The sequence below is a fragment of the Nicotiana tomentosiformis genome, chromosome 9, assembly GCF_000390325.3.
Source record: "Nicotiana tomentosiformis chromosome 9, ASM39032v3, whole genome shotgun sequence".
NCBI lineage: Eukaryota > Viridiplantae > Streptophyta > Magnoliopsida > Solanales > Solanaceae > Nicotiana > Nicotiana tomentosiformis.
Window position 1 is genome coordinate 5,632,704 of NC_090820.1, and position 72,089 is coordinate 5,704,792.

General features: G+C 36.3%; 4 protein-coding genes across 5 annotated transcripts; 2 read left to right on the forward strand and 2 right to left on the reverse strand.

Moving 5' to 3' along the window:
• The first annotated feature begins 4,557 nt into the window (after window positions 1-4,557).
• Window positions 4,558-5,061, forward strand: LOC138898336 (uncharacterized). The gene has a single exon (XM_070184396.1). The coding sequence runs from the start codon at window positions 4,558-4,560 to the stop codon at window positions 5,059-5,061; it is 504 nt and encodes a 167-aa protein (XP_070040497.1).
• A 19,395-nt stretch (window positions 5,062-24,456) lies between these two features.
• LOC104118547 (uncharacterized) lies at window positions 24,457-29,389 on the forward strand. Of its 2 annotated transcripts, XM_009629816.4 has the most exons (8): window positions 24,457-24,991; window positions 25,691-25,793; window positions 25,911-26,407; window positions 26,496-26,598; window positions 26,707-26,882; window positions 26,994-27,959; window positions 28,807-28,911; window positions 29,029-29,389. In XM_009629816.4, exons 1-8 carry the CDS (start codon window positions 24,563-24,565, stop codon window positions 29,164-29,166), a joined length of 2,517 nt encoding a protein of 838 aa, XP_009628111.1. In that variant the 5' UTR covers window positions 24,457-24,562; the 3' UTR covers window positions 29,167-29,389. The 2 variants fall into 2 exon arrangements, with proteins under 2 accessions (XP_009628111.1, XP_009628110.1); XM_009629815.4 differs by having other exon boundaries at window positions 26,707-27,959.
• Window positions 29,390-31,802: 2,413 nt separating this feature from the next.
• LOC104118548 (xyloglucan endotransglucosylase protein 1) lies at window positions 31,803-34,325 on the reverse strand. Its single transcript, XM_009629818.4, has 3 exons — window positions 33,987-34,325; window positions 32,995-33,188; window positions 31,803-32,352 (listed from the first exon to the last, which is right to left on the reverse strand). The coding sequence occupies exons 1-3, from the start codon at window positions 34,248-34,250 to the stop codon at window positions 31,989-31,991; spliced, it is 822 nt and encodes a 273-aa protein (XP_009628113.1). The 5' UTR covers window positions 34,251-34,325; the 3' UTR covers window positions 31,803-31,988.
• Window positions 34,326-49,101: 14,776 nt separating this feature from the next.
• LOC104094560 (protein TIC 22-like, chloroplastic) lies at window positions 49,102-55,501 on the reverse strand. Its single transcript, XM_009600521.4, has 7 exons — window positions 54,988-55,501; window positions 53,213-53,287; window positions 51,339-51,395; window positions 50,040-50,099; window positions 49,879-49,956; window positions 49,765-49,800; window positions 49,102-49,377 (listed from the first exon to the last, which is right to left on the reverse strand). The coding sequence occupies exons 1-7, from the start codon at window positions 55,420-55,422 to the stop codon at window positions 49,297-49,299; spliced, it is 822 nt and encodes a 273-aa protein (XP_009598816.1). The 5' UTR covers window positions 55,423-55,501; the 3' UTR covers window positions 49,102-49,296.
• Window positions 55,502-72,089: the final 16,588 nt, after the last annotated feature.

Below are 72,089 nucleotides of genomic sequence, written 5' to 3' on the forward strand. Positions count from 1 at the left end.
TAAATCTGCATTTTTAGAAATCATGCCCATAGGGTTCTTAATTGATTGATATGCTATTGTCATACTTGCTCATTTAGTATATAAGAACTAAAACCAGTTTTAATCATCAAGGGTAGGAATCATGTCTATAGGGTAATCACTATCTGTGTTAAGCACTAAAATCAGGCTTTAAAGCACTGCCTCGTTGAACGCAGTAGAAAGCATGCCTATAGGAACAACTGAGTAATTCTGAATATCTCTCGTGTTTATTACTGCCAAATACTGAGTAAATCACCTAGATAGCATGTTTATAGGTTTCAACCGCTTATGCTTATAATCAGTAGACAATTATGCAGTCACTTAGAAATTACTTTGCATAACTTCTCGCATGATTAAAATCCAGAATCATATAGAAATCATGTCTATAGGGCCTAACGACTTCAATTGTTGAAACTGTCAAAATGCCTAATTTGTTTGCGTGCATTTGCTGCCTAAGTTAAGTCTAGAACCATCCAAAAAATAGAGGTCCAAACGCCTCCTAGGCCATAGGCAAGGGACGGGTAGTGCACGCATAGGGTACAATTTAGAATTGATTAGAGCGCTTTAGGTAAATAACTTAAAGATAGTAATCGGGTAGCAGGAGATGATAGTTTGTGCCCGCTGAATAATATGAGTAACACCCCCGTCTTGGGGGAGTTACGAAGTATTATTTATGTTGCACGGGGTGATCCTTTAGGCTAAAAAACTTAGGACCCCCCACTCCTATTAAAATAATTCTTTCTTTATATTTCTCTTCTCTCTTAGACTAATTCACATGATTTAAGTTCGGACGGGACCCACCGTTGTGGACCTCGAGGAGTGCCTAACACCTTCTCCTCAAAGTAATTTGAGCCCTTACCCGATCTTTGGTGACGCAAACTAGTAAACCCGAGTCATTTGCAATAGGTGCCCTAACGCACCTTAATTTGTTAGGTGGCGACTCTCTTTTAATAACCCTCCTTTCCTTTTAAAAGAGTTGTCAATGTCGAAACCCGATTTCGCGAGAAAGAGGGACGCGACAGTATGTCGACTCTCCCGGGGATATCCTTAGACTCTTACCATAATTAACTTGGTCTATGTGAATTAGTCTCCCTCGATAAGCGTGTCTTTATTATTTTATGCTCAAATTCACCGTTTATTTGCTACATGCACACCCCCTTCCCTATTTCCCCTTTTACATGAATTTACATACAACTTGTCATTTAACCTTGTTCGCTGGCTTCAATCTTTATGTCTTTCCCAATCCATATCCCTTTTACCGCTTTATTATAATTTTTCCATTATGCGAATTAAGTCATTTTTTGTTTTTCTTTATTTCGTGTCTTTACATTTATTAAATACCGCATTTATCGCTTTCATCATGCAAAATACTTGACAAGGTGTTGTTTTATATTTTGCATAATTACATGTTCTGCATCATATTCCACTCGTGCGCAATTAATACCATAGCGGCACTTGATGAGTGTCCACGCTCTTCCTACATTACCCTTTTTAAATTTGGAAAGGCTTATTTGCGGTAAAACTAGTCGATCAGTGGTACAGTCGGCGGTTCCGTGCCTTTCCCTCTCAAGTTGTCCGCTTGAGGGTACCGGTCTAGACTTCTATAGAAAACCCTACTCTGATGTTAACTGTGCATGCATCATGTCCAAACCTAGCATGAGTTAGAATGTTGTCCGCATAATAACTCTCTAAGGAAAGCTTTGTCCAAAGTCCATCGGAATTTCCATAATCCCAACGGGCACGATCATGATACGTGCATTATTTGGAGAAAACGTGTCGATATGCTATTCATTAATGTGTAAGTAGTCAAATCCAGAGGGGGGAAATGGCTAACTTTGTTTATTTTGTAGAAAATGAGGCACGAAGTCCCCAGGTTCGGCATGGTCCGAAGTATCTCACCTCTATTCGATCTGTTTCGAGATTTCCTCCATGATCTTCGACCGGTCACAGATATCTCGCATTCCCGTTATTACGCAATCTTCGGTATTACTTGATGTCTCTCTCATTCGGTCTCGATTGCTATCGGCCTCGATCTTGGCAGGTGCCTCGAATCCCGATCTCAGTACTTTATCTTCGTGCCTCGATCCAATCTACTTTGGAGTCGTCCCTTGATGCAAACTCTCGGTCTCGGTCAAACAGTAAAAATCAGGCGGGCCCGATTTTAACCGTATACAGATAGTCCCCTCGTTTTTTGGAGTGTAATGACAAGAAACGAATTGAGCCTTCGATTTTCTACCTCGACCTGTCATGACATCATCCTTGTGACGTAAGCGACAGAAGTGACTGAAACATCCCGTATGTACAGTTTCCTAGGCATTAAATGCGCGTCAGTCGATGGTAGGCCACCGCCAATATTGAACCGTCGTTGTGAAATTTATAAGTAGCCGCTCTCTCCATTATTTCTAACTTTTACTTTCAAATTCTTAATCTTCAAAACTTTTTATATCTACTAACCTCTTCATCTGCACATCTACGATTTTCACTGCTACCATCCCCTCAAAACACCAAATTATCATCTGTATCTATTTTTAACTTCAAATCCATACAAAAATGGCAAAAACATCAAAGACTGTTCCTCAAAAGGAAAATTCTTCTTCATCGCGGCCGGTTGGCGACAAAACATCGGTGGAGCCACGACCTGAAGAGTGTGTTCCCGGGGGATGTGTTATTACTTTTGACTTCAAAACCAATAAAGCCTCGTTGATTCTTGGTCGATGCGAGCCAATGTCAAGGTACATATGCTCTATAACCGAAGGGTACCTGAAGCAGGTAAGGAAAGACTACAACTGGAAAGGCAAAGAAGTGGTAAAACCGACCCCGGAAGAAGACATTACCACTCATGTGGAAGGGTTTGTAAGTGTTTATACCTACTCTTTCACACTGGGCCCCCTCGACCCCGTCGTCATCGATTTTTGTCATCAGTACCAGATAACCCTAGGCTAAATCCACCCTTCTTTTTGGCGAATTGTTATTCTACTCTGATTCTTCGTGATCATAGTCGAGGGGATGCCTTTCACCCTCGACCACCTCATCAGGTTATACAGCCCCCGCCTCTATCGAGGCGGGTTGATAAAACTCCAATGTCGGGCCACTAAAGTATTGTTCTCGGCATAGACGAGGACAAGGACCGAGGCTGGAAGGGCCGGTTCATTCGAATGAGGACTTTCAACCTAATCTCGACCGAGAAGATTCCACTTCTTAAGAAATGTAATATGAAGCGTAAGTATAGTTCCACTGTTAATTCTTATTTATTGTTTTGGCCCTTTGCTTCTTCTCATCGATATCCTTTTCCGTGATGTAGCGGTTGCTTGGATGTCCGGTGCAATTCCTAGCCTCAAGGGTTGGGTTAGGGACCTGGCCTCGACCTCTTCGTACGCTGAGCACTCATGGCGCGATTTATCAAAGGGCCGATGGGAGGCCAAAACTCATGGTAAGCCCCTTTCCTATGTCCTTGATGATTCGATCAAAACGTCTTTCTTATACTTAACCAATTTTCCTGCGTGTAGGCCTGGGCAAAGATGCGGTCATGAGGCCCCCGTCTGGAGAGGAAGAGACCTGGGGGCCGGTTCCGAAACTGGCAGAAGACAACAAGATAAAAAGGGCCTCGGCTTTCGAGGATCTAGAACTTAAGATAAGGACGACTCGTAAGCCAAGGAAGAACACCATCCCTCTGACCTACGAATCTGTTTGGCGTCTGAGGGATGAAGACGAAGAAGAAGAAGAAAATGACGACGGCTCCATACTGGTGGCCCGAGTAAAGAAAACCATCGATGCCCCAAAGAGAACTGGATCGATGGTGGTTGATGAGGCTCAGCCTCGAACTGAGGGGATATGAGAGACTCGGACAAAGTCCCCGAGTCATTGGAGGGACCGGCCCTGAAGCTCTTCGAACTGAGGAGAACGCCCCAAGTGTCTCCCTTGGGGCAATAGTAATCGGAGACTCGCCCACTCTCCCTGCTTTTTCTGAAGGGGCAATTTGGGAAGCCCGAGCTTTGGGGACCCTCGAGGTAGACGGAGCTCATGAGGGAGAGGACCCCTTCTGTGATTTGTTTACAAGTATCGAGGATACTGCCAACCCGAGTGACGTATCGGGTCTTTTCTTCTAGGCTCAACGAGCCCTGAATCGGGTAAGTTTTGATTCCCTTTGTTGATGTCATATTCTTCCATTTTATGCCTAACTTTTCTCTTTTCATATAGGCTTTAGCTCTACATCAGGAGGCATTTTCCAAGTCTCGGGCGGAGCTGAGCCGATGTGAGGCTGACTTCCGAGGGCTTTCGGAGGAGAGAAATTCCCTCAAACTTCTTAGTAGGCAGAAAGAGGAAGAGATCAGAGATATTCGAGCCGAGTTGGCCAAGGCTCACCAAGATTAGACAGATCTGATCGAGCAGGTAATGAAAATCTTAAAAGCTCATGGGCTCGATTCGGGAACGATGGCTAATATTTCAATCTCACAGCTGCAGTAGAAAATTAAGAGGGTCGAGCAGTTCAGTGAGGAGGTCGACACAATAAAGGCGGAGTCCTTAGGGTGGAAAGAAGGTATGGACTACTTTGATGCAGAAAAAGAGACTGCTCGAGCCCAATTATCATCGGTCGAAAGTCAACGTCAAGGCATGAAAGAGAGGAGCTTGACTCAAGCTAGGAAAATAGAGGAGCTTGAGGCTCGGTTGGCTTCTGAACTTGCCAAGGCCAAATATGAAGCCGAAAAAGCAAAGGCCGAGATGGATGTGATCGTGGCCGTCTATCGGGCCGATGCTGAAGCCGCTCAAGTCCAGGCGAGAGAGGCATATGAGTCTACTCACACTCGAGCATATTGGATTGCTGAACTCGCCAAATGCCAATCTCGGAGGGAAACCCTCGAGGAAATTCACGCTCGGGGTTTTGATCTTACCAATGGGATAGCAAAGGCTAGAAACCATGAAGCCGAATCCGGAGCGTTGGCCACTTCCGATGACGATGATGATGATGGCAGCAAGAGCGGGTCCGAGAATGGGGAGGACCTCGATGTAGAAGAAGCTGCCCCCGAAGGAGATCAAGAACCTTAGGATTTTTCACTTTTGATCTTTTTGTATAGGATCCCGATTGGACCTTGTAAATATTCATATATATAATGATCTATTTCCTTTCCGAATTGTCTTTATTTCTTTTATGCCTTGTGAAAGTTTGTTCATAAGTTCGAGGCTTAGGCATTTTGATCGAAACCGAACTAGTGTAGTTTTTATAATCGGGTGAGTACTTGATCGAACTCGGAATAGGGTGACCCTTAGGTTTTAATTGAGTGAGGATGATTTCTTCGAACTCAAAAATAAACTGGCCTTTTAGGCTCTTAAATTAGGCCGATACGGCCATAGTAAAAAGAATGGTTTTCTCCCCCTTTTCGGCTTGATAAATTTATCGTTTAATTATATAAATTTTATTGTGCCTTAACACAAAATAAAGGATTTGCTCGATAGTTCGATGGGTTCCGTACCCATTAGGATTTTCAAGGGTCGATATTATCGAGCCCTTTGTTTTGCAGTGCCTTAGCATAAAATAAAGAATTTATTCGAGAGCTCGAACGCCTTTATATATCCATTAGGATTTTCGAGGGTCGATATTATCGATACCCTTAGAAATTTGGCCGAGGGTAGCCTTTTTAACCGGTTTATGAAAATATTCGAAGGCCTATTTAATAACGGAAATCGGATGTCTTCGAACCATGTTGATTTGGCTGTAGCCTTTAACTTGGGATTCGCCTTTTGGGCTTGTTCCCTTGTTATACTTCGAACTTATTCGAAGTATCAGTCCCCGAGTGGGGTGGCCATGGCCTATAAAATGGAGGATTGCCTTTTTAAGGTCTTACGATATCGAGGTTTAGTAATTCGATCGTGTCGGTTTTTTGGACGGCAGTCCCCGAGTATGGATAAATTGTTTGAACTTCAATTGTGATCGGCCCTTAAGCCAGTTTCCACCATAGATCATAAGTATGTGATTGCAAAGTATAAATTTTAAAACATGGGGTATCTGGTAAGGAAAAATACTTCTTCCAATAAATTATACATGCGTACATGTTTTGCCATTAGGGCTCGAGTAATCTACACGGACACGGTTCATTTGACCGTTTGGTTCTCTACAAAATTTACGTATCGAGACCCTGTCGACATGAAGTATTTTCCTTGTAACTATCCAAGGGTGATGCCCCCCAGTATTCGAGGTTGATTGTAAAGGAGCCTCGGATAATGTTGAATTGCACTAAGTTAGCACAAACAATGGTTGCCTCGTTAAAAACCTCGTCGGAAAAACCCATTTGGGATAAAAACCGGTCTAAGGAAAAAAGAGTGCAACGCCTGCTTTCAGACCTAAGGACTGCGTTTGAAGGATCCTTTGATGTCTTCGATTAAACACCTGCAAACAGTTAGTATAAAATATAAATGAAAATATAAAAGGTTGTACCTTAGCAGTAATATCGTTTGAGGAGTGACACGTTCCAATTATTTGACAACGATTCATCGTTCATTGTGCCGAGTTTGTAAGATCCTTTTCCGACAATATCGAGGATCTGATATGGTCCCTCCCAATTTGGGCCGATTTTTTCTTCATTTGGGCTCGATTATTGAGGTTAGCTTTTCTCAATACTAAGTCCCCTGTTCTAAAATGTCGAAAATTGGCTCTTCGCTTGTAGTACCTTTCGATTCGTTGCTTCTGTGCGGCCATTGAAGGAGGGAGCTTTCTCGTTTTTCATCTAGCGAATCGAGACTTGTATTCATAGCCTCGTGATTCGACTCTTCCGTTGCATATCGAAACCTGACGCTAGGTTCCCCGACTTCGACCTGGGATTAGAGGTTCGGCGCCATATACTAAAGAGAATGGTGTTGACCCCGTACTGGATTTTGATGTTGTTCGATACGCCCAAATGACCTCGGGCAACATTTCTCTCTATTTTCCCTTTGCGTCGTTCAACCTTTTCTTTAGATTTTGAATGATGGTTTTGTTTGTTGACTCTGCCTGTCCGTTCCTACTGGGGTGATATGGCGTTGACAAGATCCTTTTGATTTTGTGGTCTTCAAGAAACTTTGTTACTTTGCTGCCGATGAATTGCTTTCTATTGTCGCATACGATCTCGGCAGGCATTCCGAATCGACATATGATGTGGTCCCAGATAAAGTCGATAACTTCTTTTTACCTTACATTTTCGAAGGCCTGTGCTTCAACCCATTTAGAGAAATAGTCAGTCATAAATAAAATGAATTTAGCTTTACCTCGGGCCGATGGTAGAGGGCCGGCGATATCCATTCCCCATTTCATGAACGGCCATTGGGATAGGACCGAGTGGAGTTGCTCCCCAGGTTGGTGGATCATCGGCGCATATCTTTGACACTTGTCGCACTTTCGAGCAAATTCCTTTGTATCTTTTGCCATATTGGCCCAGTAGTATCCTGCTCTGATGACTTTGTGAACCAATGATTCGGCACCGGAATGATTTTCACAAATTCCCTCGTGAATTTCCCGTAAGACGTAGTCGGTGTCTCCGGGACCCAATCATATCGCCAATGGTCCATCGAACATCCTTCTATATAGTGTTCCATCTTCGGTCAATGTGAATCGTGCGACTTTCGTACGTAGAGTCCTTGATTCCTTAGGATCCGACGGAAGCTTTCCGTTCTTTAGGTACTCGATATATTTATTCCTCCAACCCCAGGTAAGACTTGTGGAGTTTATTTCGGCGTGGCCTTATTCGATCACTGACCTCGAAAGTTGCACGATAGTCCCCGCGCTAATTTCGTCGTATTCAACCGATGAGCTCAAATTTGCATGGCCATTCGGGGTTGATACTCGATATCATACCCGCTAATTTCGACGGCCCATTTGGCCAATCGGCCCGAGAGTTCGGGCTTAGGCAAAATATTGCGAAGAGGATAAGTGGTCACTATACAAATTGGGTGACATTGAAAATATGGTTTTAATTTCCTAAATGCGCTTATTAAGGCAAGCGCCAACTTTTCTAAGTGTGGGTACCGGGTCTCGGCCTCGCCTAGAGTTCGACTAACATAGTAAACAGGAAATGTCTTACCTTGCTCTTCTCAAACTAGGACTCCACTTACCGTGATTTCCTAGACTGCTAAGTACAAGTAGAGTTTCTCGCCTGCTTTTGGAGTAAGAAGCAGTGGCGGGCTCGAGAGGTACCGCTTTAATTCTTCCAATGCTTGTTGGCATTCCGAGGTCCATGCAAAATTGTTCTTCTTTTTGAGCAGCGAGAAGAATTTGTGACTTCTATCTGAAGACTTTGAGATGAATCGACCTAGGGTGGCTATGCGCCCTGTTAATCTTTGTACGGCCTTAACATTATCCATGACTGTGATGTCTTCAATCGCCTTGATCTTATCGAGGTTGATTTTGATACCCCGATTTGATACCATAAAGCCGAGGAACTTGCCCGAGCCGACCCCGAATGCACACTTCTCCGGGTTGAGTTTCATGTTGTATTTCTTTAGTATATTGAAGGTCTCCTGCAAATGTGTCAAATGGTCCTCTGCTCGCAGAAACTTAACTAGCATATCGTCAATATAAACTTCCATTGACTTACCTATTTGTTCTTCGAACATTCGATTTACTAGGCGTTGATAAGTGGCACCAGCATATTTTAGTCCAAACGGCATTACATTATAACAATAAGTGTCGTACTTTGTGATGAACGAAGTCTTTTCCTGATCCTCCGGGTTCATTTATATTTGATTGTACCCGGAGTAGGCATCGAGAAAACTAAGGATCTCGTGTCCGGACGTGGCATCGATCATGCGATCGATATTCGGCAAAGGAAAAGAGTCTTTAGGACATACTTTGTTCAAATATTTATAATCTACACACATCCTAAGTTTATTTCCCTTTTTAGGGACTACGACTACGTTTGCTAACCATTCGGGATATTTTACCTCCCGAATAGATCATATCTTGAGAAGTTTGGTTACCTCGTCCTTCATGAATGGGTGTTTTACCTCGGACTGGGGTCTTCTCTTTTGTTTTACTGGGCGGAACCTCGGGTCCAAGCTCAGTCGATGTGTAGCGATTTCGGCGGGATCCATGTCATGTCTAAATGGGACCAAGCAAAACAATCCATATTATTGATAAGAAATTTAATGAGTTTTTCCTTGAGCTTGGGGGTTAACCCCGTTCCCAGGTATACCTTTCGATCGGGTAGATGCCCGATCAGTATGACCTGCTCTAGCTCCTCGACCGTCGATTTGGTTTCGTCAGAATCCTCGGGGATTACGAAGGATCGAGGGATCCAGTAGTCATTGTCCTCGTCCGTTCCCTGCTCCTCCGATTGAGTCGGGCTGGTAGTTGTGGTTGCTATTTAGCTTCATATTTTCCTTTGGATTCCGATCTTTTTGTTGATAAAAGTGTCGATGTCAGTATCACTTCGTCGACCGCGAACATCTCTTTGGCAGCGTGTTGTTCCCCGTATACCATTTTTACTCCATCCGGTGTTGGGAACTTCTGCATTTGGTGAAGTGTTGAAGGAACTTCCCTCATATTATGAATCCAGGGTCTTCCGAACAGGGCGTTGTATCTCATGTCGCCTTCGATCACGTGGAACTTGGCTTCTTGAATAGTCCCATCTATATTTACTGGTAAAATGATTTCTCCTTTAGTCGTTTCGCTTGCCATGTTGAAACATTCAGAACTCAAGCTGCGGGCACGATCTGGTATTGTAAGCCGAGCTGCTCCACAACCCTCGATCGAATAATATTGGTTGAGCTTCCTGGATCAATTAAAACACGTTTAACCTGAATTTTATTCACAAGGATAGAGATTACCAATGCATCATTGTGGGGTTGTGAGATTCCTTCTGCTTCCTCATCGTTGAATGATAAAGTGCCTTATGGTGTATAGTCTAGAGTTTGGTTTTCCCTGTACCTTAGTTCGTTTGAAAACAGGCCCTTGTAGAATATCGATCCCACCAACGATCATGTGAATCACGCGTTGTGGTTTTTCCTGCTCGTTTTTTCTGTCTGCATCCATGTCTCTAAAATGATTTTTAGCTCGGTCACTCAAGAACTCTCGAAGGTGACCCTCATTGAATAGACGGGCCACCTGCTCCCTTAGTTGTCTGCAGTCTTCGGTTCTGTGACCATGCATACTATGGTATTTACATATTTGATTGGGGTTCCTTTGGGATGGATCGGTCTGTAGGTGCCTGGACCATCTAGTATCTTTGATTCTCCCAATAGCTGACACAATACCTGACGCGTCGATGCTGAGGTTGTATTCTTATAATCGTGGTGCCTCTGTGGGATCGGTACATTTATCGAAATCGTTTTTGCTCATGAGCCCTCGAGAGCTCTGTCCTCGATCGTTCCTTCGATCATTTCGGATGGGATTGCGTCCCGGGCCGCTGTTTCTACGATCTGCATTGTATGGCTGATATCGGTCTCTGTTCGACCGAGGTTCTCTGTCGATATCTCTCTGAGTTCTTCCAACGGGCCTGATCGGATAAGCGGAACCGGAAGGAGTCCCTAATTGATCATCCTCGACCCTGATCTTCGACTGGTATCGATTATGTACATCGGCCCAGGTTACTTACGCATATTCAATTAAATTCTGCTTTAGCTGTCGCGAGGCCACCGAACTTCGATCGTTCAAACCTTGAGTAAAAGCTTGAATAGCCTAATCGTCTGTGACTGGTGGTAGTTCCATACGTTCCATCTGAAACCGAGATACGAACTCCCTTAACATTTTGTTATCTTTTTGTTTTACCTTGAAGAGGTCCAACTTCCTAGTCGCAACCTTTATCGCTCCGGCGTGTGCCTTTACGAAAGAGTCTGCAAGCATGGCGAAGGAATCGATGGAATTAGGTGGCAGATTGTGATACCATATCATTGCCTCCTTCGATAGAGTTTCTCCAAACTTCTTTAGTAGAACCGATTCAATCTCATCATCTTCTAAATCATTTCCTTTTATCGCACATGTATAGGAGGTGGCATGCTCATTTGGATCGGTGGTCCCATTGTACTTGGGGATTTCTGGCATGCGGAATATCTTCGGAATGGGATTTGGAGCCGCACTCGGGGGGAACGGCTTCTGCACGAACGTCTTCGAGTCCATACCTTTCAAAATTGGCGGTGCCCCAGTATTTGATCAACCCGGGAGTTATATGTCTCTACTTTCTTATCATTTACCTCAATTTTCTTTTCTCCCATTTCAATTCATTTAGTGAGCTCCTCGAACATTTTCATAGTGACGGGGTCAGTCCCCGATTCATTGGCATTTGACCTTTCCCGCACTGGCTCAGTCCTGTGAACGACTTCAGGTTTTACCCCACTCGGCGCTCGATGTTGATTTTGTAATTGTGCTATAGCGGCTTGTTGAGCCTGTAACATTTCAAATATCAATTGGAGGCTAACTCCACCATCTCCTCCGTCATGCATACTTCGACCACCAGATCAACCTTCCATGCGTACGCTACCTTCAGGATTAGCGCCCAAATTTGTATTTAGGGCGATATGTGAACTGACGTCGATGGGGTTTGAAATTGGTACTCCCTCGATATCAGCCTGAGGCACCTCGATTTCTGGGGCGACTATATTGTCATTTTCCCCGTGAAATCTGAAACCGTTATTACCGTGTGTGGGTATTGTTTGTGAGTTTGACATGGTTTTTTCTGAAAACAAAAACACTTACAAGAACAAGCATAAAGTAGTGTGTGTTATCGGAATTAGTGTTAAGCAATCACTATTATCCTTAGCCCCATAGTTGGCGCCAAACTGTTTACCCTCAAAATTAGATAACAATTAAACTTATAATGTGGATTTAAGGACACATGATTTCACTTAATACCGATTGATAAATATGAAGAATAAAGATAGAATTATACAATGAAGTAAATCAAACCAGTATTTGAGTAGCACTAAACCCTTGAGTTAAAGTATCCTCAATCTGATTGATGCAAGGACAATAAAAACACAATAAGCTGAAGAATAAGAGTGTGAGCGAGGAGGAAAATTATATTGCTTTGTTATCAGTCGTGACTACAAATGGTTAGAACTCTCCTTTATATAGTAGAGGAATTCTATATATGGTATAATTCTAATTACAGAAGGAAATCTCATGATTAACTAAACAACCATTCTTGATTCGATCCGTTCCGAGATTTCCGCTATGATTTTCGACCGGTCGCGGATATCTCGCTTTTTCATTATTACGCAATCTTCGGTATTGCTCGATACTTGTCTCGTTCGGTCTCGATTGCTATCGGCCTCGATCTTGGCAGGTGCCTCGAATCCCGATCTCGGTACCTTGTCTTCGTGCCTCGATCCGATCTACTTCGGAGTCGTCCTTTGATGTAAACTCCCGGTCTCAGTCAAACAGTAAAAATCGAGCAGGTCCGATTTTAACCATATACATTATGATATATCAATAATTTTTAAAATCAACAATTAAGTGAGCGCGTATCTAGTGGGTGTCGAACAAAATCTTACGTTAAAAGTGATAAAAGAAAGATAAATATATACGAGGTGCAAGGACACTTTTTAAAGGTGAGTAATTTTGAGAAAAATCGTACTGACTTTATATAAAACGGATATATATATATATATATATATATATATATATATATATATATATATATATAGTGTTAGGAGTGATGTTGAACGGATTTAGCCAACAATATAATGTAACATAAATTGTGAATAAAAGGTTACCCACATAAGAGAAAGAGATTCAGTATCAAACTAAGGGACACAAATGCCAAAAGTGTTAATTTATAGTACTATGATAACGGAATAGACATTAGAGGCCAATTGGTCTAAAAATTGTAAGATTAGGGGGTGAAGTGATTTGACATGTTGTTACACCCCATGTGTTCGTATATGAAAGTACGCCATAAGTAAATTGATGAAAGCTCGGAAATGAGATATTACATCCTGCATTTTCGTGTGTTAAAGTTTCGTCGTAAAGTTAATCGACGTAAGTTCGAAAATGGGATTATTTTGAGATTATAAGCATTATGCCATTTCAAACAAGTGATGAGTAAATTCGTGAAGGTGAGAGGGCAAGCAAATAGAAGAAAATAAATTTCGTCGAAGTTTGACAATTTGGGATAAAATACGGCCCGAGCTAAAATACTCGATATTTATGGACTAGTACCATACAAGGTACCACATGATCATGATAGTGAGGTGTATCAAGTGTATTAAAAGTGAGTAGTATTTTAAGTAAATTGAGATAATTCTTATCTATGTGAGTAATTGATTAATTATTGGATTTGTGGATAAATATTTACGTAAAACTTGTTGGATAATTATAAGGGGCAACTATACACGTGGGGGTATGTAAGTGTGGCAAAAAATTGCCAACAATCTTATGCCTAAGGAGGTGGTGGCACTACTACATCCATATCTCATTTTGGGTGTAAAGATATAATTAAAAAGGCCTTTCTTAGTTCACAAAGTAAAAAGGCATAATTCCAATCTTTGAAATTACAAAGATACGGATGAAAGCTTCAGCAAAAGTCACAACAAGATTATGATCAAATTCATTTTTTTGGCAAGGAATATACAGAAAGGAAAAACAAGAAATATAGGTAACGAAATTTTTGAAGTTAATATGAGACCTCATGCTACTATAGTGACGGCAGTCTTAGATTTGCAAAGAAATTCATACGAAATTGCACTGCGTAATAACAACGGGATTTTGCAACTCTAGGAGAGTACAGTGCAATCCTTCTCAAGAATACCATACGGAGTTTTTCCTACTCCAGGTATGTTAAGGCTATCCTTTCTTTCCTTTTGGCATGATCCAAATGATACAAATGAAACAAGTAAAATACGCAACTTTCATAAATGACTCTATTCATAGAAATACTAGGGGTGTCTACATTCTTGATTCCCCATGTGAATTATTATTATATCTTCTGTTCATGAGTCTCAGAAAAATATGTATTTGATAAAGCTTATCCAAAAGGCATATTGATTTTTATGACATTCCGAGAAATCTTATTAACGTATTTCTTATGCATTTCATGCATTTATACATGTACATTGACCCATGACCATATGGCATTATATACGCGTATATATGTATATTATATATATATATGGGATATGGGAAAAGGTTACGGCGTTATATATGCACCACTACCTGATCAGCTGGTATACGTTGATGATTGGCCCACAGTGGCTGAGATGATATGATGGGATGCCCTCAGAGGCTTGATGATGTTATGAATGCATATACACATACATGGTATGACATTTATACGCATATGCATAATATTATAATATTAAATTATTCATAGAGATATTCAGATATACATGTCGAGTCTTTTACTTCATGTCTATTGCCTATAATTTACTGATTTTCATTCCTTACATACTCGGTACATTATTTGTACCGACGTCCCTTTTGCCTGGGGATGCTGCGTTTCATACTTCCAGGTCCCGATAGACAGGTCGAGAGTCCTCCAAGTAGGCTATCAGCTCAGCGGAAGATGTTGGTGCGCTCCATTTGCTCCGGAGTTACTTGTTTGGTCAGTATGATATAGACGTGTATTGTTTGGTATGGCGGGGCCATGTCCTGACCTTTATGATAAGTATGTACTCTTAGAGGCTTGTAGACAGATGTCATGTATACGAATACTTGTATGGCCTTGTCAGCCTATATGTTAAGTATACAATGGATCATATTGGTCTTATAGGCTCGTATGTCACAAATATGAGTTTCTATATCAAGTTGGGTCATTCTATGTCGGATATTTCCTCATGTTTACTCTGATTATCTCATGACGCCCCTTGTGGCCCACTTACCTATGATGATGTAATAAGAAATATAAGTTACGTTGGTACTCGGTTGAGTAAGGTACCAGGTACCCGTCGCTGCCCATCGGTTTGAATCGCGACAAAAGTGATATCAGAGCAGTTCTGTCCTAGGGAGTCTACAAGTCGTGTCTAGTAGAGTCTTATTTATGGGTGTGTTGTACACCACACTTATAAGCAGGAGGCTACACGGCATTTAGGACCGTCATTATTTCTTCTTACTCTAGATCGTGTGGTAGAGCTAAGTTGTAAGAATTCGAACTCCTAAACTCTATCTTATTCATAATACGACGATGCATATACCTAGAAAGACGGTTGGTAAGGGATTGAATGCGGTTGTGGAAGAGTTGAGTCAGAGGAACTCGATTTTGCTTTATGCTTATGATGAGTAAATGTAAGGTCTCCAGTAGATCGTGTGTTTACTAAGACGTGTAAGCTTCTGGAAAAGGAGTCTTAAGGCATGAATATCTATCCACCCCTATGGTGAAAGGCAATGAGAGGTTCAGAAGGTAGATACAAGTTTCAATAAGTAACAGAAGCAAGATGAAGAATGGTACCAGGTACCCAATTAATGAAGATTAACAGTATTTGCAATTCAAGTAGAGAAATATAAACATTTTGAGTTACCTTCAATTATAATATAGGTATGTACAACTGGCCACACCCATCTCATTTATGCCCTATGGGGGCTAACAGAAGTAGTATAAAAGAAGGTAGGATATCAGGATCTAGCTGGGGTTAGGGTAACCCAAAATTGTGGATGGATTGTTAGCGTTAGCTGACATTTCCAAAGGATATTGCAAATATATTGATAAATCTCCTTGTGAGACACCCAGATGGTGCACTCCAAAATAGTACAGCTAGATATGAGTACTACAAAGATAGGCACTGGAAGCCTTGAAGGGATAAATATTACCTTAGTGTAGCTCCCGTCCCTAGTAGAACGGGAATGTTAGGCAACCCGAAGAGCCAGGGGATGGAACAAGGGGAGCTAAAAGCAAAAGAATGTCTCGTTGGAGTTTTCAGAATAAAGTGATAGACATAAATGTTAGTAGGAAAATAAGAAGAGAGTTAATGAAGCATTATGAGTAAAATATGATACATGGATGACAACGGTAGATCAAAAATATGACAGTATTACAGAGTCTTTAGTCAAGTAAAGGAAAAGACGAGATGTGACAGGCCTTGAGACAATAAAAAAGCCCCTTCTATGAAGTCAAGCAACCGAACCTCTCGGGTGACCTTCCCCTCCTTTCCGCCTTCGTACGACTAGTCTTATTTTCTTTATTCCTTCCTTGTCGTGAATCGTAGAGTATAGGCCATAAAGTCATATCCTCATTTCGAGAAATAAGTTCGTGACTCTAACGCGACTACCGGAAGGAAAAGTTAGACCCCAGAGTAACAGAAATCAGTATGAACTGGTGAGCAAGATAAACTAAACATGAATTAGGAACTGAGTGATTTGATAATAGTCTGCATCATGAGAATTTCAGAGATTGCGTTCCGACAATAATAGAATGGACGACAAAAGAATAATTTTCAAAGTCCATTCAGGAAGACGCTTCCCTAACGTAAGCAGTGTGAGCAAAGTCAAGCTTAAGGGACTGTGTGTGCCAGTTACACTAGGTGTCTCCCTCGCGAGTAAGAAATTTTATTATCCTTGGTACATAAGGATTACCGCAAGGCGATTAAAGGTCATCGATGATGTGAAAAGACGCCAAAGATGAAGAGATAAAACATCTATAGGTAGCTCATCGTAACACTAAATCTTAGCACTCCCCTAAAGGGGGGAATATGGAGTGATGTGGCATTAAGTCGGAATTAAGTGGTTCTAGTAACTATGAAATAGTAAAGGAAGAATGCGATAAAAAAGAGAAAGGGATGAGATTGCACTTATTCAAAGCCTACAAATATGCTACGATTCCAGAACATTATGCAAACACTATGTCAAAGAGAGAAAGTAAAGGTTCCTACCCGGGATGTTATGGATAAATAAGGAGCCAGTGCGAGAGATAAGTTAAGACAAAGGAAATAACCCAAGAAAGATTACGCAGAATATTTATATAGGAATAGGCTAACGAGTAGTTAATAATTGATTCAGGAAGAGCCTAGTTATGTCTAGACAAGAGGTTGCAGACAAATCAGCAGATCGTGCAAGATAAACATAGTAAAACCCAATATAGTAAATTCAACCTCACAGTTATGACATTGCAATACTTGAGATATATTCAGATAAGAGTTGAGAAAGTTAAAGGTACCATATGAGTGTTACAAAAATAAAAGAGAGTGCCACTAGGAAGACAGTCAAAATATCAGTTCAAAAGCAACCCTACAAGCACAAGGGCGTGGAGGTAAGTAACTACGGATAATTATAAGCGAGGAAGGACATCAAAAATTCCGTCGAGTATACGATGCAATAAGCTCGCAGCTTTACAAGAGGCAGAGGGTCTTACCTAAGTACTACAACGAAAGACTAGCTGAGAAAATAAGGAAAAATGCTTCAACCTAAGCACAGTGACCTAAAGAGGAAATGGCTGTGTAACAACAATCTCACAACAACATTGTAAGCACTCCAAAAGAAAGTGGAACCCACCGTGGCTAATGAACGGGAAGTAAAATCAAAAATAATATTCGAGATCATATGAGTTGCACGAAAACTCTGGCATGCGTGGGAACTAAGATAAGCTAAGAATGCACGCAACAAAGGGGCAGAAAGACCAGGAAAAGTAATAGCTTACGTTTAAAGAAAGCTGAGAATGAACGAAAAGAATTATTCGATCAATGATCCAGAGTTAGTTACGTTATGAACGCACTTAAGAGTTCGGAGTATTATCCATGCAGCATATATGTTGACAATCATACAGCCGTAGAAGACTCCGGTATATGTTAAAAGAAAGAATTGAGTCCAGGTTATAGACAAAGGATTGAATTGTTAGAAGATTGTATCCTGGATATTCCATAGCATCCATGAAAGGCTAAAGTAATAACTAACGCCTTGAGCCGCGGATCGGAAGATAACTTAAGCCTACATAAAGGTTGATCAGAAGGAAGAGGAAACTAAAGAGTTTAATCAACTAAGTAAATCAGGAGTCTGATTATTGGACCCAGAAAATTGTAGACCTCGTAATTGAGAATATTACAGAATCACCCTTAATATCAGAGGTACAAGAGAGATAGTACAACAGCCATATTCTATAATGGCTATACGATAAAGCCAATTAGAAGAGTACCAACCTCATAAGAAGTCAGTATGAAGCTCCCATCGGATTGTGTATGCAACATATGTGCAAGTATTATAGTAGAGCTTGAAGTTATGGATGTGAATTATACCTATGTGGAATGGAGGTCATGAAAGAGATAGAAGATGTGATGCGAGATTTTAAGGTAAATAAGGTAATTCAGTATCCAGGATTAGTAGCGGCGTCGTCGGTTGCATATCTTCCAGCCTAAGGTTTCTAGGTATTGAGAGGCCTAGTCAGGAGAGCAAAGAAGAGTTAGAGATGATGTGATATCTCGCTTGATGTTCCAGAATAACATAAGGAAATCTATGGGGCAAGCAAGTTGAAGGAAGGTTGCAAGTAGTATAAATAGATATGTGTAGGTCGCAAGCTAAAGTATGGTAGAGCGACAAGGTTGTAGGAACACAAGAGTGAGGATAAGAAAAGGCAAGTGAGAAGATGATGAAAATGGATAAGTCCTTGGGATTAATCCCGTGAAAATAAGAGAGCTAATGATTTCTCTAAGTTATAGAAAGCTCAGTATAGCCTGAATGAACTCCAAGAAGTCTAAGACTAGTAGCAGAGGTGGAATATTTCCCTTGTAGTAGAATAAAAGTGTAACTGTGATAGATAAAGGATGACGTTCGGGTCTTCGATTGAGTAATGATTTGAAGAGGATTTCACAATTGTACGAAATTAAAATACCTACGTAAGGTGAATCACATTGGGATGCTATAAAATATGATTATTGAAGTACAGTATCGCCCTCAAGTGGATCAGGAAAATTACTTCAAATAATCCTCGATGCAACATAAGCCCTAGTGGAAATGTATTACGTAAGAAGTTTCAAGTTATCTATGGAAGATTGTAGATCAACATTGAGGTGAATCGACAATGGATGGATAAAAGTTACAAAGTACGAGATGAGATTAGGCCACCAGTCTTAAGATGAACAATAATGAAGAAGCGTTAAACGACATGCTTTATGCATATAGGATAAGCAACGAGAGTAACCTAGAATTTGGTCGTAGACCTCAGTAACGATAAATCGAAGTAAGAGTCATGGTATAGTATGACCCAGCTAGATGCAGTAAAGTCATACGAATGGATAAACGAATCTATGAAATAAGGTATAGTAATATTCGTAGGTTCAACAAAGTACCGAGCGAAGAACTTCAGTATACCTATAGATACCCAGAGAGACATTTTATCAAGCTCTGTATATGTTTACAAAGTGAGGCCTAGAGATTGGCTAAAAGCTCGAGGAAAAAAGAGAGAGGTGTCGCATAGGTGCACTTACAAGGTCAGTATCGTACAGGCTGCATGATAGAAGGTAGCAACAGTTACGAGATTGGAAGGATTCCGATCACAAGCCATGGTGTGGGAAAGAGGCCTAAAGGGGGGAATGCCCTGGCCTTTGGATTTATTCACAAAACAGTTACCTAAATGACAAGGAGAGTATTAAAGTATTCGCAAAAGCTATGGGTTATGAGAATGATAAGTGCATCAGTCAATATTCGAGGATGAATGTTCCAAAGGGGGGAATAATGTTACACCACATGTGTTCGTACGTGAAAGTGCGCCATAAGTAAATTGATGGAAGCTCGAAAATGATATATTACATCCCGCATTTTCGTGTGTTAAAGTTTCATCGTAAAGTTAATCGACGTAAGTTCGGAAATGGGATTATTTTGAGATTATAAGTATTATGCTATTTCAAACAAGTGATGAGTAAATTCGTGAAGGTAAGAGTGCAAGCAAATCGAAAAAAATAAATTTCCTCGAAGTTTGACAATTTGGGATAAAATACGGTCCGAGCTAAAATACCCGGTATTTATGGACTAGTACCATACAAGGTACCACATGGTCATGATAGTAAGTGATATAAAGTGTATTAAAAGTGAGTAATATTTTAAGTAAATTGAGATAATTCTTAATTATGTGGGTAATTGGTTAATTATTAGATTTGTAGATAAATATTTAAGTAAAACTTGTTGGATAATTATAAGGGGGAAACTATACATGTGGGGGTATGTAAGTGTGGCAACAAGTTGCCAACAATCTTATGCCTAAGGAGGTGGTGGCACTACTACATCCATATCTCATTTTGGGTGTAAAGATCTAATTAAGAAGGCCTTTCTTAGTTCACAAAATAAAAAGGCATAATTCCAATCTTTGAAATTACAAAGATACGGATGAAAGCTTCAGCAAAAGTCACAACAAGATTATGATCAAATTCATTTTTTTGGCAAGGAATATACAGAAAGGAAAAACAAGGAATATAGGTAAAATTTTTGAAGTTCATATGATACCTCATGCTACTATAGTGACGGCAGTCTTAGATTTGCAAAGAAATTCATACGAAATTGCATTGCGTAATAACAACGGGATTTTGCAACTCTAGGGGAGTACGGTGCAATCCTTCTCAAGAATACCATATGGATTTTTCCCTACTCCAGGTATGTTAAGGCTATCTTTTCTTTCCTTTTGGCATGATCCAAATGATACAAATAAAACGAGCAAAATACGCAACTTTCATAAATGACTATATTCATAGAAATACTAGGGGTGTCTATATTCTTAATTCCCCATGTGAATTATTATTATATATTTTATTCATGGGTCTTAAAAAAATATGTATTTGATAAAGCTTATCCGAAAGGCATATTAATTTTTATGACATTCCGAGAAATCTTATTAACGTATTTCTTATGCATTTCATGCACTTATACATGTACATTGACCCATGACTATATGGCATTATATACGCGTATATATAAATATTATATGTATATGGGATATGAAAAAAGATTACGGCGTTATATACGCACCATCACCTGATCAGCTGGTAGACGTTGATGATTTGCCCATAATGGCCGAGATGATATGATGGGATGCCCTCAGAGGCTTGATGATGTTATGAACGCATATATCCATGCATGGTATGACATTTATACACATATGCATGACATTATAATTTTAAATGATTCAGAGAGATATTCAGATATACATGTATAGTCTTTTACTCCATGTCTCTCTCATGTCTATTGTCTATTATTTACTGATTTTCATTCCTTACATACTCGACACATTATTTGTACTGATGTCCATTTTGCCTGGGGACGTTGCGTTTCATGCCCGCAGGTCCCAATAGACAGGTCGAGAGTCCTCCAAGTAGGCTATCAGCTCAGCGGAAGATGTTGGTGTGCTCCATTTGCTCTGGAGTTGCTGGTTTGGTCAGTATAATATAGACGTGTATTGTTTGGTATGGCGGGGCCATGTCCCGACCTTTATGATAAGTATGTACTCTTAGAGGCTTGTAGACAGATGTCATATATACGGATATTTGTATGGCTTTGTCGGCCTATATGTTAAGTATATAATGGATCACATTGGCCTTATAGGCCCGTATGTCACAAATATGAGTTTTTATATCTGGTTGGGTCATTCTATGTCGGGTATTCCCTCATGTTTACTCTGATTATCTCATGACTCCCCTTGTGGTCCACTTACCTATGATGATGTAATAAGAAAGATAAGTTACATTGGTACTCGGTTGAGTAAGGTACCAGATGCCCGTCGCGGTCCATCGGTTTGGGTCGTGACACATGTAATTACATTTGGCGAATAATATAGGGAAACTATCAGCTATATCCATTTATAAGTAGCTCATTATGAAAATTGATCAATTAATAAAATATTACTAATATTAGCCAATTAGCTATTTGTAGCAAAAAAAAAATCAAATGTTTGCTTTCTTTTGAGTGGGTGTTATTAGAATAGATTGGTTACATCTTATTGAATCTCAGTTTTAGGATGAATTGGTGAAGTTTTGAGGTGGTATAAATTAAAAATTCGAAGAAAAAATTGAACATGAAAAAAAATGATGTGTATCACACTGTGTATCATTTGTGTATCACATATGTATCATATTTGTATCAATTGTGTATCACATGTATACCTGTGTGTGAGATACATGCGTGATACATGTGTCGCAGAAGAATTTTTTGAACTCGATTTAATTACGAATTTTGATACAAAACCAGTCCAAATCACTTCTAATCTTCCTCAAATTTTGTATATTGACTTATCTATATATTTTCAATGAATTTCAACTATATCCATTGAAAAAAGGTTTTTTTTTTGCTTAGATTTTTGGAATATTGTATTTTATTTTGTATTTCATTATCTTATTTGCTACCTCATCCATGAAATTTCCTTTCCGTCTTGCGTCTAATATTGCTAGTCACGCTTAAAATATGGAAGAAAATTTTTGCATGTGATTCTTTGAGAAAAATAACCTTATTTATTTTGTTTTTCAATTTTTATATGTGTGTTTGACTAGTTTTGATAAGTCTATGACTAATGGCTAGAGGTTGGTAAGTTGAGACTTATTGGGACATTTTCCAATAATATATCAAACTTACAATACTTACGAGAAAGTACAATGACATTTAACCATAGCTGGTGTTAACATCAATAAATTTGGGCATTGAATAAAAACCAAGCTCATAATGTATCAAACTTGCAAAATTCACTTAAAATACACCTCAAATCAATATTTCAATATTGCATCGGTATTTCAAATACAAAAGTTTAATATTTGCAAATTTTGATAAACAAACAAGTATTTATAAATATTTAATGTCCAAACGAATAAGACTCGCCCTTTCCCTTTTATGGAAACGCCTGAATGAAGTGTCCGAACTAGTGGCATATGGGTCACATTCTTTTTTAGGAAATATATATTCTTAATCGCTCCCAAAAATAATAGTCAATAAAATATATATACTTTTTATATATAATATATTTATATATAAAAATATATATATTTTATTGACTTTTTATACTTATATATAAAAAGTATATATATTTTATATACTGGCTAATAAGTACAAATAATTTCAGCTGACTCACCTATTTTGTATTGAGAAAATGACCCTCTATACCCTCCTGAAATTTTTAATAGCCCGTGTTTTTCTCCATTGACACAAAATGTCCCTCCGGCCCAAACACATTACATCTAATAACCCAAAATGTCTATTTTGTATATTTTTTGTAAAGTGACAGTCAATTTTGTATATTTTTTGTATTGTGACAGTCTATTTTGTATATTTTTTGTATAGTGACAGTGTATTTTGTATATATTTGTATAGTGACAGTCTATTTAGTATATTTTTTGCATAGTGACAGTTTATTGTGTATAAATTGTACAGTGACAGTCTATTTTGTATATTTTTTATAGAGTGACAGTTTATGTTGTATATATTTTATATAATGACAGTCTATTGTATATTTTTTGTATAATAACAGTCTATTTTGTATATATTTTGTATAGTGACAGTCTATTGTATATAAATTGTATAGTGACAGTCTATTTTAGTATATGTTTTGTATAGTGATAGTCTATTTAGTATATACGTTGCATAAATTTTGTATATAGAGTGTATCGTGCATCTTGTAATGTATCCATAACGTATCATTAATGTATCCCGAGCGCTATTATCCAAAAATAATATATAAAGTGTATCGTGCATTTTACAATATATCCTTAATGTATCATTAATGAATCCCGTACGCTATTATCCAAAAATAAAATTCATGACATATTTAAGACTACAAGTTTTGAATATACTTCTTTCTTTATTAAATTTCGTGTTAAAATAGCTAAATAAACCGCAGAGAGTATAAAGTATTTCCCCTTGTTATTATGGTCTGCAATACATGAGGCTTTGAGTCTTTAACCATCAACTCGAAAAAGACAGAAACTTCGTAGGTAGCATCAACGAAATCAATTAATTAATTACAAGTACTTTGTGTATATAAAGCCCTCATTCAAAGTGAATAACACATAATATTTCCAGCTCCTAAACTTGCTTCTTATTAGTTTTGGCGTGGCACAAAAGCAAAAATCAAACATGATGAGGTTATGACAAAAATTAATCATGGCCAAGTCACATATTTTCTATCGGTGGATGAATGATTTAGGCTTTACAATTGTTTAATGAGAACCAACAGGAGATTTTGTTCAAAAAGAAAAATAAGAAAATTAGATGGATGATGAAGTTAATCTGGATCAAACAAGCAGTAGCCTAAGGAACATGCGGCAACTTTAATGAGAACGTGGATGAACGATTTAGGCTTTACAATAATATTTGTCGGTATGTGGAGAAGACCAATTTAGGCTAGCCATTATAATTTGTTTGGGGCTATAAACTGTATGGCTTAATTCATGGCTAGCGAATGATAATTGTTTGCGCAGGCCGGCTACAAATGAAATTTGCTGTTTCGTCCAAATTCTTAATGGGCCTTTTGAAATGATCCAGCCCGTTTGACAAAAGAGGGTCCACAAACTCCCGCTAACTATTTCCCGCTAATTATTTCCCGCCAATAATAATAATAAAACTAAACGAAACTCCAGCTTCCCGCCATAACACTCCCTTTTTTCCTCTTTCATTTTCCTAAAACCCTAATTCCATAGCTTCATTTCACTAGAAGAAATTTTTCTGCCGATTTGCTCTCACAATCCAAAAAAGAAAATGAAAAGAAAGCAAGGCGGAAGGGGAAGAGGAAGAGGAAGTTCCATTATGGAAGGCCAATTCACACGGAGCAAATCTCAGATCTACTTGCACTGTAACAGATCGGGTCGAGCTCGGGTCGATTCGGCCAAATTCAAGCGTTCCGATCACCAGCTCCAGCAACTGGTTCCACCTGTGAAGAAACTCAAAATGCTAATCGTACAGAATCCAGAAGGTTCTTCGGATCTGTGTGAAATGTCGCGTACGCCTGTCAAGGATCTTCGTGCTCGAAGAGTGTTTTCTTCACCTTCAGTTGTTATAGAAAATGATGATGATTTGAAGAAAAGCGAATCGCCGTTATTCCAGGAGAAAAAAGAGAAAAAAGGAGGTGGTAAAATTGGTACTGAGAGTAATGGAAATAGGAATGGAGGTGTTCAGAAGAGTAATTCAGTAAGATATTTGATTCATTCTAGCGTACTGCATATTAATTTTAGTTAATTTTTTATATTATGTGTCTGAGTTAGCTAGCTTATATTTTATATAAATTGTATGATTCCTGTGAAATTTTAACCAGGAGTAGAGATAATTTGATTAACAATCTATTAGGAATTTATCTTAGGTAAAAACTTACTTGAACTTGGTATTTTACACCAAACCAGATAGTTTAATCTTGGCAATTTAAATTAAAGTGAAAATACATTTCACTTAATAATGGTTAAGTGATAAATGTGTTTATGAAAGAGACATTTCGTGTGCAATTAAGTTTTTACCTTTTTGGGAACTTAGCATGATTGTATTGGATAACTTTGATTCGTTAATCAATAAGATTGTAGAATTTTCTCTTTGATTGTTTTTTTCATTGTTAACCTAATCCATCTAGGTGTGAGTTCGAGATTGCTTTAGATAGTGCGCATATGTGTGTGTACTTGAGTTTCTAGCTTTCAAAAGTTTCTACAACTTGTATAATGTCAGATAGTGCATCTTTGTGTCTACTTTAACAAAGGTATCCATTGTAAACAATTTACTAGTTATTTACCATGCTATGAAAATATCGGGCATACATATTGATTGTGTAAGGACAAATTCTGGTCTGGTTAGATTAAGTTTTCTTTTTTTACTTTCTTAATTAATTAATTAATTAATTTCTAGGCTGTGATTTCGAGCTTGCGACGGAAGGTGTTCATAGCTCCAAGCTCATTTAGCTACAGGAGATTGCTACCATATTTGACTGAAGCTGCGAGAGAGTACTCTGGTATCTTTTTAAGTTTTTGTTTTTCCTAGTGCAAATGATGATTTAGGGGATTAAACTTTTCAATATTTCCAAGTTTTTCAGTGTAACTGGAGTTAAGACAATGCTTCTTTTTTGTAGATGTTTCAGAAACTGAGATATGTGATATGGAATCCAAGTCTGACGATCCAACTTTGAGTTATCAGAAACCTGATCTGCAATCAATGGCTAGTAATGGTTCTACTTCTGAAGATAAACATGTTGGTGCTAATTCTGATGTCAGTAAATTGCTAAGGAATGTTGAAGGTCAGCAGATTGAGGTCAATATATCATGCAACCCGCAGGACCTCAATGATGTCCCTGATGTTTTGAGCCAGACTCGAGTAGATCCTCAAGTGTTTACCAAGGTGGGAGGACTTGATCCTGATGCATTGGAAGAATGTGTCCAGACGACACCACCAGATGCTGACATTTTATGTAAAGCTGATGTGAGCAACTTGGGAACCAGCATAGAACATAATGCTGAGCAGACACAGAAATTTTTTGTTGGTCATCCATCAGATAGAAGAAATGGCTTCATTGTAAAGAAGTCTAGTTCGAGCCCTGGGAGAAATGGCAGTGTTTCGAGGAATAAATTGGTAAATATCACTAAAGCTCTGAATAGCTATGTGTTGTAAAAGATCGTTTGAGTATCTCTAAAATTTGTATAAATTGTTGTTTTTACAGGCTCTAAATCCTTGCTCTAGGCTGAAGGTGTTCAAAGCTGTAAATTCTGTTAGCTACAGAAGACTGCTCCCATTTCTGATGGATGTTGCAAAAAGTGATTCCGGTAAGTCACATTTTCTACTCCTTTAGGTGCATATATTAGGTGTATCTAAAATGGATTCCCATGAAAAACCAATGCTTGTGGGCTAACCACCGTGTTCATGTTTCTTAGGAGGTGCTTCAAGTGAAAATGGACATACTAAATTTCAGAGGGACTTGGAGTGCAATCAACCCTTGATGTCCGTGAGTAAAGAAGTTCCTACGAATAAAGAATATTCTCATATGAAAGATGAAATTAAAGAACAAGAGACAAAGACATTGGAACCCAAGAGCATCTCAGCCAATGATGTGAGTGATTGCTTAAATACTTGTCTCCCCATGGAAATTTTAAGTTCTGCTGCGGAATCATTCAATAAGAAGCCAAGTTCAGTGTTTCCTGATGACATTTCCTATCCACAGACTTTACTTAACGTGGAAATCAAAAGAAAATCAGAAACAAAGTGTACTGATACAAGTACTACAGAAAAGTTAGAACCAGAATGTCTCAATAATGAGATCAATAATTTTAATACTGGAGAAAATTGTCCAGGAGTAACATCAAGCTCCAATGTAAGTCCTGAAACTTCAACTGGAGAATATAAAGTAGATACCACAAACCTTTTGCCTATCAGTCTTGAAGATTTGTTAAGTGAATATGGGGTCGAAGTTCCAAAAGTTGGGCCTGTTAGTCCGGAAGGTGATCGCATGACTTTGAAGGTAGATCGTCATGAAGAAGCTAGCAATTTGATTGAAGTAATAGGTTCAAATTGCTGTGAACCGACTGGCACTGTAGGAAAGGAGCTTTTCCTCAAGATGTCAGAACCTGAGCCTATCACTAAAGAAAGCAGCTGCAAGGTTTTGTTGGCAGATAGCAATGAAGAGAGTAGTGCGGTTGAAGCAGTTGCTTTGATCAAAGCATCTTCTTCCACTGAACCATCGGATCTCTCAGAATATAGTAATGATGGTCCCACCAAAACCTTATGCAAGGAGTCCATACAAGAAATCTCAGAATCTGAGCCTATTGGTTGTCGACGAGACTGCATGGGTGTTGGTGATGCTCCAAACAAAAATGGATGCCTTGAACCAGCTATTTGTCATCAGAAATCAACTCTGAATGAATCATCATATGATTTGGTTACTCGTCCTGATCTTCTCAACAAAGGGATATTAAAGAGAAATCCTAGGGGATGTAGAGGTCTGTGTAACTGTCTGAATTGTGCATCATTTCGCCTGCATGCTGAGAGAGCATTTGAATTTTCTACAAATCAGATGCAAGATTCTGAAGAAGTTGCTCTGGGATTGATGAAGGAGTTGGCTGATATGCGGATTTTCTTGGAGAAACACCTTTCTAGTGAAAACGACCTTGCTCCTATACCACTTTCTCAGGTAAAGACTAGATTAACTACTCCTTTTGATAACTGTGTCTCTTACTGTCACGTTATGCTTATACATTTCTATTCATATTACTTGTCATTTCATGTGTCCCGAATTGCATAGGTCAGCTGCTTTAGTTATGTTTATGTCTACTCCTGAAAGTACCTCATAGCAAGCGCCCTGTTGTTGTGGATGATTGTTTTTTCAAAACTTTGAATTATCTTCTGTTTTGAGTTTCATCAACTGATCCACTTTGACAACATAGTGCAAAATGATTCCCCATTATGTCAGATAAAATTCTTGTTTTCTTTTACCAAAAAAAAATTCTCGTTTTCAGAAATTGTCACGTCAAAGACCAATTCAAGGTAGTCCTAAGCTTCAATTACTGGAAATATTCGATTCTTAGTTCTGCACAATATCTTCCCTAGTTTTGTATAACACTTGTTTTCTAGTGGTACTTTAAGCCTAAAGGGTCCTGCATATTGGTGTGAAACAAATTGGATATTGCTTCTTCAGATCATCAATTTGCCAAATTGATAATTCATGTGATACTTTAGTTTTTCCCCTTCTGTTCAGCCATTTATTTATATGTTCATGTCAATTAAATTAAGAGAAATTTATCTAATTCTGTTCATAGTTGAATGATTCAAATTCCAGTGAGATAGAAAATAAATGTTCCTCCCAATCCAGTGCACCAAATTGTAGCCCTATTACTTGAAGCTTAGCCTTTGTTTTCGTAAACTTTCTTGTTTGGTCTTCTTTCTTTCTGTGAGAGAAAATAGATGTTTGTTCTATGTTATCCATTTAATGACTGTAAAGCTTATAAAAGCATGATCTCATGTAACTTTGTTGCACTCAGCTTGAGGTTGAAGAAGCATGTACGAAGGCATTGGAAGCAGAACAACTAGCAAAAGAACGCCTTAGCCAAATGAATAACGAGCTCCATTATCACTGCAGAGTCCCGGTAATTAACCAGTGCATGTTCTATTACAACTTTAAGCATAATCAACTTTTAATCCTGTCCAAATTAGCATTTCAATCCTACTTACTTACATTTACTAATTCAATGTATAACCTGCAGCCCTTGTACCGGCCAAGAGTGACATTTGCCAGTCATATAGAAGAAAAAACTGTTCAAAAGATAGAATCATTCAGTTCAAAATCTGAGAAAGAAGATATCAAAGCAAGGGCAAAGCGAGGCCGAAAGAAGCATCAGTGAGCTAAATACCTGCTTGTGTTAACTCTACTTGGAATCAGATAAGAAACTAGTTATGAAAGGGGACTTGTAGATAGTTGAGAATCCCAGATTATATAATTATGTTTGAAGCTATAATTCTTAATACCTCTTCTAAAATGAGATATACTCTTCGTACTCAATACTGCAAAGTGATTGCTTTGTATCTTGAAAAGTTTCTTCTACAACTATGGGCTAAAGTTTGATATCTGTAGAGTCCCTACTTAAATATCTTTATATTCATACTCAATGTTTGTTCCTTGATAACTATTATTAGGATTAAGATATAGAGAAAAGGAGAAGGGGAGCTGGTAAAGTTGCCTCGTGACCAGGAGGTCGCGGAAACAGCTTCTAGCAAAAATGCAGAGTAAAGCTGTGTACAAAAGATCCTTGTGGTCCACTTTTTCCCTGGACCCTGTGCATAGCGGGAGCTCTGCCGTATTCACTGATTTCATTTTTTTTTATCATATTGCTTTTCTTTTACTTTTATTATGTGCTATTAGTTCAGCACATTTTGTTTTGGATTGTTTCTTAGAGTTAATTTCTTAAATTGTCACTAAACTTAATGAGGATATTTGAAATAAATTACAATTTGAAACAGAGGAAAACAATTAACTTCAATATCATGTATATGCTTATATTATCTGGGCAATTAATTTTAATATCCTATCTAGACTTTAGGAGAGTTCTCTCTGAGATATATTTTACAATCCTTTTTGTTTTCTGTGGTTTTCGAGTTCTGTTGGAGTTCAAGGAGTAGAAGTCAACAAACCTATATAATTCGCTAAGAATAATTATTAAAACTGAAATCGTAGTAGAATTTATGCTGTCTGTGAAGGTCCATTATTATTAGTTAAGAAAAATATTGAGCGAGGATCTATTGAAAATATATTCTTTATCATTAGGTACGTCTGTCTAAGGTTTGTTGTTATTGTTAAAAAAATTATCGAACAACTTTATAAAATTAGTCAATTTTAATAACTCAAATAAATAAATAAATAAAAATAGGAAAAGATCATGCGTCATATTTCAGAATTGATCTTTCTATTTGTTGCACATCGAAGGCAACCATACGTATAAGATAACTATGGAAATTTGTTAAATATATATTTTAAAGAAGACAGTCCTAACAAGCTAAAGAATTCCTTGAAAATAGAAAATATGCGAGGTAGGAAAGTGGGCCATAACATGGGCCCATAAAATTTAAACAAATCAAGCCCATCACCATCATTTGTCCATGGCCCACATAATTTGTACTTAGCTGCTTTTTGGGGTATTATTATCGGTCAGAAATTATTTATATTAGCTAGCCGAAAAAATATATAAACTGTATAACTTTTGTACATAATATACAAAGAATATATATATATATATTTTTGGCTATTATTTTAAAAAACGGTTATACAGTATCAATTTCCGGCTGTTTTTTCGGCTTGTACTACGTGTTCGCAATTCAAAGTGCAAGCTTGAACTCTTCATAATAAATTATTGGCATCTTTTGGAAACATTATTAAGATAATTAATGGAGAACAAATAGCTTTAGCATCCCATTACCATCTTAAGGTTAATGGAGCCTTTTATGGCAAAGGTTGGTGAGGAGAAAAAGATTATTTTTCTTTCAATATTCTGAAGGTTTTTCAAATTATTAATTAACTGAATCAGTAATTAACCAGCAGTTTAAAATAAGAATAACTTATATACGTCGTTGACGGTGTAGAAATTTTTTAGTATATATTATCAGATCAGTCAACAAATATATACAGGTAATTTTCTATAAAAAATTGAATCTTAAAAATAAGTTAGGTTATAACCTTTTGAAATATTTGTAATCTCAATAACTTGGGAGTTGAGAATAATATCTCTTCTAACAATGATTCGATTCCCATAGCAAAGATCCCCTTTAAGACCTTGCCAACGCATTTTCGTCTAAAAAATTCCTTTAACTCCATGTTGTGGTACAGATGAAGGTTGAATATTGACCCGTAGATCGTGGTAGTAGACCACGTGAAGCTTGGTTCGAGGGATAGACTCATGGGTCGTGGTAGTGAGCCACCTGAAACTTAGTTCGAGGAGAGATTATTGAGTATGCGAATAAAGTTTCCCACGGGTAGTTGAAAATATTGAGAGCATACATATAAGGTATAAAGATCTCTTAATGGTGTGAGTTCTTTTGGGAAAAATTGTGCGGGTTTAACCCGAAGTAGATAATATCACACCATATTAAGAGTATATCTTTGAACTGATTTGGCCCAATATTAAGTTTTCAAACGAGCCGAGCCCCAACGCATTGAACAAGTAGTAGAAAGAGCTAATATAAGAGCAAAAAGTAACTAAGGTTACTCATTTGCAACAAGCTTGCCTATGTTACTCCTTTGCAATTTGCCTTCGTTTAATTTCAAAACTAGGATGTAATTTGGGATTCATTTATTATTGAGAATTTGAGATCATTTAAGGAAACAAAAGACTATCAAGATTGATGAGATAAAGAAAAGAAAATTTATCTGTTACAGCATGTAATCTATTTTATTTTTAAAATGACAAATCTCATATTTTAAGTAAATTTAATTACAGATATCCATCGAGTGACATGATAGTGTAAAAAAATTCTTTATACTGGACGATTGTATGTAACTTAAACTTTAGAAGAATCATAAAGGATATCAAACAAATTAGATACAAGATGAACTACAAGCTTCGAAAAAGATACAAAATAAAACGAGAAAAATACATTTATTTTGGTTGCTATAATCTAACAAAATAAAACCACAAACACATCAAAGAATTACACAAAAACCAACTAATATCACTCAAAATCTTTTGCATTCTGGAGGAAAACCCTGAGGAAACCTCTTAAAATCAGTACAATAATTATAAATCATGAAATTCCTCTGCACCCATCTGAGTCTTCTTCTGCCATTGGCATCAAGTTCTTGATTTTGCCATTTTTCATTTGAAAATTGTGAACTGCTAAAAGTTTGAGAATTGAAATTTCTATAGTAGGCTGTAAATGGTGCTTTAGACCAATCAGTTTTCACTAGGCCTCCTCTTGTTGCCCAATCATCAGCATTCCAAAGGCTAGAGTAAATTCTCATGGGCTGGTTCTTTGGAAATGGCACACCAATTGATTCAGCATTCTTGTAAACTCTTATCGGTGTGTTGTCGACCAAGAAACTGAAATATATAAAAAGTAAATATGAGAAAATGTTATATTGGATCAAGGGAAATTTTATATTTTTTGCTACATTGTTCGAACTTTTCAAAAATACTATCATGTTCTTGTCCGATCCTTAAAAAGCAACGCATGTGACACGGGTACGACAACGTTTTGAAAAGCTCAAGCAACATAGATTTTAGTTAATGATAAATATGAATAGAAATCAATCCTTGTAGTCTAGGTACATCTTTTGACACTATCAGCCTAATTTAACTATGTTATAATAGATTTTTTGACTTATTTTTCTAGGTACTAGATCATGCATGCTACTTTTGTTAGATATCAACTTAGCTCATGTTTGACCATAGATTTTTGGCTACTTTTTTTTCAAAAAAAAATTAAAAATATTGTTTGGTCGTGGAATATGATCAATTTTTGAAGTTCAAAATTTTCAAGTTTTCAAAAACTGGCTTTAACATTTAAAAATTATTTTTCAACGCAACTTCAAAAACTCCTTTTTTTCAAGTTAACCAAATCTTTGTCCAAACGCTAGCTTAATCTGACGGTCTAAAAATATGGTACACAGATTTTTAAATTCTTTTAATTTGTTAATTGTTTGGTAATATGTTGAGATAAATTATATTGAGGGCTTTGCTTACATGATATGTTGAGGTTTCCATATGATTGAGTAGGTATGGAAGTTCTTGGTAGGATCAAACCAAAGGTAAAATTGCTGCTCTTTGTTTCCTTTTCCTTGGGCATAAATGTTTGTGTGAAGAATATAAGGTTCACCAGTAACATTTCCCAAGAACTCAAAGTCAATTTCATCATGTGTGGGTCCCTGAGAAGATAACTGCAATAAAATCCAATAAATAATTAGTAAAAAAGGCAATATTTATTTCCTAATTGGAGCTATAAAGTATTGGGATGAGTATAATATTATGAGAAAAGAGTTGAAAACTTGTAAAGTTTGATATACTCCATGTAATATGCATGAGGAATCCAAATAATTAAAGGAAAAGGAATAGGGAATTTAAAGAAGTCATTATCACAAATAAAAATTAACAGCTAAAAAGAAAAATTCTTGGCCACACCAAAATAGTCACATGAGTACCAACCAAGTTGTTTCATAAGACCACAATACATAAGAGTAGGCATAATTTGTGGTTATATCAACATGAATCAAATTTCACTTTCTAAAAGTAGGCACATACTAAAAATGTGATGTTTAAGTTATTGAATTTTCTAAATTAATAATTCTTAGTATATATTTAATAATTTTTTGTGACAAATACGGGACGAATCAAAGCTATTAGATTCGATCGAACTTGTAAATTAAATTACAAATAGCTTTCACAAACATTCTTTTCAAGTAAATGAATTAATTACTAATATTACTATATTAAAAAAAGAGCAGTTTAATATCCAAAGTATTTCGTATTCATGTAGGGTCCGAAAAAAGACCGCACAATAGGGATGTGATGTAAACAGCCTACACTAATACAAACATTAGTGGCGATTCTCCTTCCACCGAAACGACTTTACCATTGTTCCGTGATTTCCTTCCAAATGAACTACTAATATTATTGCTAACCATAAAATAATGTGTTCAACTTTGCTTTCTTTAATTTTTTTTGTAAAGAATACTTACATAGTATGTAGTGACAGTTCCAGCAGAATTTCCAGCAACAAGTTTGATTTGCATATCAATTCTCCCAAAGAGATACTCTTTCTTAGATTGAAAACCAGAGCCAGAAACTTTGTCCAAAGACAAAGACATAAGCTGACCTCCATTGAAAATCTTAGCCCTATTTCCACCCCAAGTAAAGTCAAATTCTTGAAAGAAATTTCCACCATAAGAAACCATGCAAGAACTAAACACAAGTGCTAGAACCAAGAAAATTCTTGACCCCATTTTAGCTCTTAACTTATATAAAAATTTACTTGTACTAATTAGAATGTGTGATGTTTGTTTTTGTGGGGAATGGGATTTAAAGAGGACAAGTATTTATAGTAAGTAGAAGGAGATGAGAGCTATAAAGAAGAGGGCAAAAAGCTTGTGAGTTTCTTGGATTGGATGCATGGGCAACAACTGGTGCCAGCTTAGCATACCATAATAGCTGGAGCCTTTTTTGTTTTGGTATTGGATGGTTTAGAATTTTTTTGGTATTTGTTAAGAATGAAAAAGAAAAACATATTGAGTTGCAGTCAAGTGGTCAATGAAGTAGATATAAAATTCGTGAAAGTTTACTATTAAAATTTCACTTGAGACCAACAAAAAATAATTTTTTTTCATCTGCTTAAGCCTTAATTGCAGGGGCGAAGCTAGGTGGGCAGAAGGGGGTTCTGCCAAATCCCCTTCGCCAAAAATTATACTGTGTATATAAGGTTAATTCTTTTTCCTTCATGTTGAACCCTTAGTTTCTTAGCATATTTACTATTTACTTTGTTAATTTTTGAATTCCCTTGTGAAAATCTTACTTCCGTTACTGCTTAATTGCATAGGCAGATTCAGAATTTAAACTATATGTGTTCAACATTTGGGGTTTTTAGTATTGAATTCATTATATCTTAGAAGTTATGAGTTCATGTATGCTATTTATTGAATTTTTAGTGAATTTTAAAATATAAAATCATATTATTGCAATTTTTGTGAATTTTTATATATAAAATCATATTCCGCGTCAAAAGTATTGAGTTCAAGTGAATTCGGTACTATCAAGCTACATCCGCCCTGGCTTGATTGATCAGAATTATCAAATATATGTGCTAATGAAAACTAATTAATAAGATGCGTGTAAATTGATCCGAACAATACTATTATTATAACACAAATAGTAGGGGTTGTACAAAAACTAGGGATAAAGGTTCCAACAATGATTCTGTCCTAGAGGAAATTTGGTATGGCCCCCCTTTACTCTTTGTGCTATAGTATGATTGGATTATTCAGTGGAAGCCAACCAGATTAAGTGTACTGACAGTAAGTATAATAAATCAAAAAGCCATGAATAGAAAGATAAGTGGATAGTATTTTTAATATTTTATTGTTCAAATTATATAGTACTATAGTACTTGGTTGGTTTTGGTTGAAGAACTCATTTTGCTTTATTTTGCAAGTTTCTTATGACCTTTTTGATAAGGACAACAACTTTAACTACTGGCAAAATGCTGTCATTTTACCCACTTGCCAGGAAATAAGATAAGAGTGAAAAGTAACAGAATTTGAGAGGGTTAAAGAAATTAAATGACGAAGAGGTCAATTGTCATTGTTAGTGTACAAACATTTGCTTTAACTGTTAATGTATATAATGTTTTATTACTGTGTGTCTCCTCTCTCTCTCTCTTTTATATATATATATATATATATATATATATATATATATATATATATATATATATATGCACGATACTCTATTGTTGGTTTAATTATATTCTCATTTATATTATTGAAAAAATAGGCGATTTAGTGGATTTGAGTCTTATTGTATGCTAAACCACCTGCAAATGGAGATGTGTAAACATAAAATTGAGAAAATAAAAGTGCTTCGTCTCTAATCATAAATTGAAAGTTTAAACTTCTTTTATTCGAATTTGAAACCAGCAATAAGAGCAAGCTCACACGACATGGTACTAAAATGAGTAAATGAAAGTACTTCGTCTCTAATAATTTAAATTTTCATATGATGTGGTACACCTAATCCCATAACCCTGTTTTATTCGAATTTGGGACCAACAGAAGCAAGCTCTACGAAGATATGGTACAAAATTGAGTATCACTATTATATTTTTTAAAAATTGCCTCAAAATTTTGTATTTTATAAAAGAACCCACAATTTATTATTTTGTAACGATGTTGCTTTGTCTTCTCGATCATTTGATAGCGTATCATGTAGTTCATTATAAAAATAATAATTTTGTATCAAATTTATTTATGTTCAGGACTATGGTTTGCAATAATATAATGAATGTTATTGATAATGGTACTGTTGGGTATTTGTGATAGTTTTTAAAACTTGTGGGTATAAGTCATGTTTCATATTTTTTCAAACCAAACTTCACCCAAAACAGATGTTCAAACACATTTTCATCTTCAAATCAAATTTCACCAAAATCAAATTTTTCAGAATAAATTTGAAAATCTATATCCAAACGCTAGCTAAGTCAAGTAAAATCCCTTTATTTAATTTGTTCAGAAAATAAGGAGAAGCCCTTTGTCAGTGTCTTATTTGTACTTTGTATAGCACTATCTAAATTTACGATACATTCTTTATGAACATAGAATAAAAACTATTCAAACTTCAAACCATCCAAAAATATTAAGTAGGAAATAAAGAAGGCTTGCTTCTAGCTTTTTTTTACCATTAAAAGCACTTTTAAATGGACAAAAAGTAGCTCTATCTACCTTACAGCCTGCACTTTGTTCATAAATCATTAATTCTTAACAACTGTTATATTTAATTTGGACAGTAGTTGAAACTTAATTAAGTGGAGTAAGGATTCCTATAATTTGTTTGTGATTAAGGCGTAATTATTATTGTAGACTACAATTGAAACTTGTGGAGCATCCATACAAAACGAGCATATCTCACGTAGTGACAGAAGCATGATTTTCATCAAGAGGATTTAAAAATAAATACGCAAAGAAGCTAAAGTTATTCAACACCTAATATATATATATGAAAAATAAATTTACCTTATATACATAATATTTTTCTCGGCAAAGGAGATACGACTGAATCCCTTCCGCTCACTTAGCTCCGTCCCTAATCTCACCTTTTTTAACTTCTTGAATCATTGATTGTCCAAAGCTGCGCCATATTTAGGTTTAGCCAATTTTAAGGTGACGAGAGTAAATTACTTATGCACCTTATTCGATAAAAAAGAAGCTATTTATTGAGATTTATAAAATTAAAAAAAACCTTCACGACTTTAGTTAGCAAAGAGGTGAATCCATCGTATAGAGTCAACGAGTTTAGAATCGATATAATTTACTATATATTTATATAAAATCTTTGCATTAGTCATGAAATGCTCCAAGTTCACTGTTCATGGCCATGTTGCTAATGAATAGAGGTGGAGCCCGAATTTTAATTTTACGGGTTCTAATTTTTAGAACGATAACTGCAAGTGCTAGTAATTATATTTTAAATTTAATATGTATTTAACATAAAATCCGTTTGATAGGATCAATTAAATTTATGAAATTAGGCCATTGATGGTAGGCTAGAAACCTGTGTTTTAGCCATAGTTTATACTCTAAATTACTGCATTTTACGGGTGGTTGAGCTTAAATGATGGTGATTTGCACTTATTACGTATTTTATACCTTGCAGGAAACGATTCCGAGTTAAAAGGATAAATTGGAGCTAAATCGAATAATTTGAGCTTTGAAGTCTTACTAAAAGCCAAAGAATTAAATTGGGATCGCATCTGGGGCCTTGGATAGGCATTGCATAAGAAATTGGGAAGAAAGTGCAAGGGCCAGAACAAATGGACTAATACGATGCACCAAGCGTAGTAGTGTGGGACGCATTAGTGCAAATTTGCGTCAGAAGTTTGACAAGTTTAGAGACTGGGTTTTTTTGGCATGACAAGAAAAGGCACTACTGCGACGCACTCAGACATTGGAGTTCAGAGAGTTTACAACCGTGTAAACTACACTAATGCGACGCATAGTACGGCGCACTGTGCGGCATATGAAATGTAAAAAGTTTGTTGTGTTTCCCACTTCGGCTCAAAGAGGGTATTTTCGTCCGGGTTCGTTTCTACTTGTTATAAATACAATGAAAACAAGTTTTAGGAGCTTTTGACCTACGAAAGATTTGAGAACCAATCAAGGCACGAAGACTCAAGAATTCATCAAGATTTCAACCTACAATCGGTGCAATACGAGAGTTTATATCGAATTGTTAGTATTAATGTTTTCTTTGTTTTTAAACCTTATTGAGATGACTTATTCCATTGCTAAGGAGTAAATTCCATTAGGGTATTGACAGATACAGTGTTTTGATAACTTGATTATGGTTTGATTCTTGATAACTGTTAGACTTAATTGATGAAGTTTTAATTCGTATTGTGGAGTTATTTCTTATTTTGCTTAATCGAAAGAGGAGCTTGATATTGAATTGCTTTACATCTTATGCTCTAGATTCGTGATTCAAACAGGTAATCGAAAGAGCCTCTCAATTGTTAATCGAACTAGAAAATAGGGAAATATTCATGAGAAGTTACCCTTTAGACCATAACCATCATTTTATTGTTGCAATTGTTTATTGTGCTTCAATTGGATTAATTACTGAAATTAACATTTAATCGAAAGAAGAACCTTAACTTCAAGTATAATCTGATTATCTGTTGAACTCGTGAGAATCAACAGTATTATTGAATTAACTCAAGAATTGAATCCCGAGTCAATTATCTTGCACTTATCTAGTCAAATACCCTTATTTCTCTCATTGATATTTCTTCGTTGCTCATCTGCTGTCCTTTGTGATCAATTGTTAATTGATTAATTTTTAGAAGTTAATCATAGTAATAGTCATCAAATCAAGTGTTAATTTTTCTGGATAGTAATCAACTGAAGATTATTCGAACATTGTTTAAATTCAATCCCTGTGGAGATACTAATTAAACTATATTATCTTTGACTAGAGAGCAATAATTTTGTGTTGTGTTTTGTGCTCGTCAGCCACAAACAATTCAATTAGAACAAGACAATTGAACTTAATCTAACGGAATTTTCTTATCAGCAGACGGATTTGGCCTTTTAGCCATCCCTTCGATCAAATAGAGCTTCATATCCTACGTTTTTCTTTTTTTCCCACGATAGCCTTTAAGCGCGATTGCTATAATATATACTTCCTCGACCACTTTAAGGCAGATCGATCTTAAGAAGATCTGAACCGGAGAGCCCCGAAGTCCCACGGGTATCATAGAATTACGTTAGGTACCATATGAATTGCTGATATAAATATAGCGAAAATAAAACAATGAGATTAACAGTTAACCAACTAAACGAAATACATAAAGACTGGGAGGACATGGATTCTTATTCTTGATCGAAGTAGATTGAAAACAGCAGCAATGAAGAGTACTCAAATAAACAGAAAACTAAGATAGAATTTCAGTAGAACATAGAGTATGTGACTTACAATTAGAAGGATATACAGTTTTACACTTATGCGGAGAGAGATATTTATAGGATAACATAATCGTAGTTGGCTCTAAAATTCCTCCCACACATTTGCATCCGTTATTCATAGTAAGTGCATATCTCGTCTATTATACTTGGTATCTTTACACAAATAGTCGATTATATTCATTGTTTACTTTTTCTAATCATATACATAGATTATATACAACTATATACATATAATACATAAATTATACCTCAATCGGCTATTTTAGTTTAAGTGGCTGAGTGAGCGACTATTTGAGTTAATTTTTCATTATACTTAGTTGTGGTGTAACTGCTGGGCGTGATATATTTTACAAATACAATACGTATATATATATATATATATATATATATATATATATATATATATAATAATTTTTTTAGCACAAATACATTTTAAACAAATTATTAAATTCGATCGAATCAGTGTGTGAATTTCTACCTCCTGCCCTGCTAATGATTGAGGGTCCATAGTGCTACTGATCACGTAGAATATGGCATTTGACAAAAAATAGATCACTTCGTAGTGTCATGTCATTAATTTCCAAGAGAAAAATATCTATATAGAGAATTGAGTATTTTTCATTTGCATAATTCTCATTTTATATTCTTAAAATTCAAAGTTTAATTTTCACCAAATTCTCATGTCGTTTTTTTTCCTTTGGTTCCATCACTCCTCCACTTCACAAATAAGTAGAATTGAAGTATCTCTGAATGGAACGTTATTCTTGGACCACAAAGTTTTAAAATTCTCTTTAATGAGATTGATATTTTCTTTAGACAGTTACTACTTATACCATTAGATTCTTTTTTGGTCCCATTTAGCCCAAAGATTAAAGGGAAAATTCTAACGGGAAAAAGGAAAGAGAGTAATATTTCATTTATTTGCAAGCACGGAGTATTTTGAATAACCTCATTTAGAATGAGAAAGGGCAATTTTTATTTTTTTTTGCCCCAATTTCAGTAAGTAAATTTGGACTTCTCCATATAATTAATTTAAGCCTCCTCTTTTGTTTAATTCTAAGATCAGAATTGAATTTTTTCCAATGATGATATATGTGTCAAAATTAATTTTTTTGAAATTCTAGAATATTATATTCTTAAATTAAAATATTTGAAAGATATTGACGGGTGTAGGAGAAAAGCCTCCCTCTTTTAATAGTGAATGCAAATGTTTAGGACGTTTCGCAATAGAAAGTAATGTTGCAAGTACACTTAAATTCCTAAAAATTGTTGGAATTCTAAAATTAGCCCCAAATAAGAGTTCAATTTCGTAGCATAGGATATATTAGACGGTTGGACAATAAGAGCAAAAAAAAAAAAATCAAGCGGAAATAAGATTTATTTATTTCCAAATTTTTCATTAACTCAATGAATAATTACACGTGTAGCGGGTGATTACAGTTACATTTTTAATTAAACCTCTCGCGTCAAATTATACTAAATCATAATAAATTAATATAATTTGACATATATACAAAGAATTTATTATAAATTAATAAGTTTTACGTTGGCTATCGCTTCTCACGAGGAAATAAGAAATGACCCAATATATTTTTCTCCTCTAACTATGCTATCTAAAACTATCAATACATGAGGAAATTTTTGTCCAGTTATTTTATCTAGCAGCCTACCATAATCCTTATCTTTTATTGGATTTTGAAATTGTTTCTCCATTGCAATTGGCTTTACTAATTAAAAAATTATATAATTAACCTCACTTAATTGAGACGAAATTACTATATTAGTATTCATTTGACACATAATTATTAACCACAAATGTGGATAAGATTTTACGTGTCAATATTTGACTGACTATAGCTTACCTCCTACCACCCCATCCTCAGGGATCAAGTCAGAGAGGGGTATTATCTATGCCAGCATCATTCTAGTTTGCAAGCCAATATTAATCATATAATTTTTTTTTAAATTTTTCGTTCGGTATTCGATATTCGTATTGAAACTCGATTACGATTTGTACTTGAAAATTCTATATTGGAACGACTCCCTAACAAAGACGATCCTATACTCGGGACTCAAACATCTAATAATAAAAGATAAAAGAGTATTTACGACTCTACCATAATATTTATTAGTTCATCATCATATAATTTTGGTGATCGTTTGAAAAAGTCTGTATATGCTGATTTAAGCCAGTGCCATATTGAACAAGCAAAGCACAGTACAATGAATAACAAGCATAGAACATCATATCAATAATGGCATAAATCCAGAATAATTATTCTCCTAGCTATTATATAGCTGTCATGAAATTGACATTTCACAAATTTCAAAAAACTTGAGAGTGGAAGCAAAGGTTTTCACCCCATCACTCTTTTTGTTTTCTTCCAATTATTGTTACTTGTTACATATCGTGACCTTCCTTTGCTAACACAAACAAAAGAATTACATATTCTACCAGGGTCAAAGTTAGAAATTTTTTCAATTGTATTTAAATTTGAAAGAAATGAAAAAAATTTCATGATAAAGGATATTCAAATATATATTATATACTTCTAGAATCTAATATTTTACGTATATATATACACAATAAGGCGGTCAATTAACTAACCCTTAGGAGAATATAACTTCGCTCCGGTAGGAGATAAATTTTATAAAATATTAGTGTAATATAACTCGTGATAGCAGATTAATTTTACTTTTATTAAATTACTAATTAATGTTTATCATAAAAATTTATAATAAGTACATAGCTCATAGTTAAGTGATGTGATCATGTCGATATATTTTTCAATGTCAATGCATAGTAAACTCTTTTTCAAATGGATAAGAAAGTCTCGTTTCTAGGGAAAAGAAATTATGGAGTAATTCATTCTGAAAGTTGCAGATGAAATTCAGTTCTTATCACATTGCTTCATGAAATTCAGGTAAAGGCAGAAGATTAGAACTACGATTATAAATAATATGAAGTATTCATAATATTAATTACTTAAGATATCTAGCTAAGAGTTAGTGGGCGTTTGAACACAAAAATTATGATTTTGAAAAAGAATAGCATTTTGAGTTAAGTTAAAAAATAGTATTTAAAATTTAAAATTATGTTTGGATATGCATTTCACTTAAAAAAATATTGCAACTTTGTGAGTAGAAAAAAGAATTTGGATATCTTGAAAAAGTGGCCAAAACCACTTTTTGTTTTTTTGAAAAACTCATTTTCGAAAAATCTACAAAAATTTACAAATTTTCACGGACAAATATATTTTTTGAAGTAAAAAACAATTTCGAAAAAAGGAAAAAAGAAATCTATGGACAACTGGGTAATATTTATGGGATTCACCTGCTCAAATTATTCAAAATTCAAACATCTTACTGGCTCCTGTTCACGGGCAAGAGAATATAACTAACCTTCTATTATCTTTTTGTTCTGTATTTTTTTATCAATAAATTCGACTATATAATATAGATTATTATTTTAAAAATATCAATAAAAATTAGCGGGGTCGTTCGGTTTGTGTATAAAATATTGCATAAGATAACATAATGTTTGGTTGAGGTTTGTGAGTAATTAATTTCGAACATAAAATTTCATACAAGATAATACAATGTTTGGTTGATGGTATTAAGTAATACCCGCATTAAATTATACAGAAATCTATATACTTTTTATGCGAATAGAATGTGGAAGAAGAATACACATATTAGTAATATAGGAATTAAACCATTTAAAGATAAAAATTTCCTTTTTGAGTGATTAGCTCATGCAAACATTTTCTTAAGTATTAATCATCACATAACAATGCATTCATTATTAGTCACCCCACATAATGACATAATTCCTTCATTAAAATCACCTTATAAAAAAGTTCTACATTACTAGTTCATGAATGAATAATTTTTCCACTGTTACTTCTTGCCTTAACTTACTTCTTAAACCAAACGATCACTAACTATCACTAATACAAGAGTGAGTTGCTGTAGTGGTGAATACCCTCTATTTCCGACCAAGAGGTTGTGAGTTCGAGTCATCCCAAGAGCATGATGGGGAATTCTTGGAGGGAGGTAGCCGAGAGTCTATCGAAAACAGTATCTCTACCCCAGGGTAGGAGTAAGGTCTGTGTACAAACTAACCTCCCCAGACCCCACTGGTGAAATTATACTGAATTATTGTTGTTGTTGTAATTTTAATAAAAAGGTAATTTTGTTAGACATAAGAAAAGGACAAAAGATATTAAATTTTAGAAAGAGTCTAAAGAATTCCATTAATTAAAAATGGTAAAGAAGGAAAGTGGGCCATAGAAAGTATATTGATTTGGTGAGAGCGGCCCATAAAATCAGACCAATCAAGCCCACCGCCGTCAATGTAACTATGGCCCACTGAATTTTGTTGATTTTCGCCGTCACAGGGCGCGCATGCTTTTTTTATGCTCTGAAATAATTCACCTTTATAATAAATTATTGGCAGCTGTTAGACCACTTTGTTAGTTGTGACCCCCATTATTTATTTAATATGAATATATGCAAAATATAGAAATAATCATCTGATAGAAATTACTATGATCCCATATTTAATAATGTCCTAACTCAATGTTTTGTGTCGAGGATAAGCAATTTGATGAAAAATACCGTTAGTAGGAATTTCAATCGAGATACTTAAATTTAGTTCATTCTCGAGTTTTTCAATCGAATATAGTGGAATAATATTGCGATTTCCAGATGCACCAGGGTACGTGTAAAATCATGGTAAGTGAATGTGTTAAAAAGAACGAGATAGATCTAAAATTATACATAAGAAATTTGTCTCAAAAGACCCACAATTTCTTCAATCTATCTGGCATAGCAAAAGTGACATAATAGAAGAAAAGATCTAAATATGTGATATCAAATAATTGGAATGATGTTTTAGTTATATTATAGTACACTTACTTTAGGTAATACGTTTTTTAGGAGTATTTTAAACCATGAGATGGAGCTAAATGAAGAGACATGGTCAGTTAATTAACATTTGTATTTATATATCCGACCTCAACTTGTTTCGGATTAAGACATAGATGTTGTTTTATCATTGTTCGAATATCACATTAATCAGTGTTTATTTTTGACTCCATAATTAGAAACTAAATTGAGATGGAAGAAGGAATATGTTGTATAAAAAAATTGCTTGATTTCTTGATCTTTGAATAAGTAATCAAGCAGTAAAAATTGAAGCCTTTTTTAGCTTTACAACTGATATAATTTTGTGCCAATTTTTTCAAGAAAATGTGCATTGTTATTGTTATGTCGGCAAAGTGAGTACTACAGAGTTGTTGACATAGACGGATCCAGGACTTTAAGTTTATAAATTTTGTGATATAACCTTTTTTGACTTATTCTGTTCGGAATAGACTATTTATATATATTAAGTAAATTTCATAATACATATATTAGGACTTGAACCAAAATTACTGAGCTCTGTCAAACCTCTAACGTTAATGTCTATTGTGACTCCGCCCCTTTGTTGTTGATTTATCAAGTTGCTCGAGTGAAAGAGACAAAATTAGCAATTTACTAAACTTTCTCTAATAAAGATGTTGATTAAGTACAAATGTAGTAGAGGAAATTATCTGTAAAGCACAAGCTAATTTACACATTAATTATTCTAATAATCTGTCTTTTATTATCTGTTAAGTGGACTATTATCGATAAATAAATCTAAAAGATTACCCTTGGGTGAGATCATGCTAAACCCACTAGTATACCACATGATACATTCAAGAATCCTGTTTGTAACGTGAATATTATTGTGTTATAGGGTACCAAAATAAAATAAAAATAATATAAATTGAAGTCTTAAATAAAGTCTAAATAGTTTTAGTACTAAAATTATACTCTTCTTAAATGATATGATAATAATAATTTTATTAAATAAAGTTGTTTTCTATGTAAATCGAAGCAATTGTTTCTATTTGTTCTAGGTAAATAAAATGTACTGCTAAATCTATTATTGAATAAAATTCTGTATTTATATTTAATTTAAATTCTTCTAGATCTATACTCAAACTTTGAGCAAATATTTCTGTATTGTTGTTCGTGAGATTAATTGGCATATATTATCGGTAAATAGTGAATTTTTTAATATGTTGTAAAATCTTACTCGGTACTCCTTTTCTCCATCATGTTCTTAACTTTTGTAGTTCATATTTAGCAAATTTAAACTTTATCTTGTTCTATGATTCAAGATTTTTTTCCCCTCTCTTTTTTTTCTTTTTAATTTAATCACTCCTTTCACTTCTTCCTTTCAATCTAACTCATAGCACTTGCTTCTTTAACCCCACCCTGGTCACAATCGAATATCTTCCCAGTAATTTAACGAGTTTTAGTTACGTCTGAATTTTTTCCTAGGAATTTACAGGTTAATCCATCGTAGTTACTAAGAAATTGAAATGCCAACCATATACTTAGAGTGACAGGAAATTAACAAATATACAGATACATAAATACAGATTTACAGGATAACATGAATAGGGAAATCTTGATAGAGTGATATATATATTTTTTTTAAGTTCAAGATTTCCCTATTCATGTTATCCTGTAAATCTCTATTATATTTATATATATATATATATATATATATATATATATATATATATATATATATATATATATAATTCTATACTATCAATGTATTTTAATCGGTGTGGTAAACTATTTATCTTATTTTTCAAGTTACTAATTTTACTTATTACATATAGTTTTCTATAGTATTTTTAAGTTGACCTAATATTATTTCTTATAGGTTTGAGATTCCAATTGTTTCAAGTTACTGAGTTCTAAAGTAATAATTTATATATATTCAATAATTTTTTATGACACATAGAAAGTTCGAACTAAAGCTACTTGGTTCAGCCGAACCCACTCCCGGCACTCTAGCTCCGCCCTTGTATAGAGGCCGTTTGATTATTGAGATTAGGATACTAATATCAGTTTAAAATGTAGGATTAAATTTATTTAATGTTTGGTTATATATGTTGCTAACAAAATGACCCCTTAAGATTTAATTAAATTGTTTATGAAAAGGTTTAGCAATTAAACAGAAATCTAAAATCACTGTAATCAAGTGATATGAGAATAATATCTTTCCTAACACCGATTTGATTCCCAAGGCAAAGGGCATCTCTTTTTGGGTACATTGCCAACTCATTCCCATCTAAAATAATTCCTTTTTTCTCAATAAAATTCTTTTATTTGAAAAAAGTTATAAAGATTCTAATTCTATGAATGAAGTGCTTATTTCATTTTATGTGGCAATATTTGAAACAAGACGATATACTGTATTTATTAAGAATAAGATGTTCAAAGCATTTCATACTAAGCAGGCGGATTCAAGATTTAATCTTTCTGTATTTAAAGATGTCGTTAAATCCACTGACGATTTGATGCATATACATGGTATGAGCTAAAGCTACTGACTTCGATCGAACCCGTAATTTATATGATACATCCGCTCTCCACTCTAGTGTATATAACAATATTATGAGTCAAAATAATGTAATTATTGAGAAGCATATACATATAAGCTACAAAAAAAATCATTTATCATTTAAATTTGTTATATACTATTAGTTGGAATATTTGCATGGTTTTGCAACATGAAAAAAGAGGGGAGTCGCATGTTACAACGATAAAATTACAAATTATTTAAATACCAGTGTACACAACTTAAATCATTTCAATTATAGTAAAAACATATTTACAATGAAAATATTCCGTATACTCAATATATTATTAGCGTATAAAAAACAAATCAGCTCAAAATGTAAAGCTTATCAATAACATACACATCACCACTGCTATCGAGATTAACGTCACACTTCGAGTGCTATCATAGACAAAAGTTTAATATTTAAGCGAAAATATTATAAAGTAACCCATTATTCAACAAATTTCGATCTGTACTCGAGATTTTATCCACAGTATCCGTGTTACACCAAGTCATTCTCAGGGACAACTGTACAGATAGACATTCTCAGGGATGCTATTTAGAGATTAGTTAATATTTATTTTGACTTGAAATTTTAAATTAAATACCTTAACTATAGGACAATTCAGAATATTTTTGTCCCGAAAAAATGAACTGAAAAACTAAAATTCAGGACGCATTGGTTAATTCTTAAATAACATCCCTTTAAAATGGCTACGTAGTGTCATTTCTACGTAGAGCATAGTTGGACTAGCTATGGTTTCCTTACATTGGCCCGAGCCAACTCAGAGAAGTAGGGATGGCAATAGAGCGGTACGGGACGGGGCGGGTTTGAACCTAAGCGGGGCAGGTGGAATTTTGTTTTTTTAAAAAAACTTGCGGTTGCAGGGCAGGTGCGGGTTGACGCGGGTATGGCTGCTGGTTTGGCCAAGAAACACATACTGATCCAAACTTTTGCATTGCCGCTGCTTGTAAGAGTCTACTAGTGTTGTACTATATATTATTTTACTTATTAGATTACATGGTTTCTCACCTTTATAAATAAGAAAATGGACTCAGAGCTATTTGTACTTTTCCTTTCTTGATGATTTGGGGATTGGAGTTTCAACTTTCAAAAGACTCATTGCAAAACAGAAATAAAAAAATGTTAAAACAACCAAGCTTATAGCAATAAAAAAAAATAATAAAAAAAAAAAACTTAAACAGGAAACTCATTAATTTAGAAAAGTATTCCTAAATTGCAAATAATTAGTGAAAGAAAGATAAACCAAGACTTGATATGGTAACAACGGCAAGACACTGTCACTTTGGTTTCGTTAGGGAGGTGCTTTCAGGGTGTTCGTCGGTCGGTACGGTATTTAGACATTTCGATTCAGTATTTTCGGTTTCTTAAAATGCTATACCAATACCATACCTAATTAAATTCGGTATGGTTCGATTTTTTTCCTTTCGGTTTCGGTTTCAGTTTATTCAGTTTGAATATTAACTAGTGCATAAAGTCATAAACTGTAATATTCTTAATTAAAGTACTCAAAAGTACAAAACAAAAAACGTTTGTTGACAAAAGTTTGTCCAACATCAGCAAATATCAACCCAGAGAGAAAACTATACATAAAGGAATAAATTTGATTAATAGAAATATCTTGTTACTTGCTTAAAGTTAATTGATGAACTTGGAGAATAAAGGAAAGTAAAATTTATTTATTTTTTATATTTATATTATAATTAATAATATATTTATTGTGTAATATAATATATATTTCGGTACAGTAACGGTATTTTATTTTAAAATATCAAATACCATACCTAATACCAATTGTTTTTAAAACTTAAACCAAATACCATACCGAATATCAAAATATTGAATACCAAACACCAAAATTTTCGATTTTGGTACGGTAATTCGGTATTTACCAAATTATGCACAACCCTAGGTGCTTGTATAGGATTTGGGTTTAAATTAAATTAATACTATTTCAGAAAAAATGAAAAAGAACTTTATGAACCTTAATTTTTACTATCAAAAAAGAAGAAAAAAAACTTAAGTGGGCCGGGGGCAGGTTTATGCGGGGCGGGCAGGGTGGGTAGAAAACAACAAATTATGTGATGCGGGGCGGGGCAAAATCTTTGCGGGTTTGCCCTGCAACCGCACCACACCTTTTGACATCCCTACAGAGAAGTTAATTGCACACAGAATTTGTCTACAATTATCAAACACTTCAGAAATCTTAGCTCCGGTTTCTATAAGAATTTGTCGCATAACAGGACCTAATGCATAGTCAAAGTTACTACAATTTACACTCATGATATCAAAAATGCTAATATAGGATTGGCCAAGCACCATGAGATGACTTGACATAGGTTCTCTTACTTCTGGGAAGGATCTGTTGAAACATCGAAACCCGGAGGAACAAATACAACATCGTCCCACTTTGACGTCGAAGTATCCTGCAAAAATATGTTCATTCTTTGTTAATCGCACCGACTCCATTACGGCCATTAACCAAGGCAATGTGCATTTAACAAGCAAGATGAACATAAATAACAGCGTAATGCATGATGTGTGAGTTAGGCACATGTCACGAGTTCAAACAATGTTGCATACAAAAGCTTGGTATTTAAATGGAAAAGGGTAGAGGGGCGGCTATTATCCATTGAGTTTCGAACCATGTGCTATCTGGCTTTGGCAATTTCTTGATTAGCAAAAATATATATATATAAGAAACTAAAACGAGTAAGAGGACGACAGAGAAGTTCTGCATAATTTCCCGACATCATTTGTTGGATCAAGAACTCGACGATATAACATGTAAATTTCTTGTTGAGGATTCTCACCTTCATGCCTTGTATTATATCCTCCAGAACAGCAACCTGTGAAATCAGATGAAAATTCTCGGTCATAATTCTTGAAGCTAAGACACAACGGTAAGTAAATATCAATAGACGTACCTGAATATCTCCTTTCAAAGCAGGATTCAATCGGCCTTGCTGTTGAGAAGCTCTTACTAGTGAATTCTCTAGGTCCTCCTGCACAAGTTGATAAATTTACACGAAGGGCGATATAGCATCATATCACATTAGTGGATACTAACTCCAGACAGTTAGCTAACCTTCCTGAAGAAAACAGGGCGATATCTCTTGTTCTGGCTCCTCAGAATTAAGCTCCTTGACTATAATTTTCAAACTCATGAGAAGGAGAACTGACAAGAAAAACAAGATCTAGTATGCTATATTTGTGGCTATATAGCAAAAAAGGCTGTCATGTGGCATGAAATTCCCAGCCCACCATTCACACAATCTATGAATCTTAACGGTACGAAATCTGTTGTGAAATTATTTGACTGTGATTTTCAGATGTCTGCCGCATGGTGTTTATCCCGAGCCTTGGTAGACAGAGTTACCCCGTACCTGTGCTGGTGGCCCCCGGAGATAGCAGGTACCCCGTGGAATTAGTCAAGGTGCGCACAAGTTGGCCTAAACCCACGGTTATAAGAAAATTACCTCAAATATTCTACTGGATACCTGCATTCTCTCACAAGTATAGGAATTGGATAACTCTGCCTACCAAAATTTAGATAAATGGAAAGAAATCACCTAACTTTTTTGCTTTTGCTAGGATCCGAATCCTGTCTGCCACGATATTCTTTTTGAATAATAAAATTTAAGCAAACTGTGAAACATCGGAACTCTCCCATATGTCGGTTTGTGGAGATGGTTTTGCATCCTTCAACATATTCAATCATGGAAATGTTACGCACTTATTCATCCAAGAGATCGGCTTATTTCATAATAAGAGATTGGTATCTTTAGGAATAAAATAAGAAACATATTGGCACAAACATGCGAGTCCTATAAGGAAATACTAAATAGGTTTGCCATTAGAACTCTTTCTTATATGAATGAAGAGGATATCTAGCTTAAAACCTCAGTAGTGGTCACATTATTAATGATGATTCTAAAGTTAAATTTGCATCAGGCTGCTACACAAGCGACAAAAGAACTTTCTTAACCAGGCAACATCATCCAAGAAGGTGAAACGAGAGCAATGCAATGCTGTCTCAGATGCAGAGGTCGAAGCTTCGCAATATTTTGCGCGGATGTCTTTTTGCCTTTAATCATTTCGGGCATTTATTAGTGCACACAGGGATTCTCTTAATTGCAGTTTAAGGCAGATTGGATCTTTTCCGGTCTTGAAGGTACTGGATCCTAGTTGAGCTCATATGTCATTCAAAGATTTTTTTTGATAAGGTAAAAAAAAGCATTTGTTTCCACTCACACACGGGGACGTAGCAGTAAGCACAAATGACAAGGCAGATGAGCATTTCAGTTTCTAAACCGACTTTTTATATCATGCTTTGGCAGTTGTCTAGCTGCTAAAGGATGCCAAGATTATAGCTGAGAGAGTGTACCTGAAACACTGGAACACCATAAAAGCTCTCATCAGACGTTCCAGTCCTTTCCCTTTCCTAGTTAAAAAAAATGGCAGCAGAATATGATCAGCTTCAGATTATAGCAGGAAAAAGTTATGGCGCCCAAAATGATAATTTAAACATGCTGAACTAAATTTGGATGCACAAAAATATTTTTGGCATAAGCAGAAACCTAAATGTTATCCTCAAAGAAATATCACTTAAAGATGAGGCCTCCTAACATTTGACTGACCGAATATATGTTATGACACTATGTTCTGGAGTCCACAACTGGTACATGTAAAAAGAAACTTACTGAGCAACAGCTATCTTTTCATCCACTTCAACTCAAAAGCAACTTCTGTTTACTATATATTTATCTCTAAGATGAAGAAAAACATCTTAATGCTAATCTGAAGTGCCACAAATTTTCAGATTTGGCGTCAAGCAAAAGTATCTACTACTTATTGTTGTGCTATCTCATTACTCTGGATGTTTTTAGCATTTAGTCAAACAAAAGACGGGGTCTTACAATGTTTTAGATAGGATTCCTGTTGAATCATCAATCATAACATATTTATAGAGAAGGAATCTTGGAATAACCAAAAGTGCTCACACAGCAGCAGCAACAACAACAAAAAACATAGTATAATCCCACATAGTGGGGTCTGGGGAGGGCAGTGTGTACGCAGACCTTACCCTATCTCGTGGAGATAGAGATTTTGTTTCCCATAGACCCTCGGCTCAGTGAAGAATAAGCTCAACAGTAATGAAATGAAAACAGCCAGAAACAATAGTGAGGAGCCATGGAAAAGAAGCGTGGAGATAGAGATTTTGTTTCCCATAGACCCTCGGCTCAGTGAAGAATAAGCTCAACAGTAATGAAATGAAAACAACCAGAAACAATAGTGAGGAGCCATGGAAAAGAAGCATTGATAACAGAAGATAGTAAGATGACCAAAATGAAAGCAACAACAGACAATAATAGAAACCTAAGACTGAAAACAATACGACAAGGCGTACTAATGCTACTAGTAAGAACAAGAAAACCACTCCGCAAAGGACAGGATGTTAAAATCATCGACAGTACGAAGTACTGAAACTGGAAGAATCTTATGCTTGACAGTGTATGCAACCAATGCTCGCACATTGGTTGCATAAAAGGGAGAGCTAGAACAATAAAAGAGTGTGTAATATGCTAATTAAAACATACAAATTGTGTAAAAGTTTCATAGATAATGATACTAAAACTTTCAAAATCTTGACCAATGGCCATGAAGTACATTTCAGAACTTAGATTGTCGAAAACTTTGGAATACCTGCAAATACTTTGCAATGATCATGACTATGCTCAGCAAGCAGAGAATAGGTAATACCTGATCCTGGAAAGCTATGATACTCTACTATAATAGACTAATGGAGACCTCCAAAATGAATAATCTTTTGTTTGATTAAGAACGAAGGGGAGCCTTGGTGTAACTAGTAAAGTTGTTGTCATGTGACCAGGAGGTCACGGGTTCGAGCCGTGGAAACAGCCTCTTACAGAAATGAAGATAAAGGTTGCGTATAATAAACCCTTGTGGTCCGGCCTTTTTCGGGTGCATAGCGGGAGCTTAGTGCACCGGGCTGCCCTTTTTTTGATTAAGAACATAAGAAACTGATTGACCTATAGACAGCACTTCTTGAAGATCGACAAGCAACCGAATTTCAAATTCTCACGATACTAACATGATGACATGAGTACATGAGTACTTTATCAGCTTTCTTAAAGATTTAAGCACACACTTAGTCTGCAGCCAGAGAATTTCAAACCAAAATCAAAACATTGACTTCATGAATAAAAATTACAGAAATCTTTATCATCAGATATTCACCTTCATTGCATTCTTTACTTGAGATGCCTCTGGTATCAGCCTAAAAGCCACTCCATCAACTTTGAGCTGGAAAACCTGCATTATTGACCATCAATTAGACTTAATAACATTTTTCTTTCGCAATAAAGAATACAACTATCAGCCTCTGATAATCAGTATTTAAATTCAACAACGACAATTACTAGCTTAGACATGCTTGTCCTACTTGCTTTTGTTCTTTCCAATACCATATTATCTTTACGTCATTGTTCTAGTTATAAAAAGTAAACACATGGCTATTTCTCAGCAAATGTTAAACAATTCTTATTCTCAGTTCTTACTCTAAATTTTAAGCTCTTTGATTCCCAAAACACCCATATTTTCGATTAAGAGATAATCATGTCAGTACACTACAGACCAGTTTAGTGTTTGTTACAAGTCTTTTTAGTTTGTTTAAAAATTTATATTTCACTTAAAGAATGTAAAGAACCTCCGGTTTAGAGAAACCCAAATCATTGAATTGAAATGGGACGGGCCAAATGGAACGAAATGATTATTGGGGATTTATATAGTCAATCACAACTTAGGATTAAGACATAATTCTTGTTTCTCTTAATAATCATGTTAAGTCAAACACACGTTTTATAAGGGCTCACGTTATTGCCGCATAAAAATATAATCTCAACATGAAATTCCACAAAGTAAATTCAATGTTTGTTTAGCTGCCTAAGGAAAAACAATCTTTGTATATTAATGTAGCATTTGATTGGCAGTTTAAACTCCACATTGCCAGTACCCTTGTAAGCTTTGCAGGAATCTATATATTATTTCGTGCAAAATAGAATGTAGAATAGGAAACGTGTATTAGAATACATAGATAAAAATATCTAAAGACAAAAATTCCTATACGTAGGCAATCTACGCATAATAATCCCCACACTAGTACTCAATGCATAACAATCCCTACATTTTTGTCTTTGTTCTCCACATAAACAAATCCTTCATTATAATCGCAGCAAAATTAGTCCATGTGCTAACCCCGCTAACACTATTTGACACTATTTGTTATTACTTTTCTTTTTCAGATGACTGTGATGTCGGGGCCAATCGCAGCCAATAAAGTTAACCTTATCGAGAGCAACGGGAACAAATATTAAGTAGGCAATCTATGCATAAAAATCCCTGCAATAGTACTCAACCCATAACAATCTCTATATTCTTTTTCACCCTATAACAATCCTCGCATTATTATTCCTCACATAAACAATTCATTTATTATATTCGACACACAACAAGTCCGTGTAGTCGTGTACTAACCCCCCGAACACTATTTTTTAATTTTCTTAAGTTTTTCTAATGACAGTGGTGTCTGTGCCAACTTGCGCGCACCTATTCTACATGTATCTACTAGCTCCCACCAGCAAAGGTACAAGATAACTCTATCCACTAAGGAAAAATTACCTAGTGTTCTTTTGCCTCCGCTATGGTTCTCATCCCACTTCATTGACCCGACATAACACTACTTGTCGAGCATAGTTAATCATCACGGATGAAGCTATGTGTGGCCAAGAGTGGTCAACTGAACACCCTTTAAAATTATTCTGTATATAGGGTCAAATATTACTTGTTATTAATAAAAAAGACTTTGAACACCTTGCATAGCCCACTGACAAAGGTTGTTCAAAATTTGAACACTCTTATTGAATTTTCTGGCTTCACTACTGTTAATCATAACACAATAAGCACATCCATTACACAAAAAATGGGGTTGTAGAAAAGCAATTAATGAAGCTAACCTTATTAAGAGCAACAGGAACAACCCTCGAGCCATTTCGCATAGTAGGGTCCATAGATTCCATTTGCTGACGAAGAGCTTCAGCATCAGCTTCACTAAAGCAAAATAACCCAAGATTTTTACCAGTACTAACACCCGAAACAAGCACGAATTCTTCAGAAGCATTGCTAAGTGCATAAACAGGTACTCCAGCTAACCGCTCTTCAATAGCTTCAGTAGATAAAGATTGCTTTTTTACACTATTATTATTATTAACACCAATTTTAGCCCATGGGTTTTGTGAATTTTGAGAAGAATTGAGTGTGTTGAGTTGCGGAAAAGTGGTTTGAAGGAAATTGGAGAAATGGGTTTGTAAATTCTTGAAAGTTTGTTGGAGCTGTAGATGTGGTGGTGTTGCTGAAGAAGAAGATGACTGTTTAGGTTTGAAGATATTCATGTTTTTTTTTCTCCTCTGTTTTAGTTGAAATTAGAGAGAAAATGGTGAAAAGGGTTTTGGAGGTTTTAAAAACTGCTAAAGATTTTGCGTCTAGAAGAAAAGGGGAGAGGGTGGGGGGTAGGGGGTGAGGGTGTGGGGGTGCGTGGGAACAAAAGATAGAGAGAGAGGCAAGGTAAAAAGGAAATTGTTTACCTATATTAAGAGTGTTTTATTTACCCATACGGCTTAAAAAATCTATTGGGGTAAAGTGCTTATTATCAAAGGTAATTTTATTCTTTTAATTCTAATTCAAAATATTTAATTAAAGATGCATGAGTAACTTACCACTTCAGTGCAATATTTAACGATATTAGGACAGGAGCGGCCGAACAGGCCTAAAACAAACACTTAATAAGAGGCCTTAATATATATATATATATATATATATATATATATATATATATATATATATATATATATATATATATTATTTAATGAAACATCGTTTTTTTAAAAATTAGACAAGTGAGGATGTGGAATTAAAAAAATGAGAACTTAGTTTTATAAAGTACAAAAAATTAAATGAATTTAACGTTGATTGCATCACAACTGAAATGGGAGAACCCAGAAAACATACTTCCTTCGTCCCAACTTAAGTGACTCCTTTTTGTAAGTAAGTCCCTTTATATATTTGGTAACAATTCAACTTTAGATTTTTTTTTTTACCATTAATGAGATGATTTCTAGCCCACAAATTTCTATGATTTATTTAAGACTACAGATTTCAAAAGCCTTCCTTTATTTCATAAACTTCATGTCCAGTCAAACACTTTCATATAAATTGGGACGGAGAGAGTATAATTTATGTAAGAAAAATAAATAATAAGTTAGATTATTAGATATAGTTGTGTGACTAACTAATGAATAGAGAAATGTAATTAAGTAAAAAAGTAAAATTAGATTGACAGAAAACTATTTTAGTTATATTAATTAGAGGAAGAAATCGAGTTATTAAAAATTAATATGATAATAAAGAAATAAATTTATCAATGATAAGAGATAATTATATAAATAATATACTACTATATATAGAGAAATAATAATTTTGGGGCCCTTAAATTTTTGGGGCCTAAATCAAGTGTTTCACTTGCTTTAGGGTGAGGCGACCCCTGTATTAGGAGTGTTTATATTTAAGCATAAAATAGTTTATATACTTATTGGTTGGTCATATAAAAGTTATTGTATAATTTATTTAACGATGTTAAGAGTGTTTATATTTAAGCGTAAAATAACATAAATACTTTAGTTGGTTGCATAAAAAGTTATTTGTATAATTAATGAAACATTTGATTGACGGCATAAGAAAAAATATATTTGTATAATTGATGTGAAGTCTGACTGGCATTATTAATTTTACACATCTGAAATTATCAATCATTATGGATAAGAGTGTGTGAAATTTCATACACTAAAAACACCCTTCTTATCAAATAACAACCATTAAGAGAATTCTAAATAATTCAAGCATACCCAAATTATGAAAATCCAAGGCAAATTTTATTTTGTCACTTTACTTATTTTTCTATTAATTAGATAGCACATTTTGCCCTACAAACTTTTGTTAACAATGCTTAAGTGCCTTTGTTAAGCTTGATATTGTACCTTACCCAATTTTTATTGGAAAAAAGAAAAAGTTCTCCATATGAATATGGAGATAAAAAAGCAACTAAAAACATAATTCTTCAAATTTGTGTGGATAAAAGACTAACTACTACTTCGAGTCTAGGTGAGCTCATTTGAGGTGCTACTTAATGAAATTTGGAAAGAGCTTAAAAAGAATTTAATGAAAATTGTTAAGAATGTGATGAAGAAGAATGACCAAAATTAAATGTGGAATATTTTAACAAGAGATTTTAAGTAGGTAAATCCTTACATGCTTCTTTATTTCCTTATAAAGAATATACTGAGTTTGAACCCATTGTAGTTCTAAAATCATTGGTTCATACCGATCATTAGTTGCAATTTTAGGTACAACACACAAAACAAAACATATAAGGGTCGGTTCGTGTTTACCCGTAAAATAATATAATTGAATTTATAGCGTGCTTTATCGATAAGTGAATCAACTTGATCCGAAAATGATAAAGAAATTGATCAAAAAATAAGATTAATAATTATAAACAAAGAAAATAGCAAGCATGATTCTGAGCTCGGTCTTTCCTAGAGCAAGAACAGTAGCAATGATAGAACAATGATAAAATTCTTTAGCTCGAGCCTGATACAGTATGTTATAGCTTTTGTGTGCAGAAAGTGTCGTGTCCTTGCAAGAGTTGCCAATCTGGTATTTATAGCTATTCTTAGAGAGACAAGATCCTAAAATCAAGTTGTTCTTGAATGAGAATAAAAGTATCATTGATGAGTGCATAACAGCTGGTTTTGAATGCAAATATTCTATGTAGCGGCTGCTCATTTAATGCTATCGGATGTCAAACCTTCGAATCTTTGCCATCAATTATGCTTTCTTCGGGATTCACCTTGTATCGAATATGTACTTCATAATCGATGCCAATCATTTACTGACTTAACTTCTGTCTGTTCTCGATTCCACGTAGCACCTTGCTATTCAGCTACTTGTAATCAACTAATTTCACCCCATACAGTTTGGTTTGAAGACAAGTTATGATGAGATTAGTTATTCTGAGATTAATATAACCGATGCAGGGTGAATACCGAAGGAAGCATAACTGATGCAAATTAGTTATATTGTGATTAGTTATCCTCGTATTATTTCTTATGATTATTTAGTATGTTATATTAATCATGTGATTGTCAATTTTACTGTTTTATCATGGGATAACTTATCCTAGATTGTTATTCCACACTATGACAGAAATAAGTTATCCCGGTACTAATTTCAATCCTGGAATAACTTATTCGATGGTTAGTAACTAAACAAGGAATAAATCGGTACTAAATTTTTATCCATGATTATTTTACCCCATACACTACATATACATAATAACACCGGATACCATGTTAGTCCATATTCAATACACAGTAAAAATAAAGGTTTACGACAGTGAAAATTATTTCCTTTAACCCAAAACTCCACATATAAAAGCACGGTAAAACCCCTCCGCTCATGAACACAAATTCCCTTACAAAGAAGAGAAAAGCTCTCGAAAGGTCAATTTCTCTGTTTCTCTTTCTTTTTATGCATGTTTTTACTTTAATTTTTAGTATGTTTTGTCTGAGAAATATTTTATCTTTAGTCTGTTGCCAGTTTGTGAGTTTTAAGTAGTACATATGTAAAGTAATTAATTTTGATTTTTATAGTTGTTGTTTTATTTTATATAGAAAAAAACTAAACCCCCAAATTTAATTGAACTTGATATTTGTGGTGAATTTTCCTTTTTTGGCCCTGACATTGTAGATTATGAAAAGTTTTAGAGAAAGAGTTTTACTAATTGTGTATATTAGTCTTGTCCCAATGTTTCAACTAGAAACAAGTTTGAAACTTTAGTCACAAGCTAAGTTGCTCGGACTCTTCAATATTGTTGGGCGTGTCTCACAGAGGCGGACCCATGATTTGAAAGCAGCGGGAGCACCGCTGCTGAATAAAAATTTCAGCAAGTATTGAAGTCGGAATAGAGACTTACAACTTGTTTGGATGGTTGTTATGTACGTTTCATAATGTATCGTATTAAGTATAATATTATATTATATTGTACTGTATCGTTTTGATGTATACAACAGGTAGGGTAAAAGAAAAATAAAATTACTTAATAATAAGGAGGGCAAGATGAGAGAAAAAAAATAATATAACGACGCGACCACAGCAAAACGGTCGTTCCATAAAGTGACACTTTTTGTCGTTACGTAACGACGAATTTACCGATACGATACAATGAAATTTAATTAACAATCAAAACAAACATTATATTTAAAGTAACAATACTATACAATATAACATGTACCAACCATCCAAACAAGTTGTTAAGTTGTGTCCTCCTAAATGGACCAATGCAACTGTCTAAGATTTGAATCTTAGAGGTGTCAATCAAAATATATACCTGTTATTTAAGATATATACACATATACATATATTTTATTCGAGGTTACCAAGGGCAATGATCCCCCCTCGACCAGTGGCGGAGCAAAGATTTTCATCAAGGGGGGTCAAAATATAAAAAAATAAACTCACCAAGAAGTCAAGGGGTATCAATACATAGTATATATACATATTTTATAAAAAATTACCTACCTACACAGTGTAGTTTTCCGACAAAGGGTTAAATGCATGTGGCTCCGCCACTGCCCCCAACCCAAAGGGTAGTTAGGGATCTGGTGTGTCGGATCCTCCAGAAGCTCATATGTTTTGTGGATCCGACATGGGTACAGTGGCGTTTTTGGAGGATCTGAGCTACATAGTTTGTATGTGGTTTCTGTTTCGAGAATCAACTTTGACTATTAGAATAGCTGTTATGTAATCTCATGTTTTCATTATCTGATTTTGTTTTTTTGTTTCCAAATAGAACTCATTTCAGAAAACAAACAACCTAAAGAAAATGGACATTGAGCAGAAGATTTGGGCTTCAGCTGCAGTGCTTTTCTTGACTACGGGTATGGCTGCTTTCGACCAGGCAGCATGGCTTATTTGCACTGCTGCAGCGCTACTACTGGGCGGACTTTTTGTAATCCGCAATTTTCCTCCGGTACTGTATATTGCACCTTATCTTGTGCTTCCCATTGCTCATTTCTGCGAAGGCGTCATAATGACTTTCACGCCAGTCTTCTTGAAACTGCTCTCCGGCCTGCAAGTAGACAAACCTCTTTTATCTCTGTTCCTCTTCATGTCTGCCGCGAGTTATTTCTGTGTGCTCATGATGTTTAGGCCTGTGGTTACTGATTTCGCGCTACTTTACTCACTCTGTTACCTTTGCATTTTTCTTGCCGCTGAGGGCCATGGGTTCGGATTCGGATGGCCAACTTGGCTAGCACCCTCCCTTTCCTCCTTGTTGTGTGTTCTTCGAATTATCCTGGAGTTTCGGGCGGATGTACGTGCAGCTGCTAGACGTGATCAGTAGTTCTATGATGTTTATGTTATTGACATAAACTTAGTTGTTTCTAACTTAGTTAATATTGCAGAGTTGTAGTTTAGTTAGTGTTATTACAAAGTTGGTTATTGGTAAATAATTACTCTGGAGTACTGCTAAATTCTATGTTGCTTAGACTCTTCAAAAATACCATCGGGTGCGTGACGAATCCTCCAAAAGTAGTGCTTTTTGAAGGGTCCGACACGGCTGCGGCAACATTTTTGGAGAGTCCGAGCAACATAACTGCTAATTTTGTTTTGTACTAAGTTGTCACTGGATAGGATCTGTGTCTTCAAATTCAGTGCCTTGCCAGAGAATATCAATATATGATATAGACTATATCTATAGTTTTGACTATATCCTGTCTCAAACTTGGAGGAGCATCTCACACAATTCATCTTGTATTTCCTTTCATAAGCTTGGGTAAGGTCAGGGTACACACTACCTTTCCGAGACCCCACTAGTGTGACTCCACTGGGTTTGTTGTTGTTGTAAGCTTGAGATCCCAACCAGTGTGGTTAAAGCCATAGCTTCATCGTTTAAAGCGATGCAGAGCGAAGGGTCATTGATTCATGAGCAGAGTCATGTGCTTCTGGGAAGTGTGTTCTTCGAGCAAGACGCGCAAAGTGATCCCAACAAGAAGTGGTCGATTCTTTGAACCTCAACTTTGAGAAGTTTGATGTTAGAGCATATTGAGTGGTGAAATTAGTTATTCACTTGCAATTTGATTATTACAACAACATACCTAGTGTATTACCACATTGTTGGGTCTGGGAAGGTAGTGTGTACACAGACCTTACCCTTACCTTGTGGAAGTAGAGATGTTGTTTCCGATAAGTCTTCGGCTCAAGGAAAGCATATGCAATTTGATTATTATAGTATTATATTCTGCAAGTTTAATATTTTCTTTTAATTTCATGAACTATGCAATTCGCCGCCTCAAAGAAGTTCTACGCTTTCGCTTCTCGCTTTTTGCTTAAAGCACCATGGACATGGACCTTGTCGCTTTTTTAGCTTTTCGCTTTTGAAAACATTGAATTTCCACATTTTACCAAGCTTGTCCTGATTCAAGGATTCATAATACTATTAATTGCAGGTAACCTTTTTCATTGTCTCTTTCACTCTAGTCATAACGACAGAGCAAGTTGTAGGCAATTCTCTCAATTTATTTCAAACAACTTAAAATGTATGTTTATGTTATATTTCTATTTTACTTATTGTTTTGTCTAACTGACTCGAAATCTAGTACTCGTATCAACTTGTCATTTATAAAGTTATATTAAAGGAAAAATACTAACTACAGGGACGGATCTAGTGCATTAGCAACTATGACGGAGTTTGAATTCAGTAGTAGTATTGATATAAGAATAGTTTTCGAACTCAATAAATTAAAATGAATCAATAATAAATGTTTGTGTTGTAACATATGGACCTACCAAAATAGTTGATTAGAAAATCAGTTTTATTAAATGTGCAATTACGAAACGTTTGTTATTACCATGTTGGTTTTTTGTATAAGGCTATCCAAATTAAGCTTTGTGCGAAAAAGATTTTGGATCTGAATTCCCCAATTAATTATTAATTGTTCAATTTAAATTAAATATCGGTGCAGACAAGTATTTATTCAACTACGTTTGGAATTCCACATTTTTAAAAAAGATGTAAATTTATAGCCTAAAAATAGAATATTTGAAAGTTGGTAAAGATTCACTCCGTGCATAAGTCCCCCAAATTTCGAGACAATAATTTTCGTTAACAGTGAACTATTAAGGAACGCATCCTTCGAAAATTCTGTACGTTATAGCCTACACTTAATTCAGCTTTTCACATAAAGTTGGTATTTCTTACATATGGATTTGTATTCCCATTTGCTAATTTTCTCTAAATTTCAATCACGTAATTAATGCTTATACATTTCACCTTAAGCCCAAACATCCCTCTGACTTAATAATTATCAGAAGCTATTTAGATATTAAGTCTAAACATGAATTATTCCCGAATGATTTTTTGTTTCAAATAATGCTTAGATATTAATTTTTAAACAATGGCGTCCATATTGCATCGGTGAAAGTTTTCCCAAAAATTGGTTTGATGAGCAAAATCAAAGGGAAAAAGCATCATAAGTCTGAGCAGTCACCAAAAAAAGAAATTTACAAGATTAATTAAACAAAAAGAGTATTAGAAAGGGCAAATAGTCAAATCATAATTCTTTTACATGAACGAAAAATAGGTTAAAAGAATTGTTTGTATACGGTCGAAACCTATTATTCAGTCGTACGGACTGGTCGAGATAATAGTACTTCGATCGAAAGTTATCTGCGTAAGGTCAGGTCGAGGTCCGAAGTAAGGGCGTCATGATTCGAGCTCCAAGACCAATTACGGATCAGCTCGGTATTATTATCGGGCCCATAACCAAATCGAACCACGAGGCAACGCGAAGGTTGTCGGAGATGCACAGACCGACCGACACCCACCCCGAATATCAAGACTTCGAGTCAGGATCGAGCTCGAGTCAAGACCGATAGCTCGATCCAATATTGAGTTCGAGGCAGTGTCGAGCTCGCAGACAAGGGCCGTTGCAACCGCACTAAGGGAGAGAATCCTGGCAGGAATTAGGGAAAAAATAACTCATCATGGACTCTCCACTATATATTTTTTATTGTATATAAAGTAGGATCCCTCTACTATAAAGGGGGGATTATTGTAAGCACAAGGGACACTCACACATTGTAACAAAAGTCTACTTCTCATATTTAAAGATCAACCTCTTGAACTTGTTTTACTTTATCTCATTCATTCTTCTCGCTCACTATTTTATCCCTCATTCCCATAGTCTAGAAGATACGCATTTCTGTTTCTCTGTACGATTTGTGTCAAGTTATATCACACATCCTTAGAACTACTTATAAATTTAACTCTATCCGATTTTTCGGGTAAATATTGTTACAAAAAAATAAAAAAAAAGAAGGTAAGCGAAATATCGTAAATCACAAGGGAGGTTAGTGTAACGAAGTTAAACGTGAAAAGTGGTCTCTAAGTATGATCACCTAATTTTTAAATATATTTAAAATTTTATCACCTTCTACTGTGTAAATATTTTAAAAAATTTAATATATATTTTTTTAGCTTTATGAATTTTTTTATATATAGGATAAAAATTAAAAATAATTTAAAAGGTCAATTATTACTATTAATATTATTTTTATTTTAAAATAAAAAAATTAAAAACCGGTGGGGCTAAGGATAACAATGTTTATTTGATACAAATCTGCAACACACACCAGTTCACGCTCGTCTTTTGAGGGTGTCTCTGACTTCGAATTAGCAATGGCAAACCCTCGGTTAATAGCTTTACCTACCGACAAAAAAGTCGGCCTTCAAGACGAAACCAATAACTTGATGCCCAGGGCTGGAAGGCCACTTATCGATGTCATTGAAGCCCGAGTCGAAGTACCTGAAGCTCGAGCCGAAGTATCGCTAAATGTCAACTCGCATGTGGCCTTTGAGGCAAACTAACGTTCCGAGCCTGAAAATAGCATTTATGGCGGTACTTGATCTGCAGCTCGAGACTCCCATAACGTGGAGGAGAACAGAGTCAGCTTGCGTATGATCTTTGAAATGTTGTAAGCCCAACAGGTAGAGATAGCTCAGTTGCAGAGCCAAACCCAGCTACCAAGCAGACCAGAGCCCAGTCCACCTCAAGAAATTGCCTACCGAACGGAGCCAGCCATAGTAAGGTCAAACGAGCAAGAATCGGGGACTACTCCCGAAATTGCTAAAATACTTGAGGAGCTCACAAAGCGAATCGAAGCCAACAATAAGAAAGTAGAAACATATAATTCTAGAGTCGATCAAATCCAGGGGCTCCGCCTATGATAAAAGGGTTGGATTCCAAGAAATTCGTACAAAAGCCTTTTCCCTCGAGTGCAGCCCCAAAACCAATCCCCAAAAAATTTCGTATGCCCGAAATCCCCAAATATAACGGTACGACCGATCCCAACGAATACGTCACCTCTTACACATGTGACTTAAAGGGTAACGATTTGGAAGACGATGAAATCGAATCCGTGTTGTTGAAAACATTCGGAGAGTCCCTCTCGAAGGGGACAATGATTTGGTATCATAACTTGCCACCAAATTCCATCGATTCATTTGCCATGTTAGCGGATTCATTTGTAAAGGTACATGCCGGTGCCATAAAGGTTGCAACGAGGAAATCAGACCTTTTCAAAGTGAAACAAAGGGATAATGAAATATTGAGGGAGTTCGTGTCCCGATTTCAAATGGAACACATGGAATTGCCACCGGTCACAGACGATTGGGCCGTCCAAGCTTTTACTCAAGGGTTGAACGAGCGAAGTTCGATAGCATCATGTCGGCTGAAACAAAATTTGATCGAGTACCCGGCAATAACTTGGGCAGATGTGCATAATCGATATCAATCAAAGATCAGGGTCGAAGACGACCAATTAGGAACTCCTTCCGGATCAGCACATCCAAACAGATCGGCTATTAAAAACCAGAGGGACATCAACAGAGAACCAAGGTCGAACATAGACTGATATCAACCATACACTACAGATCGAATGAATAATGGTTCGACACACAATGCCGCTCGGAACAATCGAATGAGTGATCGAAGACAGAATTCTCGAGGACTGATGAGCAAGAATGGCTTTGACAAATATGCCGATCCTAGAGAGGCACCTCAGTTATTGGAGTATAACTTCAGCGTCGATGCATCAAGCATTGTATCGGCAATCGGAAGAATCAAAGATACTAGGTGGCCCAGACCCATGCAGACCGATCCTTCCCAAAGAAACCCAAATTCTATGTGCAAATATCATGGTACGCATGGCCACAGGACCGAGGACTACACACAGTTAAGGAAGGAGGTAGCCCGTCTATTCAATGAGGGCCACCTTCGAGAATTCCTCAGTGATCGAGCCAAGAATCGCTTTAGAGAAAGGGACTCTAACAGAAAAGACAAACAAGAGGAACCTCAACATATCATTCACATGATCATCGGTGGGGTCGACACTCCACAGAGACCCATACTCAAACGCATTAAGGTATCGGTCACAGGGGAAAAATGAACCCGAGGTTATGTACCCGAGGGCACTTTATTATTCGAAATTGAATAAGCGGAAGGCATTTCTTAGCCTCACAACGATGCTCTGGTAATTTCTATCTTATTAAATAAAGTTCAAGTTAAGCGTGTTCTAGTGGATCCGGGTAGCTCTGCGAATATCATCCGATCTTGGGTAGTAGAGCAGCTCGGTTTGCAGAATCAAGTTGTGCCCGCAGCTCGGGTATTAAATGGCTTCAATATGGCAGTGAAACGACTAAAGGGGAAATTATTCTACCCGTGAATATGGCTAGAACCATCCAAAATACCAAGTTTCACGTAATCGAAGGCGACATGAGGTACAATGCCCTACTCGGAAGACCTTGGATCCATAATATGAGGGCAGTGCCTTCGACTCTCCACCAAGTGATGAAATTCCTTACGTCGGACGGCGTGAAAATAGTATACGGGGAGCAACATGCTGCGAAGGAAATGTTTGCGGTCGATGAGCTAACATCGATACCAACGTTATCGGCCTCAAAAAGGTCGAGCACAAAAGATAGACGAGAAACCAAATATCAATCACAGCCACCAGTCTCGACCGAATCAATGAAGCAGGAAATAGAAGATGACGAGGAAGAGTTTTAGACATCTCAAACTTTTATCGTCTCCGACGACTCTGATGCCACCAAATCGACGATCGAAGAGCTAGAGCAGGTTATATTAATCGAATATCTGCCTGAGAGAAAGGTATACCTGGGAACGGGATTGACCCCCGAACTCAGGAAAAAACTTATTCAATTTCTTATTGATAACATAGATTATTTTGCTTGGTCCCATTTAGACATGGTAGGGATCCCACCGTCGATAACAATGCACCAGCTGAGCTTGGACCCTAGGTTCAAAATGGTAAAGCAAAAAGAAGACCTCAGTCCGAGGTAAAGCACGCATTTGTAAAGGATGAGGTAACTAAACTTCTCAAAGTAGGGTCAATTCGGGAAGTAAAATATCCCGAGTGGTTAGTCAATGTAGTTGTAGTCCCTAAAAGGGGGAACAAACTTAGAATATGTGTAGATTATAAAGATCTAAACAAAGCATGCCCCAAAGATTCTTTTCCACTGCCTAGCATCGATCGCATGATCGATGCCACAGCCGGCCACGAGATCCTTACTTTTCTCGACGCCTATTCCGGGTACAATCAAATTCGAATGAACCTGGAGGACCAAGAAAAGACTTCATTTATCACCAAGTATGGAACCTATTGCTATAGTGTAATGCCATTCGGGCTAAAAAACGCAGGAGCTACTTACCAGCGCCTAGTGAATAAAATGTTCGAAGGACAAATAGGTAAGTCGATGGAAGTTTACATTGATGACATGCTATTTAAGTCCCTGCACATAAAGGACCATTTGACTCATTTGCAGGAAACGTTCAATATCTTAAGGAAATACAACATGAAGCTCAACCCCGAGAAATGTGCTTTCGGGGTTGGGTCGGGCAAGTTTCTTAGTTTCATGGTATCGAATCAGGGAATTGAGATCAACCCCGACAAAATTAAGGCCATTGAAGACATTACTATCGTGGATAGTGTGAAAGCAGTGCAAAGGCTAACCGGACGGATATCTGCCTTAGGCCGATTCATTTCGAGGTCGTTAGATCGAAGCCATAAATTCTTCTCTCTACTCAAAAAGAAGAACGATTTTGCTTGGACCCCGGAATGCCAGCAGGCACTAGAACAATTAAATCAGTACCTATCGAGCCCACCACTATTTCGCACTCCGAAGGCAGATGAGAAGATTTACTTATACTTGGCGGTATCGAAAATCGCTCTAAGTAGCGTCCTAGTCCGAGAAGAGCAAGGTACATAGTTTTCTGTTTATTATATAAGTCGGACCTTAGGAGAAGCAGAGACTAGATACCCACACTTAGAGAAATTGGCACTTGCACTGATAAGCGCCTCTAGAAAGTTAAGACCGTACTTTCAATGTCACCCCATATGTGTTTTAACCATTTACCCACTTTGTAATATTTTTCACAAGCCCGAGCTATCGAGTCGATTGGCCAAATGGGCCGTCGAACTTAGTGGGTAAGATATCGAATATCAACCCTGTACGACCATCCAGTCCCAAATTTTAGCGGATTTCGTGGCCGATTTCACGCCAACCCTCGTACCCGAAGTTGAAAAAGAACTCTTGTTAAAATCAGGTACGTTGTCGGGGGTTTGGACCCTCTACACGGATGGTGCTTCAAATGTGAAGGGGTCCGGGCTTGGCATCATATTGAAACCTCCCACAGGTGGCATTATTAGGCAATCCATCAAAACCACTAGATTAACTAACAATGAGGATGAGTACGAGGCCATGATTGCAGGTCTCGAGCTAGCTAAAAGCCTGGGAGCAGAAGTCATTGAAACCAAATGTGACTCTTTACTAGTGGTGAACCAAGTAAACAAAACTTTCGAGGTTCGAGAAGATAGAATGCAAAGGTATTTGGACAAACTATAGGTAACTCTACACCGTTTCAAAGAATGGACCCTACAACATGTGCCTCGAGAATAAAATAGTGAGGCCGACGCACTCGCAAATCTGGGGTCGTCGGTCGAGGAAGATAAGATCGACTCAGGGACTGTTGTTCAACTCTCGAGATTTATAATCGAGGAGGGGAATGCTGAGATAAATTCTACAAGCATAACATGGGATTGGAGGAATAAGTATATTGAATACTTAAAGAACAGAAAACTCCCATCGAACCCTAAAGAATCGAGGGTTCTAATAACCAAGGCTGCTCAATTCACGTTGGTTGAAGATGGAACATTATACAGAAAGACGTTTGACAGACCACTGGCAGTGTACTTGGGACCAGGAGACACCAATTATGTTTTACGAGAGGTCCATGAAGGCACTTGTGGAAACCACTCCGGCGCCGAACCACTAATTCACAAAATCATCAGAGCAGGATACTACTGGGATAGCATGGAGAAGGACACTAAGGAGTTCGTTCGAAAATGTGATAAATGTCAAAGGTTTGCACCAATGATCCATTAACCCAGAGAGCAGCTTCATTCAGTTATTTCTCCATGGCCATTCATGAAATGGGGAATGGATATCGTCGGCCCCCTACCATCGGCCCCAAGTAAAGCTAAATCCATTTTACTTATGACTGACTATTTCTCTAAATGGGTTGATGCATAGGCATTCGAGAAAGTAAGAGAAAAAGAGGTTATAGATTTCACCTGGGATAACATCGTGTGTCGATTCGGGATACCCGCAGAAATAACTTGCGATAATGGTAAATAATTTATCGGCAGTAAAGTAATAAAATTTCTAAAAGATTGTAAAATAAAAAGGATATTATCGACACCGTATCACCCCAGTGGGAACGGACAAGCCGAATCAACAAACAAGACTATCATCCAAAACCTGAAGAAAAGATTGAACGAAGCCAAAGGGAAATTGAGAGAAATTCTTCCCGAAGTCCTATGGGCATATCAGACAACATCGAAGTCCAGTGCAGGAGCAACTCCGTTTTCCTTAGTGTATGGCTCCGAAGCCTTAATTCTAATCGAAGTCGGAGAACCCAGCACAAGGTTTCGACACTCATCGGTGGAATCAAACCATGAGGCAATGAACACTAGCCTCGAATTATTAGATGAAAAGCGAGAAGCGGCACTCGTTCGAATGGATGCACAAAAACAACGAATCGAAAGGTACTACAATAGAAGAACCAACTTCTACCACTTCAGGATCGGGAACTTAGTCCTAAGGAAGGTCACCATCAATACTCGAGATCCTAATGAAGGGAAGCTCGGCCCAAATTGGGAAGGACCCTATCAGGTCCTCGATATAGTCGGAAAGGGGTCTTATAAACTCGGAACGATGGATGGCAAACCATTATTGAACAACTAGAACATATTACTCCTCAAACGATATTATTGTTAAGGTATGATTCTCTCTCTCCTTTCGCCCATATATACATATTCGAAGCTAACCCATTGCAGGAGTTCGATAAAAGACGTCGAGACCTCAGGTTTTAAAGTACGCGTTGCACTCTTTTTTCCCTTAGATCGGATTTTATCCCAAATGGGTTTTTTCGGCGAGGTTTTTAATGAGGCAACAACCATGTGCTACCTGAGGGCAATTCAACAGTATCCAAGGCTTCTTCATAATCAACCTAGAATACTGGGGGGGCCTACCATTGAGAATAAACCAAGTTTGGTACAAGAAAGTTTCTTCATATCAAATTCATGTCAGACAGAGTCTCGATAGAGAAAAGTGTAAGGGCCAAATGGTCAAAACGAACCATGCCCACGTAGTTTTGCTCGAGCCCTAGCGCAAGATACAAACGCATGTATAAAGACTTATAAAGGAAAACTTCTTATTTTCAGATGTCTCATACTTCGAAAAGATCTTTCTACTTCATGATTCAAACATGCTCAAGGGCCGACCACTATCGAAAGAATTTTTGAAACAAGCGATCATAAAGCCTACAGGCTACAATACTTCGAGTTCGAGTTCGAACAATCAACACTCGACTATCAAGCCTAAGGGCTATCCTACATCGAGTTCGAGCAAACCACTCACTCGACCATAAAAGCCTACGGGCTACAATTCTTCGAGTTCGAGTTCGAACAATCACTCACTTGACTATCAAGCCTAAGGGCTATCCTACATCGAGTTCGAGCAAACCACTCACTCGACCATAAAAGCCTACGGGCTACAATACTTCGAGTTCGAGTTCGAACAATCACTCACTCGACTATCAAGCATAAGGGTTATCCTACATCGAGTTCGAGCAAAATCACTCACTCGATCATAAAAAGCCTACGGGCTATAATACTTCGAGTTCGAGTTCGAACAATCATTCACTCGACTATCAAGCCTAAAGGCTATCTTACATCGAGTTCGAGCAAATCACTTACTCGATCATAAAAAGCCTACGGGTTGTAACACTCCGAGTTAGAGTTTGAGTTCGAGCGATCACTTACTCAACTATTAAGCCTAAGGGCTATCTTACTTCAAGCTCAAAATAATCAGTCACTCAATTATTAAGCTTAGGGACCAACATAACAAGAGTTTGTTATGTTGAGTAAGTGATAACTCCAAAGTTCCATTACTTAAATTGGACCGAAAGAGTTCCATTACTCCAAAGTTCAAGATAACTCATCTCAAAGAACCGCCAAAAAACTAGGTTGCAATAACAAAATCTTCACAAAAGCAAAAGCACGTTTAAATATAAAACTGAGAAGGCATCCAAAAGAAGCTTTATTATTAACAAAAGGGGGTATGTACAAAGAGACCGGTCAAAAGTTCGCAAAAGCGAAACTAAGTCCTAACTACGGCCGATGTCAATATCTCCTTTGGGAGCTGCTTCTCCTTCAGGCTCCTCATCGGACCCTCCCCGACTGCCTTCCTCATCATCGTCTTCGTCGTCGAAGGAAACAAGCTGCCTGGCTTCAACTTCAAGCGCCTTAGCTCGGGCAATCTCCTCGGAAAGTTCAAAACCTCGAGTGTGGATTTCCTCAAGGGTTTCCCTACGGGATTGGCACTTTTCCAAGTCAGTAACCCATTTATCTCGGTCAAAAGCCTCCCTTAGCTGCATTTGAGCAGCCTCGGCATCGGCCCGATACACAGCAATAGACTTGTCCGCCATGACTTTCGATGACTCAACCTCCGCCTTGGCCTCAGCAAGCCCTGTTTCAAGCTCCTCGATCCTCCTGGATTGAGCCGAACTATTTTGCTTGATGCCTTGAAGCTGAACATCGTCCAATAATAGTTTGGCCAAGATAGTTTCTTTTTCTATATCCAGGCGGTCGATAGTCTCTTTCCACCGATCACATTCGGCCTTGATTTGATCGACTTCTCCCCGAAGCAAACCAATATTTTCAACCTTTTGTTGCAGCTGATAAAACGAATGGTTAGCTTCCACAGTTGGGTCGAATCCATACTCTAACAGAACGATACTCACCTGTTTATCTAGTTCGGCCTCTTCTTCACGAGCCTTAGCCAAATCTGCTTGGAGGTCCTTTATAACCTCATCCTTTTGGCCGCAAAGAAGCTTCAGAGAATCTCTCTCCCCCGAGACCTTTTGAAGCTAGACCTCACACTGGCTGAGATCGGCTCGAAACTTGCTAAGGGCCTACACAAAAAGGAAAAGAAAACGCAAGTCAGGTTTAGAAAGGAACAAAGAAACCAAGCGCAGTAAAATCGTTACCCGAGAAATAAAACGTTGGGACTCTTCTAGAAGAATAGAAGCATCACTAATATCGGAGGCATCATTGACTCCAGTAAAGCAATCCCGAAAAGGATCCTCTACACTAGAGCCTCTGCCCATATCGGGGGTATTCAATTATCGAGCTTCCCTTAATGCCTCCTCAGAGAAGGTCGGAAGATAAGGCAAATGACCCACTATCATGGTCCCAAGAGAATCACTCAGGATGCTCTGATCGAGTCTCGAGGTATCAGAACGAGCCCCGACCGGTATAGCCGCCATCGGCTCAGAAGGTCTGGCGACCTCGATGGCTTTCG

Bases quoted from the DNA above. Each gene is read 5' to 3' on its own strand.
- LOC104094560 (XM_009600521.4), bottom strand. From the start codon at position 55,422: ATGAATATCTTCAAACCTAAACAGTCATCTTCTTCTTCAGCAACACCA. The intron at 50,100-51,338 runs GTACACTCTCTC...TGAAAATTATAG, and splicing joins ATGGTGTTCCAGTGTTTCAG to TCAAGGAGCTTAATTCTGAG. The intron at 49,957-50,039 runs GTTAGCTAACTG...CAACTTGTGCAG, and splicing joins GCCCTGTTTTCTTCAGGAAG to GAGGACCTAGAGAATTCACT.
- LOC104118547 (XM_009629815.4), top strand. From the start codon at position 24,563: ATGAAAAGAAAGCAAGGCGGAAGGGGAAGAGGAAGAGGAAGTTCCATT. The intron at 26,408-26,495 runs GTAAATATCACT...TTGTTTTTACAG, and splicing joins GTGTTTCGAGGAATAAATTG to GCTCTAAATCCTTGCTCTAG. The intron at 28,912-29,028 runs GTAATTAACCAG...TATAACCTGCAG, and splicing joins ATTATCACTGCAGAGTCCCG to CCCTTGTACCGGCCAAGAGT.
- LOC138898336 (XM_070184396.1), top strand. From the start codon at position 4,558: ATGGACTACTTTGATGCAGAAAAAGAGACTGCTCGAGCCCAATTATCA.
- LOC104118548 (XM_009629818.4), bottom strand. From the start codon at position 34,250: ATGGGGTCAAGAATTTTCTTGGTTCTAGCACTTGTGTTTAGTTCTTGC. The intron at 33,189-33,986 runs GTAAGTATTCTT...ATTTTATTGCAG, and splicing joins GAACTGTCACTACATACTAT to TTATCTTCTCAGGGACCCAC. The intron at 32,353-32,994 runs GTAAGCAAAGCC...TATATATTTCAG, and splicing joins TGGAAACCTCAACATATCAT to TTTCTTGGTCGACAACACAC.